Below are 72,089 nucleotides of genomic sequence, written 5' to 3'. Positions count from 1 at the left end.
CTTGTTTAAAAGTGTCAACTAAGTCACAAATAACAGAGGGATGTGAACATTTTGGTAATAATATGCAAATCATGATCAGGAATTTTACTACCCATCTAGATGCCCTTCTATACGTCCCAATAATTTAATATCTGGGAAGAGTTACCCTGCATTATGGACATGGCTGTGCTGCACAGGGCACATTGCTGCGTCTTTCCAAGAAGTCTGTCACACTGCATGCTGGTTGGTAGATAGTTTCAGAGACGCAGGTGTGGGGAGGGCAGAGGAAGCTGCACCCTGTGTTATTCTATTTCAGTACAGAATCAGCACCCACAATGCACCTGTGATTTACTAGGAAGAAATGCTCCAGTGACCTTTCTAGTGAGAAATGACTGCATTAAACACGAAAATGTATTTCACTAATTTTTCTAAGTACAATTTTTATTTTAAATGCAGAATACCTTTCAGTATATTTGCTTTGATGAGCCATAGAATAATGTATGAGTACTTTCATTACACCCTAACCCTAACCCAAACCCTTTCATTACACAGGCTGAAATTTAATCCAGGAGACAAAATACTTAATGAGTAAAAAAATTCTATTTTTAATGAAAATGGTAAAAGGTCCATTATTGTTCTTTTGAGCAACCAGAATGTATTTTTACAAATGTAACATATATACTGACATAGGTATGTTCCCAGAGGTGTGAGGCAACAGTGCTAACCACTGCACCACCATGCCCATCTAAAATGGGTCTCAGTCTAATATTTGTGTCCCTCTGCTGCCTGCATTTACTGTCACACTTAGGGTTCCTGCTGGAACAGCAATCGTTGGCTTTTACATTGATAACACTGGGCAATGAAGAATTTGTCGCACAAAATCTAAGGGGTGTCTTTTATGGACTTTTAATTTTGCTATCAGACATAAATCATGCTTGAAGTCATTTTACGGCATTATCAATAGTATATAATTCCTTAAGAACATATATGAATATTGAAGTTTCATTTAGGAAAAATGATTCGGGTTTTCCATGGGATGGTGGGGCTTTGGTTAGCACTGAGACCAGGGTTTGAGTCTCTGCTGTGGTTCCAAGTGCCTGTAGTTTGCATGTTATGCTCCTGTCGTCATGGGGGTGCTCTGGTTTCCCCCTGTAGTCCGACATGCTGAGGTTAATTGGAGTGACCAAATTCCCCATAAGTGTGGTCCCTGTGGGGGGTTGGCACCCCATCCTGATTAAAGCAATGTTGGATTTTTTTGGCCACAATTCGCAAAGGTAGGTTTGGCGCTAAAACAACACTGAGCATCTCCAAAATAAGACCAAAGCCACAGTGAAGCATGGTGGTGGCAGTCAGGGTGGGGGCCATTCCGGAATGCATTCATCAATTCCAATCCAAATCAGGGAATAGAACTGGAGTTGGAATTTTAACCTCCCTAAAGTTCAAATTCATTTCTAAATCTGTTACCCAGTTTCTTTTTCATTCTCAGATCCCAAATCCAGTTCCATTTCCTGATTTATACTGGAATTGATGAATGCACTGCAGAATGGCCCCAACCCTGGGGGCAGCATCATGCTTCAACTGAAGAAAGAGAAGCCGGAACTGGGGCGTTAGTCAAGGGGGAGGGAATTACGACCAGTTCAAAATACTGGTCAATTTTGGCCCAGAATGTCACCTTTCAGCATGACTACAGTAGGACACCAAGCATACATCTAAGTCAACCAAAGGAAGGCTTCACCAGAAGAAGAGTAAAGCTTTGGAATGGCCCAGCCAGAGCCCAGAGCTAAACCCAATTAAAAATCTGCTGTGGGGTGACCTGAAGAGAGCTGTGCACAAGAGATGCCCTCGTGGTCTGACAGATAGTGAGCTCGTTTGCAAGGAAGAGTGGGCTAACAGTGCCAAGTCAAGATGTGGCTCGCTGGCCGACTCCTACCCAGAAAGACCGAATGCTGTAAGCATATCAAACGGTGCTTCAACAATGTCTTGTGTTTGCACACTTTTTATATCCATCATATAAAATAATCAGAATTCATGTGTTAAAAGTATTAGTATCAGATGTTGCGCAAACATTGTAAGGTAAAGTATTATAAACTACAGAAACATGTCAAAAAACACCTGCATCACATTAGGTCTCAGTGAGTTTTTGTATCACTCTCCCATTACATTCTCTCACTGTGACTCTCGTGCACAGTAGTACACAGCTGTGTCTTCAGTCTGCAGGCTCCTCCCTTGTAAGGACACTGTGTTGCTGGAGGTGTCTCTGGAGATGGTGAATTTATTCTTAAGTGACTCTTTGTAAGCAGTGCTCCCACCACTCCATATTACTCCAATCCACTCCAGTGCTTTCCCCACAGGATGTCGGATCCAGTGTGTGCCATAGCTAGTTACTGAGTAAGAGACTTTACAGGAGATGCTTGGAGATCCTCCAGGTTTCACAGTGATGGACTCTGACTGGGTGAGTTCAACATTACAATAAACACCTGAAGGAAAAAAGAGTGTTTATGTAGTCAAGAAATACAGAACAAATCATTATCAAGAACTGTACTTAAAATTCATGTTTAATTGACTACAGCGGATAGACTTACATGTGAAAACACCCAGCAAAAAGAATAAAGTGGTTCTAGCAACCATTGTGTTACAGAGGCGTCCTTGAATGTGACTGATGTCTGTGTGTTTGAAGGTGTCACTCTGGCTTTTATACAAAGTCCAGCAGAAGCAAATGAATCTCTAGGGATTGTTGAGTGAAATCAAGTGAAGCAGAAAGACAGATGGCTGTACTGCTGTATATGGATAACTGTGCTGTTTGAGATGCACACAAGCTGAAGAATGAGCATTAATGGCTTATAGATCTGCTGATGGTCTAATCATGTCAGATTACCTTTGGTACATGATAATGTATAAAATAGCTCTTTTTAACTTTGCAGAAGGTGTAGTAGGTACAGTATGTTTGACTTAGTTTGCCTACTTATAAACCCCAGTTGCCATTATCTCAGTGACCTTTCAGAACTGGCACTTCAGTTCTGACTAATAGTTATTACTTGTAATAAGTTAATAGTAACATGGCAACTGCCTACAATTCCAATAAAGGAACCTGACAGTCAGGGATGGGACACACACTCATGAGGCTGGAGAATCAACATTGTAATAAGAGAGACTCCTGGTTCTTGTTTAACAATAACATTAATGTCTAAGCTAATGATGTGTGATAGTGTAGCTTTTACTCAGAAAATATGCCTGTAGCCATAATGACATTAACACAGAGTGTACAGCCCAGCAGGGTAGGGCTCTGCGCGCATGTCTGGAAGGTCATGGGTTCAGCTTCTCTGAGTATTTATATCACTGTTGGGCCCTTGAGCACGGCCCTTAACTCTGATTGTTCCAGGGATGCTGGCTGACCTGCTCTCTGACCACAAGCTTTCTTCACTCGAATGCCACTTTGGAATAAAGTGTTTGCTAGATAAGTTAAACTTAAATAAACTTCTGAATCTAAGGGCCAGAATTAGAATGAATTCCCTAATGATTCCTGTGTTATGAAGGTCTCAGACAGAGGATTATAGTCAGACGTCTCTCACTGAATCCTGAGTAGAGTAACACACTGCAGAGCCATAAGCTTTACAGTCTGCTGTTCTGAGTCACCCTGAACACAGAAGTCTGTATGACCCTCCATAAGGAGCTCTGGCGCCTCCTGCTGGAACTGCAGTGATTGTTTGTAGTTTGATAATCCTTCTGTTTCTACAGACCACAGGCGATTCTACACCCTTCATCCTATTGTCACATTTCATACGAATTGGATCCCATATTTCCTTAGACTGACAGTGGCAGCCCTGATCCATATAATCACCCCTGGTACAGAACAGTGAGAACACAGGAATTACATTAAACCTCTTTGAAATTTCTCTTTCTTATCATAAAGCTTTTTATTTTACTTTGGGACATTTCACTACATATTTATCTTGTTCACTAAGACATTCTTAATTAACATATTTCAAAGTATTGGTAATTAACTAGTGTTTCTAGATTAATAGCTTTTAGATTTACATTTCTATGTTAAAATGAGTGCGATGGGCTGGCCCCCCATCCTGGGTTGTTCCCTGCCTCGTGCCCATTGTTTCTGGGATGGGCTCCGGACCCCCCGCGACCCAGTAGGATAAGCGGTTTGGAAAATGGATGGATGGATGGATGGATGTTAAAATGAGCATACCTGAGAGTGGTACACAGACTAATGTCAAGCATGTGTTTCTGTTTTATAAATTATAAGAAATGAAGTTTCAGACATATTTGTACTTTAAAAGTATGAATGTAAATCCCCACAACACAAACAACTTAAAAATAAGATAAGAGATAAGATAAGATAAGATAAGATAAGATAAGATAAGATAAGATAAGATAAGATAGGACTTTATTGATCCAACAGTGGGGAAATTTGCGTGTTAACGCAGCTCCAGACAGCCAGCAAGAGAGAGTTTACAAGAGTAAAGAATATAAAAAAATACAAGAATAAGAATAAAAAATAAAAATAATATAAAAAGATAGAGCACTAATACAATAGTAGTAATAATGCCTATATGCACCCATACACCGTATGAAATATGGGTAGTGGGTTGTGGAAAGTGCAAGTAGTAATAAATATCAACTATTTAACTACTATATCTACAATTTACTACTGAGGTAGTGCTGGGTATTGGCATGTACATATATACACCCGTTCTATGCACCTACATCCATACATACATACATCCATACATTATATACAGATATGCCTCTACATATACATAAACTGTAGATACATAACCTTAAACATGTATACATACATGCACATGCCCATACCTCTACAAGGTGCGTTATGTATGAAGTGGTAGGTAATGGTGACTCATGACATCATTGTGTTATAGAGTCTAACTGCTGTCGGGATGAATGATCTGCGAAAGCGCTCCTTCCTGCAGCGAGGGTGTATCGGTCACTGACTGAAGGAGCTGCTCAGCGCACTCACAGTCTCATGCAGGGGGTGATGAGGGTTGTTCATGATGGATGTCAGCTTCGCTAACATCCTCCTCTCACCCACCACCTCCACAGTCTCCAGAGGGCATCCCAGCACAGAGCTTGACCTCCGCACCAGTTTGTCAGTTTTGCTTCTGTCCCTTTCCGTGCATCCGCTCCCCCAGCAGGCCACTGCATAGAAAAGGGCGGATGCCACCACAGAGTCGTAGAATGTCCTTAACAGGGTCCTGCTGACTCCGAAGGACCTCAGTCTCCTCAGCAGGTAGAGTCGACTCTGGCCCTTCTTATACAGGACGTCCGTATTTGTAGTCCAGTCCAGTTTATTGTTGAGGTGAACACCCAGGTACTTGTAAGAGTCCACTACCTCACCGGTGTTAGAGGGGGTGCCTTCCTCCTAAAATCGATGACCATCTCCTTCATCTTGCTGGCGTTGATTTGGAGAGCATTAGTCTCACACCAGCCGACAAATTCACTGATGACCCCCCTGTATTCATGATCGGTCCTGTCTGATACGCATCCGATGATGGCCGTATCATCCGAGAACTTCTGTAGGTGACACAGGTCCGAATTATAACGGAAGTCAGAAGTGTACAGGCTGAACAGGAAGGGTGAGAGAACCGTGCCTTGCGGCGCGCCTGTGCTGCAGATAACCCTCTCGGACACACAGTTGTGGAGCCATTACTACATACCATTACTATATTAAGATTCAACATTTCACCACAGATACTTTAACTGTCAAGAATTCTGTCATTGTTCTCAGTCCTGTGTACATATTTGAATGTTATAAAATAATAGAATAACTAATTAACTAAATTATTAAACTACCTAAATAAATCCATAATGTGTCTTCCTCATAGTTTTTGAGGAAGTAGTATTTGTACGGCTTCCCCACAGCCCCCATCACTGTGAGTCTCTGGCACAGTAGTACACAGCCGTGTCTTCAGCTTTCAGGCTGTTCATCTGTAAATACAGCTGGTTCCTGCCGTTGTCTCTGGAGATGGTGAATCTGCCCTGAACAGACTGGGCATAGTAGATATAGCTGCTGCCACTACTAATATATGCGACCCATTCCAGTCGCTTCCCAGGAGTCTGTCTGACCCAGTTCATATTATAGCTACTGAATGTGAACCCAGAGGCTGTACATGTCAGCCTGTGTGATTCTCCAGGCTTTTTAACTGCTGGTTCAGACTCAGTCAGAGTCTGTGTATCAACACCTAGAGAAATAAGAGAGAAACAAGAAATGAGAATTACAGACATTTAAAACTGAAATATGAACCTGTTACTGAATATTTACCTGTTAAGTATATAACCATCAGAACTACTGGCAACCAGCTTAAAGATGCCATGACTGACAGATTAAGGTCCAGTCACCTCTCAGTGCAGAGAGATAAATATGTGATGAAGTTGTCAAGATTTGCATGAACTCCTCCTCACTGGATGGGCAGATATACTGAAGGTAAGTGGCAGAGTCAGGGCAGCGCAGGATCTCAATGTCTATTTTATACGAGATGTATGTATAAAGTATGAGATGTAAGAAATCTTCATAACAGGAATTAACAAAAATTATCTCTCTGCCTCAGTGGGTTGCACTTGTGCCACAAACCTCCTAAGCTAGACATTAGAATCCCACCTCTGCTCTTCCTGTGTGGAGTCTGCATGTTCTCATTTGGTATGAAGGTTTCCACTGGGTACTCTGGTGTCCAAAGACATGCAGTTGGTAGCTGATATCATTAAATTTCCCCCAGGAATCCTGTCTAAACCCTGGTAGGATCTATCATAAGGGCAGCCTCATGGCTGGATGAAGACCTCTACAGGCCCCCAAGCATCAGTACAATAAGGGCCCCCTACCCACTTAGCCTGTCTGAGACAACCCTACAGACAGATACAATCATGCGTGGTCCTACATGGACTAATTAGCTATTTGTCTTACCACTCGCTTCCAGTGATGTAATCAAACTGATAATAAATATTTACACATATGTAGGCATAACCAATAATAAGCATAATAACCTTTTGCAGCAACCAGGGGCTGCGTGCGTCAGAAACGATGCAGCAACTTCCATCCATCTGTTTTCTGAAACCGCTTAATCCCAAATGGGGTCGCGGGGGGGACCGGAACCTATCCAGGAACCACCCCTGGGCAGACACCAACACACCGCAGGGCAGACTCACTCACAACTACAGGGCCAATGTAGACTCACCAATCAACCTGCCCTGCGGGAAGAAACTGGAGCCCCCGGCAAAAACAGGGAGAGCGTGCAAACTGCACACAGAAAGGATCGGGGACCGAACCCAGGACCTTCTTGCTGTGAGACAGCAGCACTGACCACCACACCAACCATATAGCAACTTACTGTCATATAAAATTTAAACGATAAAAAAATTTGAAACTTGTATAGACTGTCGATAAGGAATGCCGATTGATAGCACACTTCTGCTAATCACATCACAGAAACGAGAGGAATTCTAGCCAGTCATGTGGTAATATTTTAAGAACAGACAACCTACAGCCAAAGAATGCACTGCAAGGTGGAGTGAGTGAGTGGAGCATGCCACATGACAGTGTGTTGGTCTTTTTAAAAGAGGAGATATTTTGGATAAATAAGGTAAAAAGATATTAGTCTGGAGATACTGGAAATCAATTATTATACCCAATAATTATCATTTTAATAGTACTGGGAACAAGGGGCGGTTTGGTGGTGCAGTGGTTAGGGTGAGGGGGCGGTATGGTAGTGCAGTGGTTAGCATTGTTGCCTCACACCTCTGGGACCCAGGTTTGAGTCTCTGCCTGGGTCACATGTGTGTGGAGTTTGCATGTTCTCCCCATGTCGTCGTGGGGTTTCCTCCAGGTACTCCGGTTTCCCCACACAGTCCAAAATCATGCGGAGGCTAATTGGACTTGCTAAATTGCCCATAGGTGTGCGTGTGTGGGTGAATGGTGTGTGAATGTGCCCTGCGATGGGCTGGCCCCCCATCCAGGGTTGTTTCCTGCCTCATGCCCATTGCTTCCGGGATAGGCTCCGGACCCCCCGCGACCCAGTAGGATAAGCGCTTTGGAAAATGGATGGATGGATAGTACTGGGAACATTGTCCTCTACTCCTCTTCAGTATATGTGTTGATAAAATTAATGGCCAACAGCTATTGATGGAGCTGAATATGAATATTTGCATAGACATTCTTACTATTATTATCCCCTTTTCCTCATGTCTTATGTTCTTCCTTCTATCTACATGCATCTCCTACCTCAAAGCAGTGAAGGGGGTCTAAGGGTCTAAGGTTTTTTTTTTGTTCCATTAAATTGTACATTCCTGATCATTCCTGCCTTAAAATGTCATTACTTTATGAAAACAATGTTATATTTTATTCACAGTTATATTCTGCCGCTATGGAGGATTTGACACACTATACACTATATGGACGTATAGAGACAGACGTCTTAATCACTGAATTCAGGTCTTTTCTTCAGGCTCATTGCCACAGCTGTATAACATCAAGCACCTAGTCATACAGTCAGGTTTACAAACTTCTGGGAAGGAATGGGATGTTCTGAAGAGCTCAGTGAATTCAGGCGTGATACTGTCACAGGATGCCACCTTTGTAATGAGTCAGGCTGTGAATTGTGACGTGCGGCAACTGCAGCCAATGAGGTACCTAGGGGAGTTTTTTCTTTTTTTCCCTTCTTTTTATATATTCCCTCCACCAAAAAAATATTTTATTTTTAAACTACAGAAACTACAGCAACAATCAACATCTGCACGAATCATAGTGAACATTAAATGTTAAATGTTGTTGAACAGGACACAGAACTAATATTACAATATATGGTTAGAAGCGGGGGCAGCATGGTGGTGCAGTGGTTAGCACTGTTGCCTCACACCTCTGGGACCCACGTTCAAGTCACCGCCTGGGTTACATGTGTGTGGAGTTTGCATGTTCTCCCCATGTCATCGTGGGGTTTCCTCCGGGTACTCCGGTTTCCCCCCCACAGTCCAAAAACATGCTGAGGCTAAACGAAGTTGCTAAATTGCCCTTACAGGTGTGCATGTGTGAGTGAATGGTGTGCGAGTGTGCCCTGCGATGGGATACTGTATTATAGCGTATCTGTTCAGTAATTTAATTTATACAGCACTGTAATTTAAATTGTTCAAAATAGCTAACCTATACTGTACTTTGTAATTATTAATAAAATTAAGTAAATAGGGACACTATCCATTTTATTGGCTTATGTTCATTAAATAACTATACAAATCCCAATTACATGGGTTTCTGCCTGAGACATAAATAAGAAAAACATCGGTCATGATGATTATCCGCTTGTACTGATCATTTTTCCCAGACAGACGTGATTCCTCATCAGTCACGTGTCTCCACTGTCTGACACGCCCCCATTCGCGGCTGTAAACACGTTTGGCTAACAAACTTAAAATTTGGGCATTTCCATGCTGATTAGGAAAATTAGGCAAAATTTTTCTAACTGTGTTGCACTTGCATTTTCAGTATTTTTGATAGAAACTAAGGTATTTTTTCAGGAAACAAAAGCTTTTGTTCATGAAAATTTCATTGCTTGAATATTGCAACTGTTTTCATTAATTTTTTCATCACTTTAGATAGGATTTTATGCTATTCTCTGCAGCCTTATTTTTGAAGAAATCTCAAACTTTCACTGTAATGACGTTTTAAGTGGGTCTTGTTCTTAATATTTTCAGAGATAAAAGTTTGTTCTAACATGTACTTTCTCTTTGGCAGTCTTCTTCACCGAGTATAAAAGGTTCTGTAACGCGAGTCACAAAAAAGTACAACTTTTCTCACAAAAAAGAAGCCTATGCTAGTAGCAAACTGAGTGATATATCTGCATCCCTAGCCCTTACTGATGATGGGAAAACCAGCAGCAGGCCTGGTGCCCTCTTAGATAAGTTATTGGGCATTGAATATCTGTAACGCGAGTCACATGTAATGCGAGTCACGAAAAATGGGATCAGGTAACACGAGTCACAATGTTTCAACTGCACTTCATACTGATTCCTTTAATTGTTTCAATCATAATAGCTTTATAGTAGTTTCTAAGATAAACTACAGAGGGAATAGACCTGTAGACCACATATGCAGCATGATACCCAAATTTATGCAGCACTGTTACATCAAAAGGAAGCAGGCCGAATCATACAAGAGAGAAAGGGATGCAGCAGTTGCTGAACACTGAATCTGACAAGGGACTCTTGCAGGTAGACTTTTCAGAGAATTATACCTGTGTTTCTCAGGATGGGATTCAGAGTGCCCACTGGCAGCAGGCACAGCTTAGTCTATTCACTGCCGCATTGTGGTATGAAGGTATTCTCCATCCCTTCATTTTGTCCTCAGATAACCTGACACATTCCAAAGATACAGTTGTAGCATACATGGACCGCATTCTGGATAAAATTCCAAAAACACGTGAAAAAAGTGTCAATTTGGTTTGATGGCCCAGCATCACAGTTTAATAGGTTTATTCTTGCTGTTTTGGCACCACTACAGGTAAAGCATGGAATTGAAATTACATGGAATTTCTTTGCTACATCACAGGGGAAGGGGCCCTGTCGATGGCATTGGTGGGCCAGTGAAACGGGTGGTATGGAATGCAGTGAGAAACAGAAAAGCTATTGTCACAAATGCTTCTACCTTCACTGAGGCAGCCAGGGCAAGCAATGTGCAAGTCATTGAAATGAAGACATCCGACACTGATGGGATCAATAGTGAACTGGGGATAGAAGAGGTATTTACAAATGCTCCCCCAGTTCCTGGCATTGCAAATGTTCACTGCATGAAGTTGGTTAATGGGAAAGCCACCTATTACACCCTCTCTTCAGATGCAGTATTGTGCTGAATCAGATTCAATACTAAGTGAGAGAGGATTAAACACCGACTCTGGAGAGAAGGCTGACACAAACGTCAGAGAAGCCAGTTCTGACAATACATGTATATGTTCTAGTGTCTCGGTGGGCGACTGGTTTGGTGTGGAATATGAAGGGAAGGTTTACCCAGGGGAGGTAAAATGTATTGAAAATGGTGAATACCAAGTTTCTGTAATGACACAAGCTGGCAAATTTTGGAAATGGCCTGTGAAACCAGACGAGATATTTTACACCCATGACAAACTGGTGAGAAGACTGAAGCCCCTTTTACTGTTAACAACCACGGTCACTTTGGTTTTCCTGATTTTAATTCGTAGTCGTCTCTTGCAAGATGTTTGACGAAAAAGAGTAGACTTCAGCATTGCATAAATGTTTATACAAGTATTATATTTAGAAATCAGCAGTACATGTATGACTTGATCTATTTAGTGGGTAAATCATGTACACTAGATTCAGGAAACAAAGGGTTAATGTTTATTTTGATCAAATACAGAGTCCCCTGGAAATTTGCTAGGTCAGAGATTAGTGTAAAATAAAAAATGCTTTTCATCTGGTGACTCAAGTGAACTTTTCCAGTTATAGGAAAAATGTAACGTGAGTCACGGTAACACGAGTCACACCAATTATGCAAGTCCCCAAGAATATTTAGAGAGAAGTATTTTCTATTCCATCTTAATATAAGAGCCTAATGTGTTTCTAATGCATTACAAGAATTCCTTTGTTCCAGTCATTTACCATTGAAGGGGACTTTTTTTAAATGTTGGTTTAGTTTTTTGCCCTTTCCTTTTCGTGTAACGCGAGCCACACTGTAATTAGAAGTAATTAAAAGACTAATTAGAGACTTGTCTTACTTTTTGTTTGTGTCATTTCACACCCATTGCCAATTGGCACATGCATGCAAGAAATGGTGTATAAAAATGTATATGTGTGGGAGGTACATAAAACAATAACTTGAAAACAGACCAAAAAACGTAAGGCGAGTCACATGGAAATGCCCATTTCATATTCAGTGTTTTTTATTCTCAACAAAAACGTAATGTTTTATGTAATCGGTAATAAGCAATTTTCATTACCAAAACACACTAGTAATTTAGGTCTTTAAGAAAGGAAAAGAGTCAAGAACACCACAAAAATGTCACTGACATTTATTTTAAATATGACCAATAAAGTGAAGTGATAAGCAGAATACAGAATCGGTGTACAATGCGTTTATACAGATCCTTCCAGACATCATGTGAAACGTTAGAAACCGTACTTACAAATGTTTCTAAACTTAAACTATATTTGGCCATTGGTTTGTCAGGGCACAGCACACAGTGACAGCCTTATACAGCATTGTGGCTTATTATCCATGCACGCGAATATACACATACATGCACTGATAAACGTGTCATTACAGTTTTGCTGTTTACTTTTGTCTTTAAAAAACATTCACTACGTAACGCTAAGTTTAACAGGAGCAGATTAACCCATTTCTGTTACCCTCCGTAGTGAGGCTAGCGTAGGTTAAACAACGTGAAAATACCAACTTAAGAAGACAAAAAATGCATATTCAATAATACTACTTAAACAAAAAACATCGTACTTGCATCCATGAAAATGCCGAGAGCAAACGCGCACTAAGGGAGATACCGTGTTGAAAGTGATCTCATTCCGTCTCACCGCTGCGACCCAGGCCACCCGACGCCTCTTCGTTACCTCCTCTACCTGCTGTCCATATCCTCTTTTCCAAGTGGGAAACCGAAGAAATCTCACGTTGTGCTCCACCTTTTTACCATTTCTACCATGTGCCTTAGTATGGCAGCCTCTCACACAGCACGGGTATCCCATCTCACGAAAGACAATGCCGCAGGCTATCGCTCGGACTTGAACTGTATCCACCCAAAATGGCGATTCGACCCACAATGCACTGCGGCCATAGCGAAAAAGACCGATATACGCAGTGTCTACCGTAATTTATATATTTACAGTTGTGATTCGAATAAATACGAGTAAAGTCATTAATTGACCGAGTAGTCGTTTTTTTAAAAAAAAAATCTTCTCCTGTCTGCTATGTTGGTTGAATGCATAATCTATAAGACATAAACGGCTATGATAAATATCCATTATCGAATAGAAGCGGTCACCTGATTAGCGCGTGACGTGTGGGTAACATAGAGTCAGAGAAAACGGCGTCGCAACGCTAAGTTGGAGTATATGATCCCTGCATGACTTTTACGGATCTGTTGGGCAAGCCCGCAACTTTAAAAAATAGTTTGTAAGAGTAGAGCGCGATGGAGTACCAACTCCCTACGCTGCTTGTAATACGTGCAAAGTCATAGTCAAATATGCACCTGACTCGGGGACGATTGGCGTGCAGAAACACACTTGTAGCAGCAGATCGCTTGGTAAACGAGTGCAGCCAAAATAACTGGTTTTGTGAAGTGAGAAGTTCCAGAAATTATGAAGATCAGGCTCAGGAACACGATGGCTCGCATGTGGGTGCAAGATTTGAGACCTTTTGTTTTTATAGAAGCACAAGGATTCATCGACATGGCGAAGGAGTTGCTTCACATCGCTGCGACTTATGGGACCAGCATTGAGATCAATGGGGTCTTAGCGAGTGCACAGAGTGTTTCTCGCCATCCAGAGAAGGATTATGAAAAAATAAACAAATTTGTAATAGAACGGCTCCAACAGGTATGCCTGCTTTCAATATATCTGGGCTACGTGTTGTAATTGTTATGCTTATCTAATGAAGTACACGTACTAGACTTGGAATAGGCTTCACTCTAGTACTTTGTCAGCTTTTAAGAGTGCTGGACCAATCATATAAATAACTCTGAACAGTTTAATGATCGCTTATTAGTAATTTATTTTAGTGAAATGCAGATTATATTCAGTACACCTGTCACACAAACGCGTTTTGTCCTAATGCCTTCTTGAATCAGTGTGCACATGTGCGATCCTGCCCTATTCTGTTCAATCTTACGAAGTAAACATGCCTAAATATTTTCTGGTTAATGTGTTGTGTGACCAGTTAGCCGCGGGGAGCCCTCGAGTCACGCGGGAAGCTCGTCGCTGGGAGTCTGGCTGTGGGAACTAATTCTGTGCCTTTTTTACCAGAATAAACGGCTGTGCGAGCCGAAGTGGAAAGGTGTGCGGGTGACTATTTACCTAATAGTCCCCTAATGGAAGTAGTTAATAGTACTATTTATCTGCATAGCATGAATAACAATCTGACATATTTATTCTTATATTCATGATTAACAAATTATTAATTAATTACTCAGAAACTAGTTCCTCTGGATAAAGGTGTTATCAGTTGTCTGTGCATGAATAACTTGTGATTGAGTTAGTATTGCTGAGGTAAAGTAGACCCTTCCTTACCAAACACCAAGTAACTAAATCATTATACAATTATGATTCATTAAAAAACTGCTAACTAAACATTAAAATGTTGGTTATGTTACAAGTAAATTTCACCCAGGTGATCACAGGGATATGTGGGTTTCTGGGGTGTGAGGGTCAGGCCAGAATATATTGTGTGTATATGTCCAATTTATGGCACCATTCGTTAGGCAGAGTCAAACTGTTGCTCTCAAACATTGTTCTCTTAATCACCTGAGTCAGTGTACTGTAGAAGGGATTAGGGCTGCAACGATTCATCGAGTAACTCGATTACAAAAAATCCTCGATGCGAATTCTTTGCTTCGATGCTTCAAAAAATGAAAAATGTCTAAAGTTTGGGACCATTTCAATCAAAAGAAAAGCGAACATACTGTACAGTGTGTCCATTGTAAAACCGAATTAGCTTACCACAATAGCACAATGTTAATGATTCAACATCTCAACAGAAAGCACCCAGTCTATACATGCAGTCCACAGAGCAGAGCCAGCATACAAAGTAAGCGAGAGCGCTTCACTCACATTGGCCGCTAAAACAGACATGCGATAGAAATGTATTTATGGGCATATGTGTGAATAAAAAAGTATAACGAGATTCAGCCCAAGCAGTCCTTATTTTCCTCAATAAATACACTGATACAACAACAGTGAAAATGATGCTGTCGTAGTTAATTAACATGGAGCTGGAGCCTGTCTGTATACTAAGAGCAAAGAGACGGTTCCGTTACAGAGATGGTGAACTCAGGTGCAGTGAAGGAAAACAACAGCAGTGCTTGTAATCTCTACTAAACCTGTACTGGTAAAGAGCTGGCGAGAGTCTGTAATCAAACCTGCTGTTCAACAAGCTGAAAGGTGAAGAAAAGCGATGTTTTCAGCTGCTCCCATCCACCGCCGTTTGTCTTCCACAGCAGCAAAGCTACAGTAAAGCTATACAAGTTAAAATAGAAGCTGTTTGTATGCAGATAAACTGTTAGCTTAGTTTGACACAATATTTAAATTTGGCAACTTGCAGCAGGCTGACAGCAGCCGTCACACTTTGTCGCAATGATACCTGAAGCATGCAGGAGTGAGTCTAAGGGGGAGCATGGGGTGTTGTCAGCTAGATCTGTTTCAAGGCCTTAGTAATATTACTCTGTAGCTTGATTAATATGAATAATATTACATAATTATGTTTATAATATATTTCTATTATTATAACATAAACATTAGACCATAACACCCCCCCCCAACAGCCTTGGGCCAGTGAGTCTCTGAGACACTGAATTATCGAACCGCCACATGCTCCTTTAAAGGCTTACATACACACTCATTCTCTAACACACTTAAACACACACACACTCATTCTCTAACACACTTAAACACACACACACTCATTATCTAACACACTTAAACACACACACACTCATTATCTAACACACTTAAACACACACACTCATTCTCTAACACACTTAAACACACACACTCATTCTCTAACAGACTTAAACACACACACTCTTACTCACATTCACTTACACACACGAACATGAGCACAGCATTCCTATCTCATCCAGGAGATACAATCCTGTCAGAACTTTTTTATGCCTCCTATAAATGTACAAGAACACAGAAAGTAAAGGCCATTTTAATTCATGCCTTAATTTAAGATATATGTATACTTTTATTTGACATCATTTTATTTATTTTTGCATTTAAGAAAGTGTTTTCTTTTAAAAAGCAAAACAAATATGTACATAAATGCACTAAAAGGGTTTAATTCTTTTGTCAGTTGTTTTATGGAGTTCAGTCATTAAAAATGTTCCTAAAATGGATGGTACTTGCACTCCGTGGTAGAATACGGCAACTGTGAGACACTGTGCAATATTTGTAGCCGGGAGAAGCGCAATTTCGTTCTACTATGCACTCTGGAATTGTATGGTCCGAATGACAATAAAGTTCACTTTGACTTTTCACCGCTCCATTTGACGCTTGGCATTGTGCTTGGTGATGTGAGGCTTGCATGAGCTGCTCGGCCATGGAAGCCTGTTCCATGAAGTACAGTTTGTGTGTTGGAGTTCAGGCCAGAGGAAGCTTGGAAATCTGCAGTTATTGAGTCAGCAGAGCGTTGGCGACTTTTACACACCGTGCACCTCAGCACTTGCTGACCCCGCTCTGTTACTTCACGTGGTCTGCCACTTTATATATATTTATTTATATTTCACAACCGTCACCATCGTCATCATTTTCTGTTTGCTGCTTCCAATGAAGGCTGCAATTTTACTATAACCTGACATAATGCAGTTATCCTCAGTTTGATTTAATGTATAAAAGCACTCGGTGTTCAGAGTGACTAATCTGTGAAAGCCAGTTTATTTTTCCAAACAGTAGAATGAAAAAAGTTTTAAAACTAAGTGATTATAAGAGAAAAACAATAAGGTGTCAAGAGAGAGGAGTGAAGAACAGAGTGAAAGAGATGAAGCACAAGGGTCAAATAGACCCCAACTTTGCTCTTCTTTGATATCATCTTGTCTTTAGTAACTAACGTGTTCCTGTTGACCAGTCGAGAACTGTAGCCCCTTACTGTTAAAAAAAAAAAACATTCCTTTTCCTGAACTAGTACTACATAGTGCATAGAGCTAAGATCCAACCCCCATAGATGCTGAGCTAATTGTTTCATTTGATCAAATGACCAGGGAGATAATTGCTTTAATCTGGCATTAACCGCATAATCAGTGATGTGCTATTATCTAACCTGAATAACCTGCAGAGAAAACTCCAGCTGGGCAAATGGAGGATCCAGGACTATAATCTGTGCAGATTGTTATTAAATGAGCTTAATGGCTAAGGGCAATTCCCAAAAATGTTGAGTGAAAACTGCTGTAAGTGAAAGTAATATTTCCCCTTGGGGAGGCACCCAACCTTGAACTGTGGCTTCCTGGTTTTTGTTAAGCTACAGAGTCTTATATAACGCATTAATCCAGCCATGAAAGTGCCTCAGTTAATCAAAAATATACATTATTGCGCAACAATACTTTCTCTGTTATTCATTATTAATTTCTTCATCCATAATTAAATTACAGTTATTGTGGGTAATACGAAACAATTTAACTTGAAGTTGTCTCAAACCACATTTCTATGAGTTTTATAGTTAAAATAGCCAATAAAAGACAGATACAATTTTCCAATAAGGAGGTAATATAAAGCTATTTCCATATTGATTTGAGGGTGTGTAAGAACTCCCATAAACAAGATTGATTGTGGTTATTATTTAACAAATCATAGGGCAGATACAGAAACGCATTGAACATGTGACTATCCCTTGATGTTACGCATCTTCAGCGAACCTGTAGCCAGCTTTTTTTTCCTTTGAAGGTACATGAAGCCGTCTTGTGGGCTCACAATCTACAGGATGGAAGGTGGGGGTCAGGAGCAGTGTCATTTGTGCAGCAGGTATGAATGGGAAGGACCCGGATGGATCAGACCTTGGCGATGGACATTGGCGTTGGGAACATGGAAGGTTTCTGGCTGGTAAAGAGGCGGAGCTAGTGTGGGAATGCATATGAGAGTGAATGTTGTGTGAGTGTGCCCTGCGATGGGCTGGCCCCCCATCCTGGGTTGTTCCCTGCCTCGTGCCCATTGTTTCCGGGATAGGCTCCAGACCCCCCGTGACCCAGTAGGATAAGCGGTTTGGAAAATGGATGGATGGATGGATATTCTCCCCCTAATTTCCACTTATGGCCACGAGTTCTAGTATTTAAACTAATATTGAAATAACCATTTGGCTGAACCGCATCCAGACCCGTTAGAATCTTATATAACTGGATCACATCGCCCTTTAGTCTCCTTTGCTCGAGGCTAAACAGATTCAGCTCAGCTAACCTCTACTCATAAGACATTCCTCTAAGACCAGGAATCATTCTTGTAGCCTTACCTTTTCCACGGAAGCAATGCCCTTCTTAAGGTATGGTGACCAAACCTGCATAGAATATTCTAGGTGGGGTCTTACCAAGGAATTATACAATCGTAGCATCACTTCCCTTGTCTTAAACTCCACATACCTAGAGATGTAACCCAACATCCTCATACACTGAAGAGAGTGGGACATGGAAGCATCAACATACACACCGATGTCTTTCTCATAATCAGCTACCTTTATTTCAGTGGAACCCATAAAATATCTGTACTTTATATTTCTGCTCCCTGCATGGATTACCTTACATTTATCTACGTTAAATTTCATCTGCCAGGTATCAGCCCAGTCGCTAATTAAATCCAGATCCCGTTGTAGCTTTGCTGCTGCTAGATCAGTATCTGCTACACCACCCACCTTGGTATCGTCTGCAAATTTAACCAGTTTACTGTACGTATTGGTGTCAATATCGTTAATTTGAATCAGGCACAATAGTGGTCCTAAAATTGAACCCTGCTGCGGTACCCCGCTATGAACGCAGGCCCACTGTGACATTGTGCTACTAATAACTACTCACTGCTTCCTGTCAGATACACAGTTTTCAATCCATGCTGCTAGAGTTCCTAGAATCCCTGCAGCTTTGTATTCTGGAGGTTGTGGGCAAAACGCAGGGAACAGCCCAGGATGGGGCGCCAACCCATTGCAGAATATTAGGTACCTTCCAAGGATATTTTAGCAAAATGTCCAATGGTTCAGAATGCAGATGAGGACCTTTGGGGCAGATTATCCTATTTTTAAAAAGTAGGACCAGGACAATTATCACAACTCTCAGCCTGCCTAGAAAAAGCTAGAGAAGTACTGTAGAGCAGGAATGTGCGGGGCAGGGTGTTTGAAAACCAGAGGCATAACGGAGGGTTAGCGTTAGGGTTAACCCTAACCCACCCCTAGAAAGAATGGATTTATCGTAGACCCACTTAAAAATTTTCGAAAATGTGCATGTGTCAGACGAGAAGTGCATATATGCAGTTATACGGTATAACAGTATACCCACCTACCAAGACAGCATTACACCACTGCTGAGCACCTTCCTGTTCTGCCTCCTTAATGTGAACTCGTGTCTGAGTTTTTAAGGTACCGAGTTCCCCTTTTTTAAAGGTTTCCACAAACACTTGAGAGAAAAGAAGAGTGTGAACTGGATAAAGTTTAAGAAACTGCTGTGATACCCTTAAAGAACACAGATCTTTGAAGTGCATTCATTGAGAATAAATGAAGCAGCCATGGATAAAACCATTAATATAAGCAAAGGATAAATCCTGCTAAAGAATCAATATTTTATCTGTCCTGATGCCAACAGAACAGCGACAAAAGTTACAGTTGTGCGATGTACATAAATACAACCAGACAACAATACAGTAGGGTGCAAGATTTTACTGAAAGCACATTTTATTTACAATATACTGCAACTGACCACGGGGCGGCATGGTGGTTGCAGTGGTTAGCACTGTTGCCTCACACCTCTGGGACCTGGGTTCGAGTCTCCGCCTGGGTCACATGTGTGCGGAGTTTGCATGTTCTCCCCATGTCGTCGTGGGGCTTCCTCCGGGTACTCCGGATTCCCCCCACAGTCCAAAAACATGCTGAGGCTACCACGACCCAGTAGGATAAGCGGTTTGGAAGATGGATGGATGGATGGATGGATGGATGGATAGATGTAACTGACCACAGGGTAACCACAGTTGTTGCTCCTTCACAGGGTTACGGGGATATTTACATCCCATAAGTGCAGCCCAAAAATTAGGCTGCAAAGAGGCTGCGGAGGAGGACTTTGGCTGCCCTTGGTCTGGTGGTAGGAGAAAATGGATGGATGGATGTAACTAGCCACAGTTCTTACTCCTTCGCAGGGTTACGGGGATATCTTCATCCCATAAGTGCAGCCCAAAAATTAGGCTGCAAAGAGGCTGCGGAGGAGGACTTTGGCTGCCCTTGGTCTGGTGGTAGGAGAAAATGGATGGATGGATGTAACCAGCCACAGTTCTTACTCCTTCGCAGGGTTACGGGGATATCTTCATCCCATAAGAGCAGCCCAAAAATTAGGCTGCAAAGAGGCTGCGGAGGAGGACTTTGGCTGCCCTTGGTCTGGTGGTAGGAGACAGTCCTAGGTTGGACATGGAGCCCGTCGTTTCTTGATATTCTGTAGTGAACAGAGCCAACACCAACCATCAGACTAGTGTTACCTGAAGCATAATAAACTCCTAATACATCCGGCACCATTTTAACTCCTCAAAACCAAGCCTAGTACCTTGAGCAGCATCTTTGGGATCTTCCAGAAGGATCTGAAGAAAGAAACGATCCTCCCATGTCTGCTGCCCAAAATGATATCTGGGGCCTCGGGGTCTCCTTCACCGTCTGCACCACCTGAAAACAATAATGCAGGGTGAGTATACAGGCCTTTTTACCACTTTCCATTACCTTCTTCTTGAGCTTGGGCCATGGGCATATGCTAATCACTCTGTTGAAAGGTGTGCGATCCGCAGGTGATGCAGTACCTGTCGCAGCTGCTGTGGCTGGGCTGCAGCACGTATCCTGGACCGCAAGTGTGCATGGTTCCTCACCATGCGGTAAGTTGCGGTCCAGGTGGAGGAACTTTAAGGAAATATTTTTGAGCAGAGCCTGGCCAGACTCACTCAGTTTATCAGCCATCGGCAGAACAACAAAGCACCTTGTCTTGCTTCTATGTATTCTGAAGCAGACACTATCTGCTTTACCCTGCTCTTCAAAGTGTACCTCCACGTGCCAGACTGCATTCATTTTAGTGCACATTTTAGTGTTTGAAAGATTATTAAAAATAATAAGATCACTAATCTTTATTATCTTATTCAGAGAAGTGTAGGTAACAGAACTAGACACAGTGCTAAAAGATATCGTACTGACACTCGGGAACTGCGCCTCAGAATTTATACAAGGCTATTGCTTACGTAGTCTTGGAACGTACAATCGTCTCCATGGAAATATAATTCAGCGGGACAGCCAATGAGATACCTAGCTACTGCAGCCAATGAAATGCCTAGTTGTGACAGCGATGGCGTGCCTACGGGAAGTTTAACATAATAAAATTTCCATCCTCACAATGACTTTCTTTTCAGTCGGAATGGATCCAATAACAAGGTCTCCTGTACCGACGTTAATAATCTGTTCCGGCCAAACAACCGTGACGACAAAAATCGGCCACGGTCTTACAATGAGGTGAAATTTGACCATGGGGGGGGGGGTTGCCGGCTGATTTAACAATGTTGTGTTGTGAAAATGCGCTGTTAATAAAATTGAATTGAATATTTATCTACAGCGATACTGTATTGTATTATAGCGTATCCGAATAACACAGTTCAGTAATTTAATTTATACAGCACTGTAAGTTGAAAATTGTTCGAAATAGCTAGCCTATACTGTACTTTGAAATTATTAGTAAAATTAAGTATATGGCAACGCTGTCCATTTGATTGGTTTATGTTAATTAAATAACTATATAAATCTCAATTACATGGGTTTCTGCCTTACATATAAAGAAGAAAAAGATCGGTTATGAAGATCAATTTTTCCCAGACAGACGCGATTCCTTGTCAGTCACGTGTCTGCACTGTCTGACACGCCCCCATTCGCGGCTGTAAACACGTTTGGTTAGCAAACTTAAAATTTCATATTCAGTGTTCTTTATTCTCCACAAAAACGTAATGTTTTATGTAATCAGTAATAAGCAATTTTCATTACCAAAACACACTCGTAATTTAGGTGTTTCAGATAGGAAAAGAGTGAAGAACACCACATAAATGTCACTGCCTGAACATATATTTTATTTTAAATATGACCAATAAAGTGAAGTGGCAAGCAGAATACAGAATCGGTATACAATGCGTTTATACAGATCCTTCCAGACATCATGTGAAACGATAGAAACCGTACTTGTAAATGTTTCTAAACTTAAACTATATTAGGCCATTGGTTTGTCAGGGCACAGCACACAGTGACAGCCTTATACAGCATTGTGGCTTATTATCCATGCAGGAGAATATACACATACATGCACTGATAAGCGTGTCATTACAGTTTTGCTGTTTACTTTTGTCTTTAAAAAGCATTCACTACGTAACGCTAAGTTTAACAGGAGCAGATTAACCCATTTCTGTTACCCTCCGTAGTGAGGCTAGCGTAGGTTAAACAACGTGAAAATACCAACTTAAGAAGACAAAAAATGCATATTCAATAATACTACTTAAACAAAAAACATCGTACTTGCATCCATGAAAATGCCGAGAGCAAACGCGCACTAAGGGAGATACCGTGTTGAAAGTGATCTCATTCCGTCTCACCGCTGCGACCCAGGCCACCCGACGCCTCTTCGTTACCTCCTCTACCTGCTGTCCATATCCTCTTTTCCAAGTGGGAAACCGAAGAAATCTCACGTTGTGCTCCACCTTTTTACCATTTCTACCATGTGCCTTAGTATGGCAGCCTCTCACACAGCACGGGTATCCCATCTCACGAAAGACAATGCCGCAGGCTATCGCTCGGACTTGAACTGTATCCACCCAAAATGGCGATTCGACCCACAATGCACTGCGGCCATAGCGAAAAAGACCGATATACGCAGTGTCTACCGTAATTTATATATTTACAGTTGTGATTCGAATAAATACGAGTAAAGTCATTAATTGACCGAGTAGTCGTTTTTTTAAAAAAAAATCTTCTCCTGTCTGCTATGTTGGTTGAATGCATAATCTATAAGACATAAACGGCTATGATAAATATCCATTATCGAATAGAAGCGGTCACCTGATTAGCGCGTGACGTGTGGGTAACATAGAGTCAGAGAAAACGGCGTCGCAACGCTAAGTTGGAGTATATGATCCCTGCATGACTTTTACGGATCTGTTGGGCAAGCCCGCAACTTTAAAAAATAGTTTGTAAGAGTAGAGCGCGATGGAGTACCAACTCCCTACGCTGCTTGTAATACGTGCAAAGTCATAGTCAAATATGCACCTGACTCGGGGACGATTGGCGTGCAGAAACACACTTGTAGCAGCAGATCGCTTGGTAAACGAGTGCAGCCAAAATAACTGGTTTTGTGAAGTGAGAAGTTCCAGAAATTATGAAGATCAGGCTCAGGAACACGATGGCTCGCATGTGGGTGCAAGATTTGAGACCTTTTGTTTTTATAGAAGCACAAGGATTCATCGACATGGCGAAGGAGTTGCTTCACATCGCTGCGACTTATGGGACCAGCATTGAGATCAATGGGGTCTTAGCGAGTGCACAGAGTGTTTCTCGCCATCCAGAGAAGGATTATGAAAAAATAAACAAATTTGTAATAGAACGGCTCCAACAGGTATGCCTGCTTTCAATATATCTGGGCTACGTGTTGTAATTGTTATGCTTATCTAATGAAGTACACGTACTAGACTTGGAATAGGCTTCACTCTAGTACTTTGTCAGCTTTTAAGAGTGCTGGACCAATCATATAAATAACCCTGAACAGTATAATGATGGACCACACTTCGCTTATTAGTAATTTATTTTAGTGAAATGCAGATTATATTCAGTACACCTGTCACACAAACGCGTTTTCTCCTAATGCCTTCTTGAATCAGTGTGCACATGTGCGATCCTGCCCTATTCTGTTCAATCTTACGAAGTAAACATGCCTAAATATTTTCTGGTTAATGTGTTGTGTGACCAGTTAGCCGCGGGGAGCCCTCGAGTCACGCGGGAAGCTCGTCGCTGGGAGTCTGGCTGTGGGAACTAATTCTGTGCCTTTTTTACCAGAATAAACGGCTGTGCGAGCCGAAGTGGAAAGGTGTGCGGGTGACTATTTACCTAATAGTCCCCTAATGGAAGTAGTTAATAGTACTATTTATCTGCATAGCATGAATAACAATCTGACATATTTATTCTTATATTCATGATTAACAAATTATTAATTAATTACTCAGAAACTAGTTCCTCTGGATAAAGGTGTTATCAGTTGTCTGTGCATGAATAACTTGTGATTGAGTTAGTATTGCTGAGGTAAAGTAGACCCTTCCTTACCAAACACCAAGTAACTAAATCATTATACAATTATGATTCATTAAAAAACTGCTAACTAAACATTAAAATGTTGGTTATGTTACAAGTAAATTTCACCCAGGTGATCACAGGGATATGTGGGTTTCTGGGGTGTGAGGGTCAGGCCAGAATATATTGTGTGTATATGTCCAATTTATGGCACCATTCGTTAGGCAGAGTCAAACTGTTGCTCTCAAACATTGTTCTCTTAATCACCTGAGTCAGTGTACTGTAGAAGGGATTAGGGCTGCAACGATTCATCGAGTAACTCGATTACAAAAAATCCTCGATGCGAATTCTTTGCTTCGATGCTTCAAAAAATGAAAAATGTCTAAAGTTTGGGACCATTTCAATCAAAAGAAAAGCGAACATACTGTACAGTGTGTCCATTGTAAAACCGAATTAGCTTACCACAATAGCACAATGTTAATGATTCAACATCTCAACAGAAAGCACCCAGTCTATACATGCAGTCCACAGAGCAGAGCCAGCATACAAAGTAAGCGAGAGCGCTTCACTCACATTGGCCGCTAAAACAGACATGCGATAGAAATGTATTTATGGGCATATGTGTGAATAAAAAAGTATAACGAGATTCAGCCCAAGCAGTCCTTATTTTCCTCAATAAATACACTGATACAACAACAGTGAAAATGATGCTGTCGTAGTTAATTAACATGGAGCTGGAGCCTGTCTGTATACTAAGAGCAAAGAGACGGTTCCGTTACAGAGATGGTGAACTCAGGTGCAGTGAAGGAAAACAACAGCAGTGCTTGTAATCTCTACTAAACCTGTACTGGTAAAGAGCTGGCGAGAGTCTGTAATCAAACCTGCTGTTCAACAAGCTGAAAGGTGAAGAAAAGCGATGTTTTCAGCTGCTCCCATCCACCGCCGTTTGTCTTCCACAGCAGCAAAGCTACAGTAAAGCTATACAAGTTAAAATAGAAGCTGTTTGTATGCAGATAAACTGTTAGCTTAGTTTGACACAATATTTAAATTTGGCAACTTGCAGCAGGCTGACAGCAGCCGTCACACTTTGTCGCAATGATACCTGAAGCATGCAGGAGTGAGTCTAAGGGGGAGCATGGGGTGTTGTCAGCTAGATCTGTTTCAAGGCCTTAGTAATATTACTCTGTAGCTTGATTAATATGAATAATATTACATAATTATGTTTATAATATATTTCTATTATTATAACATAAACATTAGACCATAACACCCCCCCCCAACAGCCTTGGGCCAGTGAGTCTCTGAGACACTGAATTATCGAACCGCCACATGCTCCTTTAAAGGCTTACATACACACTCATTCTCTAACACACTTAAACACACACACACTCATTCTCTAACACACTTAAACACACACACACTCATTATCTAACACACTTAAACACACACACACTCATTATCTAACACGCTTAAACACACACACTCATTCTCTAACACACTTAAACACACACACTCATTCTCTAACAGACTTAAACACACACACTCTTACTCACATTCACTTACACACACGAACATGAGCACAGCATTCCTATCTCATCCAGGAGATACAATCCTGTCAGAACTTTTTTATGCCTCCTATAAATGTACAAGAACACAGAAAGTAAAGGCCATTTTAATTCATGCCTTAATTTAAGATATATGTATACTTTTATTTGACATCATTTTATTTATTTTTGCATTTAAGAAAGTGTTTTCTTTTAAAAAGCAAAACAAATATGTACATAAATGCACTAAAAGGGTTTAATTCTTTTGTCAGTTGTTTTATGGAGTTCAGTCATTAAAAATGTTCCTAAAATGGATGGTACTTGCACTCCGTGGTAGAATACGGCAACTGTGAGACACTGTGCAATATTTGTAGCCGGGAGAAGCGCAATTTCGTTCTACTATGCACTCTGGAATTGTATGGTCCGAATGACAATAAAGTTCACTTTGACTTTTCACCGCTCCATTTGACGCTTGGCATTGTGCTTGGTGATGTGAGGCTTGCATGAGCTGCTCGGCCATGGAAGCCTGTTCCATGAAGTACAGTTTGTGTGTTGGAGTTCAGGCCAGAGGAAGCTTGGAAATCTGCAGTTATTGAGTCAGCAGAGCGTTGGCGACTTTTACACACCGTGCACCTCAGCACTTGCTGACCCCGCTCTGTTACTTCACGTGGTCTGCCACTTTATATATATTTATTTATATTTCACAACCGTCACCATCGTCATCATTTTCTGTTTGCTGCTTCCAATGAAGGCTGCAATTTTACTATAACCTGACATAATGCAGTTATCCTCAGTTTGATTTAATGTATAAAAGCACTCGGTGTTCAGAGTGACTAATCTGTGAAAGCCAGTTTATTTTTCCAAACAGTAGAATGAAAAAAGTTTTAAAACTAAGTGATTATAAGAGAAAAACAATAAGGTGTCAAGAGAGAGGAGTGAAGAACAGAGTGAAAGAGATGAAGCACAAGGGTCAAATAGACCCCAACTTTGCTCTTCTTTGATATCATCTTGTCTTTAGTAACTAACGTGTTCCTGTTGACCAGTCGAGAACTGTAGCCCCTTACTGTTAAAAAAAAAAACATTCCTTTTCCTGAACTAGTACTACATAGTGCATAGAGCTAAGATCCAACCCCCATAGATGCTGAGCTAATTGTTTCATTTGATCAAATGACCAGGGAGATAATTGCTTTAATCTGGCATTAACCGCATAATCAGTGATGTGCTATTATCTAACCTGAATAACCTGCAGAGAAAACTCCAGCTGGGCAAATGGAGGATCCAGGACTATAATCTGTGCAGATTGTTATTAAATGAGCTTAATGGCTAAGGGCAATTCCCAAAAATGTTGAGTGAAAACTGCTGTAAGTGAAAGTAATATTTCCCCTTGGGGAGGCACCCAACCTTGAACTGTGGCTTCCTGGTTTTTGTTAAGCTACAGAGTCTTATATAACGCATTAATCCAGCCATGAAAGTGCCTCAGTTAATCAAAAATATACATTATTGCGCAACAATACTTTCTCTGTTATTCATTATTAATTTCTTCATCCATAATTAAATTACAGTTATTGTGGGTAATACGAAACAATTTAACTTGAAGTTGTCTCAAACCACATTTCTATGAGTTTTATAGTTAAAATAGCCAATAAAAGACAGATACAATTTTCCAATAAGGAGGTAATATAAAGCTATTTCCATATTGATTTGAGGGTGTGTAAGAACTCCCATAAACAAGATTGATTGTGGTTATTATTTAACAAATCATAGGGCAGATACAGAAACGCATTGAACATGTGACTATCCCTTGATGTTACGCATCTTCAGCGAACCTGTAGCCAGCTTTTTTTTCCTTTGAAGGTACATGAAGCCGTCTTGTGGGCTCACAATCTACAGGATGGAAGGTGGGGGTCAGGAGCAGTGTCATTTGTGCAGCAGGTATGAATGGGAAGGACCCGGATGGATCAGACCTTGGCGATGGACATTGGCGTTGGGAACATGGAAGGTTTCTGGCTGGTAAAGAGGCGGAGCTAGTGTGGGAATGCATATGAGAGTGAATGTTGTGTGAGTGTGCCCTGCGATGGGCTGGCCCCCCATCCTGGGTTGTTCCCTGCCTCGTGCCCATTGTTTCCGGGATAGGCTCCAGACCCCCCGTGACCCAGTAGGATAAGCGGTTTGGAAAATGGATGGATGGATGGATATTCTCCCCCTAATTTCCACTTATGGCCACGAGTTCTAGTATTTAAACTAATATTGAAATAACCATTTGGCTGAACCGCATCCAGACCCGTTAGAATCTTATATAACTGGATCACATCGCCCTTTAGTCTCCTTTGCTCGAGGCTAAACAGATTCAGCTCAGCTAACCTCTACTCATAAGACATTCCTCTAAGACCAGGAATCATTCTTGTAGCCTTACCTTTTCCACGGAAGCAATGCCCTTCTTAAGGTATGGTGACCAAACCTGCATAGAATATTCTAGGTGGGGTCTTACCAAGGAATTATACAATCGTAGCATCACTTCCCTTGTCTTAAACTCCACATACCTAGAGATGTAACCCAACATCCTCATACACTGAAGAGAGTGGGACATGGAAGCATCAACATACACACCGATGTCTTTCTCATAATCAGCTACCTTTATTTCAGTGGAACCCATAAAATATCTGTACTTTATATTTCTGCTCCCTGCATGGATTACCTTACATTTATCTACGTTAAATTTCATCTGCCAGGTATCAGCCCAGTCGCTAATTAAATCCAGATCCCGTTGTAGCTTTGCTGCTGCTAGATCAGTATCTGCTACACCACCCACCTTGGTATCGTCTGCAAATTTAACCAGTTTACTGTACGTATTGGTGTCAATATCGTTAATTTGAATCAGGCACAATAGTGGTCCTAAAATTGAACCCTGCTGCGGTACCCCGCTATGAACGCAGGCCCACTGTGACATTGTGCTACTAATAACTACTCACTGCTTCCTGTCAGATACACAGTTTTCAATCCATGCTGCTAGAGTTCCTAGAATCCCTGCAGCTTTGTATTCTGGAGGTTGTGGGCAAAACGCAGGGAACAGCCCAGGATGGGGCGCCAACCCATTGCAGAATATTAGGTACCTTCCAAGGATATTTTAGCAAAATGTCCAATGGTTCAGAATGCAGATGAGGACCTTTGGGGCAGATTATCCTATTTTTAAAAAGTAGGACCAGGACAATTATCACAACTCTCAGCCTGCCTAGAAAAAGCTAGAGAAGTACTGTAGAGCAGGAATGTGCGGGGCAGGGTGTTTGAAAACCAGAGGCATAACGGAGGGTTAGCGTTAGGGTTAACCCTAACCCACCCCTAGAAAGAATGGATTTATCGTAGACCCACTTAAAAATTTTCGAAAATGTGCATGTGTCAGACGAGAAGTGCATATATGCAGTTATACGGTATAACAGTATACCCACCTACCAAGACAGCATTACACCACTGCTGAGCACCTTCCTGTTCTGCCTCCTTAATGTGAACTCGTGTCTGAGTTTTTAAGGTACCGAGTTCCCCTTTTTTAAAGGTTTCCACAAACACTTGAGAGAAAAGAAGAGTGTGAACTGGATAAAGTTTAAGAAACTGCTGTGATACCCTTAAAGAACACAGATCTTTGAAGTGCATTCATTGAGAATAAATGAAGCAGCCATGGATAAAACCATTAATATAAGCAAAGGATAAATCCTGCTAAAGAATCAATATTTTATCTGTCCTGATGCCAACAGAACAGCGACAAAAGTTACAGTTGTGCGATGTACATAAATACAACCAGACAACAATACAGTAGGGTGCAAGATTTTACTGAAAGCACATTTTATTTACAATATACTGCAACTGACCACGGGGCGGCATGGTGGTTGCAGTGGTTAGCACTGTTGCCTCACACCTCTGGGACCTGGGTTCGAGTCTCCGCCTGGGTCACATGTGTGCGGAGTTTGCATGTTCTCCCCATGTCGTCGTGGGGCTTCCTCCGGGTACTCCGGATTCCCCCCACAGTCCAAAAACATGCTGAGGCTACCACGACCCAGTAGGATAAGCGGTTTGGAAGATGGATGGATGGATGGATGGATGGATAGATGTAACTGACCACAGGGTAACCACAGTTGTTGCTCCTTCACAGGGTTACGGGGATATTTACATCCCATAAGTGCAGCCCAAAAATTAGGCTGCAAAGAGGCTGCGGAGGAGGACTTTGGCTGCCCTTGGTCTGGTGGTAGGAGAAAATGGATGGATGGATGTAACTAGCCACAGTTCTTACTCCTTCGCAGGGTTACGGGGATATCTTCATCCCATAAGTGCAGCCCAAAAATTAGGCTGCAAAGAGGCTGCGGAGGAGGACTTTGGCTGCCCTTGGTCTGGTGGTAGGAGAAAATGGATGGATGGATGTAACCAGCCACAGTTCTTACTCCTTCGCAGGGTTACGGGGATATCTTCATCCCATAAGAGCAGCCCAAAAATTAGGCTGCAAAGAGGCTGCGGAGGAGGACTTTGGCTGCCCTTGGTCTGGTGGTAGGAGACAGTCCTAGGTTGGACATGGAGCCCGTCGTTTCTTGATATTCTGTAGTGAACAGAGCCAACACCAACCATCAGACTAGTGTTACCTGAAGCATAATAAACTCCTAATACATCCGGCACCATTTTAACTCCTCAAAACCAAGCCTAGTACCTTGAGCAGCATCTTTGGGATCTTCCAGAAGGATCTGAAGAAAGAAACGATCCTCCCATGTCTGCTGCCCAAAATGATATCTGGGGCCTCGGGGTCTCCTTCACCGTCTGCACCACCTGAAAACAATAATGCAGGGTGAGTATACAGGCCTTTTTACCACTTTCCATTACCTTCTTCTTGAGCTTGGGCCATGGGCATATGCTAATCACTCTGTTGAAAGGTGTGCGATCCGCAGGTGATGCAGTACCTGTCGCAGCTGCTGTGGCTGGGCTGCAGCACGTATCCTGGACCGCAAGTGTGCATGGTTCCTCACCATGCGGTAAGTTGCGGTCCAGGTGGAGGAACTTTAAGGAAATATTTTTGAGCAGAGCCTGGCCAGACTCACTCAGTTTATCAGCCATCGGCAGAACAACAAAGCACCTTGTCTTGCTTCTATGTATTCTGAAGCAGACACTATCTGCTTTACCCTGCTCTTCAAAGTGTACCTCCACGTGCCAGACTGCATTCATTTTAGTGCACATTTTAGTGTTTGAAAGATTATTAAAAATAATAAGATCACTAATCTTTATTATCTTATTCAGAGAAGTGTAGGTAACAGAACTAGACACAGTGCTAAAAGATATCGTACTGACACTCGGGAACTGCGCCTCAGAATTTATACAAGGCTATTGCTTACGTAGTCTTGGAACGTACAATCGTCTCCATGGAAATATAATTCAGCGGGACAGCCAATGAGATACCTAGCTACTGCAGCCAATGAAATGCCTAGTTGTGACAGCGATGGCGTGCCTACGGGAAGTTTAACATAATAAAATTTCCATCCTCACAATGACTTTCTTTTCAGTCGGAATGGATCCAATAACAAGGTCTCCTGTACCGACGTTAATAATCTGTTCCGGCCAAACAACCGTGACGACAAAAATCGGCCACGGTCTTACAATGAGGTGAAATTTGACCATGGGGGGGGGGGGGGTTGCCGGCTGATTAACAATGTTGTGTTGTGAAAATGCGCTGTTAATAAAATTGAATTGAATATTTATCTACAGCGATACTGTATTGTATTATAGCGTATCCGAATAACACAGTTCAGTAATTTAATTTATACAGCACTGTAAGTTGAAAATTGTTCGAAATAGCTAGCCTATACTGTACTTTGAAATTATTAGTAAAATTAAGTATATGGCAACGCTGTCCATTTGATTGGTTTATGTTCATTAAATAACTATATAAATCTCAATTACATGGGTTTCTGCCTTACATATAAAGAAGAAAAAGATCGGTTATGAAGATCAATTTTTCCCAGACAGACGCGATTCCTTGTCAGTCACGTGTCTGCACTGTCTGACACGCCCCCATTCGCGGCTGTAAACACGTTTGGTTAGCAAACTTAAAATTTCATATTCAGTGTTCTTTATTCTCCACAAAAACGTAATGTTTTATGTAATCAGTAATAAGCAATTTTCATTACCAAAACACACTCGTAATTTAGGTGTTTCAGATAGGAAAAGAGTGAAGAACACCACATAAATGTCACTGCCTGAACATATATTTTATTTTAAATATGACCAATAAAGTGAAGTGGCAAGCAGAATACAGAATCGGTATACAATGCGTTTATACAGATCCTTCCAGACATCATGTGAAACGATAGAAACCGTACTTGTAAATGTTTCTAAACTTAAACTATATTAGGCCATTGGTTTGTCAGGGCACAGCACACAGTGACAGCCTTATACAGCATTGTGGCTTATTATCCATGCAGGAGAATATACACATACATGCACTGATAAGCGTGTCATTACAGTTTTGCTGTTTACTTTTGTCTTTAAAAAGCATTCACTACGTAACGCTAAGTTTAACAGGAGCAGATTAACCCATTTCTGTTACCCTCCGTAGTGAGGCTAGCGTAGGTTAAACAACGTGAAAATACCAACTTAAGAAGACAAAAAAATGCATATTCAGTAATACTACTTAAACAAAAAACATCTTACTTGCATCCATGAAAATGCCGAGAGCAAACGCGCACTAAGAGAGATACCGTGTTGAAAGTGATCTCATTCCGTCTCACCGCTGCGACCCAGGCCATCCGACGCCTCTTCGTTACCTTCTCTACCTGCTGTCCATATCCTCTTTTCCAAGTGGGAAACCGAAGAAATCTCACGTTGTGCTCCACCTTTTTACCATTTCTACCATGTGCCTTAGTATGGCAGCCTCTCACACAGCACGGGTATCCCATCTCACGAAAGACAATGCCGCAGGCTATCGCTCGGACTTGAACTGTATCCACCCAAAATGGCGATTCGACCCACAATGCACTGCGGCCATAGCGAAAAAGACCGATATACGCAGTGTCTACCGTAATTTATATATTTACAGTTGTGATTCGAATAAATACGAGTAAAGTCATTAATTGACCGAGTAGTCGTTTTTTAAAAAAAAAATCTTCTCCTGTCTGCTATGTTGGTTGAATGCATAATCTATAAGACATAAACGGCTATGATAAATATCCATTATCGAATAGAAGCGGTCACCTGATTAGCGCGTGACGTGTGGGTAACATAGAGTCAGAGAAAACGGCGTCGCAACGCTAAGTTGGAGTATATGATCCCTGCATGACTTTTACGGATCTGTTGGGCAAGCCCGCAACTTTAAAAAATAGTTTGTAAGAGTAGAGCGCGATGGAGTACCAACTCCCTACGCTGCTTGTAATACGTGCAAAGTCATAGTCAAATATGCACCTGACTCGGGGACGATTGGCGTGCAGAAACACACTTGTAGCAGCAGATCGCTTGGTAAACGAGTGCAGCCAAAATAACTGGTTTTGTGAAGTGAGAAGTTCCAGAAATTATGAAGATCAGGCTCAGGAACACGATGGCTCGCATGTGGGTGCAAGATTTGAGACCTTTTGTTTTTATAGAAGCACAAGGATTCATCGACATGGCGAAGGAGTTGCTTCACATCGCTGCGACTTATGGGACCAGCATTGAGATCAATGGGGTCTTAGCGAGTGCACAGAGTGTTTCTCGCCATCCAGAGAAGGATTATGAAAAAATAAACAAATTTGTAATAGAACGGCTCCAACAGGTATGCCTGCTTTCAATATATCTGGGCTACGTGTTGTAATTGTTATGCTTATCTAATGAAGTACACATACTAGACTTGGAATAGGCTTCACTCTAGTACTTTGGTCCAGCACTCTTAAAAGCTGACAATCATATAAATCACTCTGAACAGAATAACGATGGACCACACTTTGCTTATTAGTAGTTAATTTTAGTCAAACGCAGATTACATTGGTCTACATTGAGTACTTAATAACTGTTCCTAGTTCATTTTTTGACGCCGATTTCAGATTTGTAGTTGAAATTCAGCTAACATGTCAGGTTTCAGAGATGCACATTGCTGACGTTTTAGACAAATTGCCATATCGGCACAATATTACGAGTATGAACTATGTCATACCAAACTTGTGTTAAAGGGTTACTGTGAAAACAGTCATGAACACGCATACAGACAGATGCTAGAGCATACATCTATAGCTCTCTTAACTCACAAAAAGTGATGTCAGCATGTTCAGAAATGTTTGAGACACTTGCTTTTACGCTTGTACTGTGCATTAGTGTCTCTTTGCAAGAACCAACAGTAGTCTCCCATCATACTGGGATTGAACTTTCCCTGATATCTGCTTTCCATCGGCTTCATATCTTGATGAAATCTTTCCCCATGCTCATCACTTACATCGCCAAGACTGGATGGAAAGAAGTCAAGGTGCGAATGCAGGAAGTGCATCTTCAGTGACATTCGGGCACCTATTGCCTGATAGGCTGTCAACATGTTCTCCACCAGCGCACAATCCTTGATTTATTCTTCTTTGTAAATCCAGCAATGTTTGTCATACAAAAATAACAGTCTGAGTGATGGTCTGTTGGTTCACGCCACACCATTGGCACAGTGAATGGCATTTTCTGTCGTTTGCCATTCAGCCACTGTGTTAAACCGGAATAGCAGACAGTGTAGTATACATGAGGTGCCCATGCTTTATTCTGATCGCCAACTTTGCAGCCAAAATAATGGTAGTATGCACTTCTAAATATGCTGGACATATTCTTTCGCTGATCTTGTGCAGTAAATTGTCCGCAGACGTAACAGAAGTTATCGGGATGGTTCACACAACCTCGCCTATTCATATTGTCTATGAAAATGGAAACAAAGGTAAAAAGTAAGCACAATGACGTACATTTGTAAACCAGTAGTATTAGTAGTAAATTTATCAATGAGATGTCCAAAAATGGAATATAATATTACACACAGTAAAGTACCGATGCTTCACGGCAGCGTTAACGACGAAAATGGTATAAACACAAACCGGCGCATAACTTGCGCATAACCGACGTGATGGACAAAAACGGTTTTCAGATTTAGAATTAGCATGTCGAATTTTATAAGGTACAGGTGACAGACTTCCATTAGCAAAATGACTGTTGACCAGTGTTAATTACACCTTTCACACAAACGCGTTTTGTCCTAATGCCTTCTTGAATCAGTGTGCACACGTGCGATCCTGCCCTATTTTGTTCTACCTTACGAAGTAAACATGTCTTAAATATTTTCTGGTTAATGTGTTGTGTGACCAGTTCACCGCGAGGAGCCCTCGAGTCATGCGGGAAGCTTGCGAAATAGTCATTTGAGGACAAAATGCATGTGATGAAAGATGCACAGTAATCTCGTTAATGAAATACATTCTGTGCATATTTTCTGAATCACAAAATGAATTTCGCCCCCTTTAATGTTCAATTTCTAAGCCACAAAATGCACTTCGTCCCTGAAGTGAACTTGTCATGCAGGCAATGCTTTTGTGGAACCACAAAACGTTTCTTCTTTTTTTTCTGAATCATGAAAGGCACGTAGTAGGTTGGAGTAGTAACTTCCAATGACCAGCAGGTGGAGTGATTTCTGCAGATTTATGCAATCCCAGTTTACTGAATAATGTCTTCAGGATGTCCTCTGAACATTCGCACGAACATTTGTCTGTGGAGTCCTTTAAAGGTATTTAGGATATTATCACAGGACGTCCAGTGAGCATTTGGAGGCTTTGAGGGAAACTCATTCACCATGTAAACTCACTACTTTAAAAATAAATTAAAAGAGAAATGTCAGGGAGTTTCAAAACTTTGGAGCCTCAGTCATCAACATCATTTTAATTATATGTCAACATCCATCCAACCATGCACTTTCTGTAGCCAGTTGTCCGATTCAGGTTAGCGCGGGGTCCAGAGCCTTACATCAGCATCATTCTCATCATTGTAGGGCAGATTACTAGTATGTACTATTATGGAGGACTTCACATACGCTATGTAGACAAAAGTATTGGGACACACCTTTTAATCACTGAATTCTGCAGGTTCATTCAGGCTTATTCCCACAGGTGTATAAAATCAAACACCTATCGATGCAGTCAGGCTTACAAACATTTGTGAAAGAATTGGTCATTCTGAAGAGCTCAGTGAATTCAAGCGTGATACGGTCATGTGCTGAGGTGCATGGTGTGTAAAAGTCGCCGACATTCTTTTGACTCAATAACTGCAGATTTCCGAACTACTAGGATTAACTCCAGCACAAAATCAGTGCACCGGGAACTTCATGGATTGGGCTAATATAGTTGAATAGCTGAATGCAAGCCTCACGCCACCAAGCGCAATGCCAGGCGTTGTCAGGGTCAGCGCCTGTCCACCCCATCCTTTGTGTCTGTATTGCATTTGACCAGCAGGTGTTGCTGACCATCCCACCTATTCAATCCTTATCTAACACTTGTTTGTTTCCCCTGCTCCCCAGACTGCTGCATGGCTCAGTGGGTTGAGTGTGTGGCTCAGAGACTGTATTCCCCCCACCATTTATTATTTTTCATTTGTTTCCCAGTCTTAGGTTCGCCATGCTCATTCCTGTTGTCTCCTACTGTAATCCTGTTTGCATTATTTTCCTTATCTTAGTGTAGTCTTCCCAGTTTGTTTCTAGCTTCAGTGCTTGTTAATTTTTCCATCTGTTCTCTTTGTCCTGTGCCCTTTGTCATTGGTTGATTGTCTGATGATCCACACCTTGCCCCTCTCATTAGCCCAGTTGCGTATTGTATTAAAGTGCCTGCCTGCCCCCTGCTCACTTCTTTAGTCGATAGTTGTGTACTATGTTCCTGCATGGCAGTTGTGCTCATACTATTGAGTGTTTGTGGTTCTGCCTGATTCCTAGTCCTGCCCCTAGTTTTTGCTTCAGTTCCCTGATGAATGTTTGTTTTCTATGTGGTTAAATTAGTCACTTGTATCACTTGTTTTGGTTCTTACCCCTTGTGTTCAGTTTTTGTTAATGAACCGCTTTTGTCTTGGAGCTGCAAATAGATTGTTCACTCTCTTTCCCACCTGCGCTGTGCTGCGTCATAACAAGCACATGATGGAGTGTGTAAAGCATGTTGCCACTGGACTCTGGAGCACTGGAAACGTGTTCTGTGGGGTAACAAGTCCCATTTCTCTGTCTAGCAGCCTGATGGAAGAGTCTGGGGTTGGCAGGTGCCAGTAGAATGTTACCTGCCTGACTGCATTTTGCCAACTGTACAATTTGGTGGAGGAGGGCTAATGAAAAGGGGTTTTTCAGTGGTCAGGCCAGGCCCCCTAGTTCCAGTGTAGGGGACTCTTAATGCTTCAGCATGACAAGACATTTTGGGCAGTTTTGTGCTTCCAATTTTGTGGGAACCTTTTGGGGAAGGTCCCTTTCTGTTCCACCCTGACTGTGCCGCAGTGCACAAAGCTTTAAAGAGAATTTAGAGTCAATAATGTGCTGTTTAAATGAGGAGTGAGGAAGGAAACAGTGACTCATTTATACAGGGGTGGAGTATGACATGCCCTTTGTAGTATTAAAGTGCTGTTCATTGGGTTAAGATGCTGTCTGTGTGACCAGAGGGTCCCAGGTTACAATCCCTGGGTCAGAAGAGTGATGTCACTGTCGGGCCCATGAGCCTAATTGCCCCAGGGACTGACTGGCCCGGATTTCTCAGTTGTATGTTGTTTGTGGGTAAAAGCATCTGCAAAATAAATGTAATTTACTCAGTGAGACTCTGTTCAGAATCCAGCCTTATTTTTTTCACTTATATGGTAATTACTGTATTGAATAAAGTACTCAGGGGTTTCTAGTCAATCTTAAATTTTGCATCCACATGCCCAACCTGGCATAACGGTACTTCAATTATAAGAAAACATTTTTTTTTTACATTTATAAGGTAGAAAACTATTGAAATGGACAGGAAACCTTCTGAATGTAACTGAATTAGAGATGAAAAGCTCCATGGAAGTAGTATTGATTCCAATGTGCATTCTGTCGTACAGTTTGATTTTACTTGGAAACTCATTAGCATTAGCATCCACTAAATGCTGCTCCTTTACGCTTCTGCTTGTTCTCCTGACAGATTTTATTGCTCAGCTTGGCTTCTGTTATTTGCCGAAAAAATGGAAAATATTGTTCTTTCTTTTCCATATTTTCCTTTTGATTATCTTGCGGTAACAAACTGGTGTGTCCAAATCCCATTTTAGTGGCCAAAAAGTGGATTTTTCTGTGTGGTTTTTCCCTTTCAAATCATTCAAATGCACAACTAATTTAGGCAAATGAAAGTAAAAAAAAAAACACAAATGATTTAATAAATATACATTTTTCTTTGTTCAATTTGCATTAATTCCAATTTTCCAAATATATGAAATTTAATTCAGATAAAACGTAACAAAATAAATAATTATGATAAGGTATTTAGCCTCGTGCCCATAGATTCTGGGATAGGCTCCAGACCCCCCGCAACCCAATAGGATAAGCGGTTTGGAAAATGGATGGATGGATAAGGTATTTAATAAGGTATAAGAAATGAAACTTCAGACATATTTGTACCATATAAATGTGAATGTAAATCCCACAACACGAACAACTTAGAAATAAGATAAAATTACTATATTAAGATTCAACATTTCACCACAAATACTTCAACTGTCAAGAATTCTGTCACTGTTCCGGTCCCCAGGTCAGTGTGCATATTTGAATGTTATAAAATAATAGAATAACTAATTAACTAAATTATTAAACTACCAAAATAAATCCATAATGTGTCTTCCTTACGCTTTGTGAGGAAGTAGTATTTGTACAGCTTCCCCACAGCCCCCATCACTGTGACTCTCCGGCACAGTAGTACACAGCCGTGTCTTCAGCATCCAGGCTGTTCATCTGTAAATACACCTGGTTCTTGCTGTTGTCTCTGGAGATGGTGAATCTGCCCTGAACTGACTGGGAGTAGTAAGTGCTACCACCACTGATGATCCGAGCGTTCCACTCCAGTCCCTTCCCAGGAGCCTGTCTGACCCAGTGCATATGATAGCTACTGAATGTGAACCCAGAGGCTGTACATGTCAGTCTGTGTGATTCTCCTGGTCTCTTCACCACTGGTTCAGACTCAGTCAATACAACCTGAGCCTTCACACCTGTAAATAAAGAGGTAGAGCAGACTTTTAGATGAGCACAAAGAAAGATGCAGAGAGAAAGAGAGACAGAGAGGAGAGAGACAGGGACCTGAGAGAGCCAGTGCTGTGAGGGTGAGCAGGGCTGGTAGGAGCTTCATGGCTGCAGGACAGAGGGAGGAGCACTGAGGTAAAGTACACACTGAGTCCCAGTGACTGCTGCTCTCTGTCACACACGGACACTGGCTCCTTTAAAAGCTGTGGCAGGTTTGTACAGGATCCTCATCTGACGGGCGTGGGGGTTGTGGGGGGAAAATGGTCACATGATAAAGTGATATATTTGCTATGCAAAGGCTTATTATACAAACATTATCTATGTGCAGTTCAGTCCACAAGCGATAATCACACACTTTCAGTAGAATCCAAAATCCAATTTCAATATGATCTCATTGTAAATGTTTTAAATGTACAGTCTAACAGACACAAAATATTGCACGTTATATAGGCAGTTGTTGCATACGAATATTGTACGTTATATTTTACAAAAATATTGCAGTGCATTTGTTTGTTTGCTTATTTGTTTTACTACTGCTTCTCTAAAAGTTGTAATGTACATGTAAAGACAAACATACCTTACAGTGGAGGTGCAATATTGCACAGAGTAACCAGAGTAATGGGCCGGAGTGTGTGCGGGTTTTTGGGGTAACCTTTGGGTCAGCTGTTCAAACCCAGGTGTGAGGACTCTTCAGCCAATCAGTCCTCTAATTAGTCATTTAATTAGTGAGTTGAAGCTGCACACACAGCGGCCCTTTCTGGCTAAGACTGGCCGCCCCTGACCTACAGTATGCTGCTTCCCTGTACCTGGTTAGGTTTGCCCTCTGGAAAGCCCTACAACTGCGATATATTTAAGGAAGAGCATATCTCTGATACCCTTTGCGTGTTTCTTGCTTGGATCTTCCCAAAGAATGAAAAGGTGGGTTCAGCACCTTACCTCATGCTAATAAGTGAGCTAAAAACAAAGACAAATGTTTCCTATTAGATCAAGGGGTACTGTTATTACAATATCAAAATTGAATAACAAGTTATAATACAGGGGCGGCATGGTGGTGCAGTGGTTAGCACTGTCGCCTCACACCTCTGGGACCCGGGTTCGAGTCTCCGCCTGGGTCACATGTGTGCGGAGTTTGCATGTTCTCCCCGTGTCGTCGTGGGGTTTCTTCCGGGTACTCCGGTTTCCCCCCACAGTCCAAAAACATGCTGAGGCTAATTGGAGTTGCTGAATTGCCCGTAGGTGTGCATGTGTGAGTGAATGGTGTGTGAGTGTGCCCTGCGATGGGCTGGCCCCCCATCCTGGGTTGTTCCCTGCCTCGTGCCCATTGATTCCGGGATAGGCTCCGGACCCCCCGCGACCCAATAGGATAAGCGGTTTGGAAAATGGATGGATGGAAGTTATAATACATAATTACACTGTGCACCTTCATTACACAAAATTTAAATACAGCACTATACTCTGACAGACACAGTATATAAAAGTGTTTAGTAAAATTCAGAAAACAGAAGTATTCAAGTACAATGCAAACTACATGTAAGCAATCAATTACCAGGAAGCAAGATCTTGCATGAAAAAAGCCTTTAAAAGTATGAGGCCTCCTATTGTCATTCAGCTGTGGGTAAAGCCTGCATGTTTAGGGGAAACTGATTTATATGAAGCTCAGATGGATGCACTTGTTTATCTCTCTGGGGGAGTGTGGAAGTGTCTTCATAATCACTGATGGTCATACTGTACTGCCCTCTATAAGGGGCTCTGGCGCCCCCACATGGTGAAGGTCTGCAAAAATAAGGAATATTTTCTGGAAATAATGTTAATTTACTATAAATTACGTATAGATAAATAATTAATTTCTTCTATATTGCACACAGTACTTGGCCCTGGGTGCCTGAATGTGCTGTGCAGATATTACAGTACCCTAGTACAAACTCTGACAGTCACAATGGAATGTCTTCATCACCTTGAAGTTCCTCGACCCCGCAGGGCCATGCATAGCACGCAGTACAGCTTTCTGCAGCCCCCATGGTACCATGACTTCCCACCTCTCTTCCACCGTCGCAGGTTCCTTCCAGACCCCCCACCCCAACCTGCAACCGCATAACGTCCCACATTGACCACAATCCCTTAGTGACGGGGGACAGCCCCACCACTACTTCCCACCTCGGCCTCTGCATTGCCCCCAGTCACTGCAACACTGGCTGCAGGGCCTCCCAGTCCACTGCATTCCTGTGCCTCTTCACCCTCACTATTATCCGACCCCTGTTCCCTGCCCTCTTGCCTCTCACCCTGACAGTGCATCCACACTGCTGTGCCATTCCCCAGCGCGATGGGCTACTGTGAGAGAATAAGACTGAAGCTCTGCTATATCCAGTGCACCACCTGTCCTTCTGGATCTTTAATCAGCAAGAGCCACTGCAGTGTGGCGAGATCAGTGCAAAGGGTGAAAGGCTGGTCACAGAAATCACAGCGGAAGTGGCGGATCATGGTCACCGCCGCCAACAGCTGTATTCGGGTCTGGTGGGGAAAGGACAGGCCTGCTGGTTAGAGACTCCAGGGGAGCCATAAGACCTGCATCACATTAGGCCTCAGTGAGTTTTTGTATCACTCTCCCATTACATTCTCTCACTGTGATTGTCGTGCACAATAGTACACAGCTGTGTCTTCAGTCTGCAGGCTCCTCCCTTGTAAGGACACTGTTCTGCTGGAGGTGTCTATGGAGATGGTGAATTTATTCTTAAGTGACTCTTTGTAAGCAGTGTTCCCACTAGCCCATATTACTCCAATCCACTCCAGTGCTTTCCCTTCAGGTTGTCGGATCCAGTGTGTGTCATAGCTAGTTACTGAGTAAGAGACTTTACAGGAGATGCTTGGAGATCCTCCAGGTTTCACAGTGATGGACTCTGACTGGGTGAGTTCAACATTACAATAAACACCTGAAGGAAAAAAGAGTGTTTTGTACTTCAAGAAATACAGAACAAATCATTAACAAGAACTGCACTTAAATTTCATGTTTAATTGACTACAGTGGATAGACTTACATGTGAAAACGCCCAGTAAAAAGAATAAAGCGGCTGTAGCAGCCATTGTGTTACAGAGGCGTCCTTGAATGTGACTGATGTCTGTGTGTTTGAAGGTGTCACTCTGGCTTTTATACAAAGTCCAGCAGAAGCAAATGAATCTCTGGGGATTGTTGAGTGAAATCAAGTGAAGCAGAAAGACAGATGGCTGTACTGCTGTATATGGATAACTGTGCTGTGTGAGATGGACACAAGCTGAAGAATGAGCATTAATGGCTTATAGATCTGCTGATGGTCTAATCATGTCAGATTACCTTTGGTATATGATAATGTATAAAATAGCTCTTTTTAACTTTGCAGAAGGTGTAGTAGGTACAGTATGTTTGACTTAGTTGCCTACTTATAAACCCCAGTTGCCATTATCTCAGTGACCTTTCAGAACTGGCACTTCAGTTCTGACTAATAGTTATTACTTGTAATAAGTTAATAGTAACATGGCAACTGCCTACAATTCCAATAAAGGAACCTGACAGTCAGGGATGGGACACACACTCATGAGGCTGGAGAATCAACATTGTAATGAGAGAGACTCCTCGTTGTTGTTTAAGAAAAATAACAAATTCTGTGCAAACAATATGAAATAATATAGCTTTCACATGCAACATAAATATGCCTGTAGCCATAATGACATTAACACAGAGTGTACAGCCCAGCAGGGTAGGGCTCTGCGCCCATGTCTGGAAGGTCATGGGTTCAGCTGCTCTGAGTATTTATATCACTGTTGGGCCCTTGAGCACGACCCTTAACTCTGACTGTTCCAGGGACGCTGGCTGACCTGCTCTCTGACCACAAGCTTTCTTCACTCGTATGCTGCATTGGAAAAACATGTTTGCTAGATAAGTTAAACTTAAACTTCTGAATCTAAGGGCCAGAATTAGAATGGATTCCCTAATGATACCTGTGTGATAAAGGTCACAGACAGAGGATTATAGTCAGACGTCTCTCACTGAATCCTGAGTAGAGTAACACACTGCAGAGCCATAAGCTTTACAGCCAGCTGTTCTGAGTCACCCTGAACACAGAAGTCTGTATGACCCTCCATAAGGAGCTCTGGCGCCCCCTTATGGAGACGAACCTAAACAGCACCAAACAACTCCCTGTCAGACCTTCATTACACCCAATATTTTTTCAACATATTACAGATACCATCCATCCATCCATCCATTTTCCAAACCGCTTATCCTACTAGGTCGCGGGGGGTCCGGAGCCTATCCCGGAAGCAATGGGAACGAGGCAGGGAACAACCCAGGATGGGGGGCCAACCCATCGCAGGGCACACTCACACACTATTCACGCAGACATTCACACCTACGGGCAATTTAGCAACTCCAATTAGCCTCAGCATGTTTTTGGACTGTGGGGGGAAACCGGAGTACCCGGAGGAAACCCCACAACGACATGGGGAGAACATGCAAACTCCACACACATGTAACCCAGGCGGAGACTCGAACCCGGGTCCCAGAGGTGTGAGGCGACAGTGCTAACCACTGCACCACCATGCCACCCCTACAGATGCCATACTTTAAAAAAAAAAAAAAACCTGAAAATGCTTTAATTTTGAATGTCTATCAATGAATCTCCTTTAATACTGGAAGTAAATTATTGCACCCTGTCTTTGTCATGATCCTTTTCAGTGTATTATGTTAATTACATTCCTGATTAGTGAGTAATTAGTGAGGCCTTGTAATAAGTGTCCCCATCACCACAAACCCCAGCAAACCACCCCAGTGCTTCTCCTGTCGGCTGTCGAATGAAGCTGCTACAGTAGCTGCTGTCAGTGAGTGAATAAGCAGAGACTTTACAGGAGATGGTCAGAGACTCTCCTGGTTTAACAATCATAGCAGCTGGATAATGAGCTCAGTATGACACTGGGCACCTGTAGGAAAAGAAACTGCTTCTGTTGAGGGAAACTGCATTTAAATATATTACTATAATGCAAAATATAGGTAGTCAGTACAACAAACAGCAATTTAAAAATAATCATGTGTGTCATTCGTGATAAGGGAGGTCCGCCGTGGGATTCACCCCAATCCTCCCAAAGGATGACTCAGTATTATATACAGAGGCTGGGGACAGCAGCCCCCCCCCCCATGGAACCGCGATGGACCATGTGTGGGAGATGGGAGGGGGGACAGTGCGGCTGCACAGTAGAGTGGTACACAGACTAATGTCAGGCACGTGTTTCTGTTTAATAAAGTATAAGAAATTAAGTTTCAGACATAATTGTTCCATATAAATCTGAATGTAAACCCCACAACACAAACAACTTAGGAATAAGATACCATTACTATATTAAGATTCAACATTTCAACACAAATACTTTTACTGTCACTGTTTGGATCCCCAGCTTTGTGTGCATTTTTGAATGTTATAAAAAGAAAATAACTAATTAAATAAATTATCAAACTACCTACATATATTTTCTGTCGTTCTGCTGATTTTTGTTCTTTTTGAAGAAACACAGAGACTCACAGGATGCAGCTGCCAGCAGCAGCAGACACAGAGATCATGGTCGGTGCTGAAGATGATCTGCTGTGAGCTGCTCTTCACCATGTTCCTTAGGAACTACTGAGGGTTTAAAGAGAGTCAACAATGTGCTGTTTAAATGAGGAGGGAGGAAGGAAACAGGGACTCATTTGCATAGGGGTGGAGTATGAAATGACCTTTGTAGTATTAAAGGACAGGAGGAGTGATACTACAGTGCAGGTGCTGATGTTCCGGAAGATTTACACACTAGGAGTGATACTTGTGGAATGGTTTACCAGCCTACGTTCGGGATGCCGATTCATTCTCGGCCTTTAAGACCCATTACTTCAGTTTATCTTGCTCACGACCTACCGCACCATAACTATGGCTGCTGGTGCTGCTGTACATGTCATTTTTATCTACTATGCTTGTCCGTTTATGTGTCAACACATGTTCTGACCATCCATACTCTCTGCCTTCCCACATGTCTGGGTGGAGCCCGAAGTGGGCAGCATCTGAGCTGGAGTCCTGGGTCAGTCCCATGGAGGGGTGACATCACGAATGGGTCATACCAAATATATCACCGTGGGTGCAGCCTTCAGTGCCACCCGGCACAGCCCAACGTGGAGAATGGACCTTGGCCATCCTTCACAGGCCAACATGGATAACGGACTCATTGATGGACTTTGTCTTCATTCTTAATCCCAGCATAAATCTCTCTTTTCACAAGCATGTCCACTCTTTTCTGTTTTCGGTAATGTTAGTTTTCCCAGGGGGGGTGGGCAGACAGTTGACCTTGGACCCCCAGAGGTTTTTTTTCTCCTTACTTGGGAGCTTTTGGTTCCTCTCCTCCATTGTCTTCTGGCTTTCTTTATTAAAAGGCGCTATATAAAATAAATTGAATTGAATACTACAGTGCAGGAGCTGATGTTCCTAAAACTATATGTCATTAAAACATTTAAAAATGTAATACGATACACCCCAAGGGAACGTGATAGGAAGAACACAGAGAGAAAATTCATTTACTTATAAACAAACAATTGTTAATGATTAAGATTAAGCTGAACAATGGGAGGAATCTCATCATTCCCACATATATGATGCAGATATGTATTAGTGGGCGGTCACTGGAACACTCCGTAGCGTCCGTCGAGTCTACATGCCTCCAAGCAGGGTGCTCAGCAGGAGCTCACAGCAGCAGCTTGATTTTGGTTTTCGATCAGACTCCCTGGGTAGAAAATGCTGTTAACATACTAACAGCACATATAACCAGCGTGCAAAAGCCCTCAGGGTGTGGGATGAAATTATTACTTCGGGGAACAAATTTAATAAGGTCACTTTAAAGATAAAATTACATAACAGAAATATAATTCTGAAGCGAATGTCTATTATACCTCCATATGTGTTTCAAATTGTTAGATGCCATTCAATAAACCATTTCAATAAACAAACTTGTGAATGATTTAAAAGCAGCAGCATCTATCTTCATTATTTCACCAGCATAAACCTACCAATTTTCACCTTTCATGATGCAGTATTTGGGATATGAAGGTTTTGGGGGTGTGAATGTAGTATTCTGAAACAGACTCCATTTCAAAACTGGTCTCAGGTTCAAACATGCAGCTATAACATAAAATAAATACATATAAACAATACACAGCTCTGTAAAACATTAAGAGACCACTCTATATACTTTTTTAAAATCTGCATTGTTAAATTCTGGTTTAATCCTGGTTCTGCTGGCAGAAGGCTACACTGTGAGGCAGGCTGCTTCCATGCTTTTAGCTCTATATCGTCCTGCTGCTCATTTCTTACCCATTTCAGAATTAATAAAACATAAGACCACAAGTTTATGACCTTCTCCTTACTATAGGGGTTAGGCAAGGCAGCCCCACAACACATGGAGAGGAATAAACGCACATCCTGCAATAAGCTCTGTGATCAGCTGGGGTTTAAATGGTATAAAGTGTCAGGTGGAGCCAACTGTTAGTCCAACTGGGAAGGAAGGCAGTTTGGATCCAGGCTGTGCATTCTGCCAAATAGAAAAGGCGGAGATTGGAAAATCGACTGGGATCATTTCAGCCAGATTCAAGAGTCAGATACCTGTGAATAACATGAGGTGGAGAAAAGCGAAGATGGGATTCAGAGGGACCTACCATTTGCAACTGAACAGTGCAGCATTTAAAACAACTCAAAATAAGGGGCAAAAATACAGGCAATGAGATTAATCAAAAATGGATTTTACTGAAATACTCAGTTCTGTAAAAGTTCACTTCCACTCATGAAAACATATGAAAAACACTGCAATCCATCCATTTTCTGAATTCATTTGTCCAATACAGGTGTGTGTGTGTCCAGAATCTATCCAGAAAGCTCTGTCTACAATGCAGGGACATTACAGACACTGCTAAACCTTACCAAATGTTTTATCTCACCTCCACTAAATGTACCGAAAACTTCATACCCCTCCTTGCTGTCCCATCACCTGACGGCTGGTTCCTCGTTTAAACTGGCCTCCACTACCATTGCTAATCAGAATCATCTCACTCATATAAAAGTTTTGAAGAGCCAACAGGATTCGAAGCCTCTTACACCTCAGGATGAATTGGAAGTCATCGGTCACGTGATATTGCATAAACTTAGCAAGCCCTGATTCCCAGCTTGAAGTCGCTGGGCCTCACTTTGAGGAGGCGATCTCCAGAATCTCGGTATTAACTGTCTCATCACTAAGTTCAGCACCTCTCACAAGGCATGGCCACGGTCAGAAAATGTGAGCCTGTCCTCCTCCTGAGTAAAGTAAAGCTCACTACGCTCTGTGAGCACAGGAACGGCCCGGCAATGTTTGGTAGGTTTCTGCATTGTTTGCAAGTACAGAATATTATCTGCGCGTAACCTAATTAAGATAAATATGGAAATTCATACAATATATGCTGTAGAATATGAGCTGAATAAAGCATATTAAAAATGCAAAGAATTAAAAAAAATGAACCACTGACCAAATATGGCACCTATAGTTGTTTTTCAAATAGAATTCTAGAACAGAATGTTACCGTGACAACTCTGATGTTATCATTCTGAAGGTATAAACTGAGCTGTAGGCACTAATACTACTTCAAAACAAATCAGACATCGAGCGAGACACATCTAAAAATGAAGTGCTTTACTCTGAACTGCTTTAGGCTGCCAGCGGTACCAAACGATGCTGGGGAAGCTAAAGAAAGGAAGGAAAATGGAGGGAAAAAAAAGATATCCTGGATAAAGAAGTTTTTTTCAAAAAAAGGGAAAGGAAAAAAGGCAATGGTGGTGGAGAGCCAGGCAATGGTGGAGGAGGAGGAAAGCCAGGCAGTGGTGGTGGAGGGCCAGGCAGTGGAGGTGGAGGGCCAAGCAGTGCTGGTGGAGGAGGAGAGCCAGGCAGTGGTGGTAGAGGAGGAGAGCCAGGCAATGGTGGTGGAGAGCCAGGCAATGGTGGTGGAGAGCCAGGCAATGGTGGTGGAGCGCCAGGCAGTGGTGGTGGAGGAGGAGAGCCAGGCAGTGGTGATGGAGGAGGAGAGCCAGGCAGTGGTGATGGAGGAGGAGAGCCAGGTAGTGGTGGTGGAGAGCCAGGCAGTGGTGGAGGAGTACAAGGCAATGGAGCAGGAGGAGAGCAAGGCAAAGGTGGAGGAGTGCAATGCAAAGGTGGAGGAGTGCAAGGAAATGGAGAAGGAGTGCAAGGCAATGGAGAAGGAGTGCAAGGGATTGGTGGAGGAGTGCAAGGCAATGAAGGAGGAGCACAAGGCAATGGAGGAGGAGTGCAAGGCATTGGTGGAGGAGTGCAAGGCATTGGTGGAGGAGTGCAAGGCAATGGAGGAGGAGTACAAGGCAATAGAGGAGGAGTACAAGGCAATAGAGGAGGAGTGCAAGGGATTGGTGGAGGAGTGCAAGGGATTGGTGGAGGAGTGCAAGGCAATGGAGGAAGAGTGCAAGGCAAGGGAGGAGGAGGAGAGCAAGGAAATGGTGAAGGAGTACAAGGCAAGGGAGGAGGAGGAGAGAAAGGCAATGGAGGAGGAGGAGAGCAAGGCAATGGAGGAGTTCAAGGCAATGGAGGAGGACGAGAGCAAGGCAATGGAGGAGGAGAACAAGGCAATGGAGGAGGAGAACAAGGCAAGGGAGGAGGAGGAGAGAAAGGCAATGGAGGAGGAGAACAAGGCAATGGAGGAGGCGTACAAGGCAATGGTGAAGGAGTACAAGGCAAGGGAGGAGGAGGAGAGAAAGGCAATGGAGGAGGAGAACAAGGCAATGGAGGAGGCGTACAAGGCAATGGTGAAGGAGTACAAGGCAAGGGAGGAGGAGGGGAGAAAGGCAATGGAGGAGGAGAACAAGGCAATTGAGGAGGAGTATAAGGCAATGGAGGAGTACAAGGCAAGGCAATGGAGGAGATGATGCAAGATGAATACGCCAATAGTGGATGAGAACATAGAACTTTGACTATCAGTACTATTTAAATATGTAAATTCTTGTAAATAAAGCATTAAAAACGAAGAAGAGACAGGTGTTTTCATTTGAATGTGAGTAGGTGTCAGGAATATTCCAAAAGTCTATTACACGTGTTGCCGATAGGGGGGCATATGGTTTGGGTGATAAGGGTTGGGGCCATACTTTTAGTACGTACGCACATTTTACCGATTTTTGTAACCCCCATCCCCCGTAAGCACACGTGCGCTGGGTAGTTGACCCCCCCCCCCCCCCCCCCCCCCGCGTACGTACGCACGGGCGATCGTCAGTCGACTTATGCACTGCTTTTTGGAACTACAAACGTTCCTGTTAACTTTAGGGATAACAAATGAGATGGGATGTCATGAGATTTACCGTAATAAAATCACTTTCAAATAAAACGAAATGGGTCGCCATTTCCATAATGTTATAGCGCCTTTTAAACCAGGTATTTCGGAGGTCCGTGGTGCATTGCCAACCTTTTTTTTTTTTTTTTTAGATAATTTATGAGATATTGTTTAAACAGTCCGATCGTCTTAAAAATCTCATGTTGCATTTTGAGTTATATGCACGTATGGAATGCAATCCAGCAGGTCAGGTATCGTGAACGAAACGCTTAAATTTGAAATTTCTCAGATTGGTTCACCCCCCCCCCAGCATACGCACGCAAAATTCGGTCAAATTTTTAGACCCCTTCCCCTTTCGTGCGTACGTAATAAAGTATGGCCCCTTGCCTTTGAACTTTAATAGAATGAAAATACATTACATGTATTCATATTGTATTTTTAATTACGTTTAAGGAATAAAACAAACGGGACGAATGTAAGATACACGTCCAGCGGGGACCCGTCCGGCCGCAGCCATGTAGTGTTAGTAGGCGGCACAAGCGCCACGGCGTATTTTAAAAGCACCAAAATGTTTTAAAGAACTTTAGCGTTATTTTAAAAGAAAAGCAGGCGGAATTTAAACAAGTACAAACATGCCCGAAAGAAGCAAAAGAGCAAATGCCGAGTTTAAACAAGCACAAGTGAAACCAACATACAGCACGTCGTTTTAAAAGAAAGCACTTCAACTCGTTACATTTAATCAACATGCTTAAAGAATAAGAAAAACTTTAGCGGTATTTACCAGTGTTAGGTTGAAGAAAGCATTTTAACAGCAAACTTTAATAGGCCAAAAGGCTAAATGACCGAGTCCCAGAGCTCGGCTATAATCGGCAGGTCTGTTTGAACAATGCGGTCAAATGATAGACCGAAGTGGCCAGCCCGTTTCAAAATGGCGACACCAGCGGAGCGCCTGTTATTTCAAATAAACCCCTATAACCATAACGTTTTTTAAGTAATGAAGCACTTTTCTGCCAATGTGAACAATAAAGTAAAACGCTCGAAGCATTTCAATAATCAAGAAATAACGCGGTTAATTCTTGTTTAAATGAGCGCATGCGCTCTCCTCTCTGGCTCGCTCTCATGAAGCGCATGCTCATAGAGCCACACAGTATTTTCTTTAAAGAGCCGACTCTCTTGCGTTAATTTATTTAAACAAGAATTAACAGGGTTATTCCTTGATTGTTTTCTTTTAAAATAACGCTAAAGTTTTTCTTTAAAACATTTCGGTGCTTTCTTGTGGTGCCCAAAGCACAGAATACTCACACTGCTCTGACTACGCCACCTCCTGGTAAGGGCAGGAGGAACTGCTAATGTTCCTTCTGTAACGTGGCTAAGTTCGAACCCTCCCCGCAAAAGACAATAACAAAGAGGCATATAAAAATAAAACCCAATCCACTTTATTACAAATATCTAAAAACTATTAGACAAAGAAGGTTGCTGGGGGGGTAGGGTTGGGGGGCGGCTGACTATCCTCCAGATAGGCACGCGCAGCTCTCAGCTCAGGAGGCCCCTGGTGACAAAGAAAAGAGCAAAACCACAGCATGCAACACGACAAACACTACACACAACAGTACAGTGTCCGCTCAGTGTGGCACCCCAACAGCAGAGAGCAAAAGCCTGTGTGGATCCGACCTTGTACAGAAAAATCCCATGTACAAACATAAGGGGAGGGTAGCGGCCGATGTCCACCGCCCAAAATACAATACTAAAATTAGTTACAACTTAGCCCATAGCAACAACCAGGGCACTAAAAAGAAAACCAAAAGCCTATCAAATAAGCCTAAAACAGCAGCTACTCTGGTCCTTTGCAGGAATGCTTAATGCCCTCGCAGCACAGCAACACCAAAAGGAAGCGTTCCAATACTACAGGAACAAAGAAACAATCAACAAAGAAACATAGACCCTTTTAAATCCCACAGTATAACCCAAGTTACCAGAGCCTCAATGTCTGTAGTCCAGCAGCCCGTAGGGGATCACGTCAAATGATAAAATTCCAGTCACCTCCGCGTCCTCCATGAAGAGTTACATGCTGCTAGCAGTCACCCTGGTAAAATTAAAATTAAACATTCAAGTTCTCAAACAAACCCTCTCCTCTTTTCCTTACCCACAGGGAAGAAGAACCCATCCCATGTCCAGTTGTAAAACACAGCAGCAAGAGAATGAGATTCCATCTTGGCAGCCTTTTATAACTTCCTGGTAGGTCATATGACCTGGCTCAAGTGGGTGCCAATATGGTGTAATTACCAGTGCCGCGCAACTACTCCTACCAGCCCGTTCAGATCCCCACATTCTTTTAAAATACGCTGTGGCGCTTGTGCCTACTCCTAACAGCCCGTGCCTGCGGCCGGACGGGCCCCGCTGGACGTGTATGCGCTAGCTTGCATTCATCCTGCCATATGTTTTATTATTCCTTGAAAACGTAATTAAAAATAACACAAATAAATACATGTAATGTATTTTTATTCTATTAAAGTTTAACGGCAACCCTTATCACCCAAACCATATGGCCCCCTATCGGCAATGTATGGTACATGGAGATAACCCCTCGACCAATCAGAATAAGGGATACGCTCCCCCTCCCGCTTATGATGTCATAATTCATAAAAATAATGACGTCCAAATTTAAACTCCGCCCATGTACCACAGACTATTTTTTTAAGTATAAATTATTTAAAAATACGATCATCCATCCATCCATTTTCCAAACCGCTTACCCTATTGGGTCGTGGGGGGTCCGGAGGCTATCCCAGAAGCAATGGGCACAAGGCAGGGAACAACCCAGGATGGGATGTCAGCCCATCGCAGGGCACACTCACACACCATGTGACCCCGGTGGAGACTCAAACCCAGGTCCCAGAGATGTGAGGCAAAAGAGCTAACCACTGCACCACCTCCTAAAAACACATATATACACAATAATTCAAATAAGTGCAAAGTACAACCTATGTTTAAATAAACTGCAATAAATCAATTTGTGAAATCGCCCAGCCGCCGTGAAGAAGTAGTGAGCGGAAATGATACTTATCTACTCATGCACAGTCCAGTTCAGGTTTCCGGTCTAAACTGGGTCGTGACGTGTGCAAACGAAGGCATAACAGTGAGGCATGTGTAAGCTGTCAGTAAAGTAAAACCTGCCCGTAAATTAAAGATTGTATTAACTGTGATTCATTTGCTCTTTATTTAACGTTTAATAAGAAACCCAACAGGAATGGAATATGACACTCTTATAAGGTTATGGCCACCTCCCCAAAGACAGTCGGCCACAAATTACTTAGAAGTAAGTCAGTTACTACTGAAGTACAAATCATGGACAAATACAGTCACTACTTTAGATAAATGATGCATCATGATTTTTTATGATGAACAGATGAGCATATATTGTGCATTTGACCTTCAGTAATTCCTTCAGTAGCTCACAAAGGGTTACAGAACAAACACAGTAACAAATATAGTAACAGCTTGAGATGCCTCACGATATATTAATGATGCAAACATCAGATCAGTATTTCACTTGTCTTATTCATTAACGATGAACAAACATGAGATCCTTGTGTAACTGAGATGTATATTGTGGTTAATTAATACATCAGTAATAGCATAATACTATATTATTTGTGCCCCCTCAAATAAAGTGTTACCAAAAACTATATTTAGTTAGAACTGCTACTGTGTATTTTGAAAATGTCATATTTTCAGAATAATATCAAACCCAATCCCAGGTGTTCTCTTCCAGAATTTTTTATTCATCTCACCAATTTGCGTGTTTCACCATTAGGTATTGTGGCAGCATTCTCTAAAATGAAGATGGAACAGGAGAGAGTCAGAAATAAGGGTGATGGAAAGATCCATGAGGATGACGAAAGAGGAGTAGAAGTGACGACTCACATCTTTTATTCAACGAAGAGCAGGCCTGCAGATTTAAGCATGGTGAGAGCCACGTTTGCACGCCAAGGTCATCTGCGATTCTTAGTGATGTCAGACTTCTTTGCAGAAGTAGTGAAAAGAAATCCTTCACAAGTAATTGGAGCCTCTGATTGATTGGCCAAGCTGCAGTCGGGAGGGGTTGGTTTCCACGTTATGATGGGATGTAAAAAGGAAACTTGGCAGGCATAGGGCTCGCTGTCACTCCAACTCTGGCTCGCCATGCCAAGATCACATCCGCCACCAGCTTCACCAGGGGATTAAAGCCCAGCTTGTGAGCCCTTCCTGATCCACTGGAGCTCAGTCTGCCATCCCTGGAGGAACTTTCCTTGAGAACGTTTGCCCCCATCCTGGCTATTTCAGCTCAGAAAGTGACCCAGCAGTCCGCATCATTATGGCACATTCATTGTAAGCTGATGGCTGTTTCCAAGGGGAACTTAAAAGCACAGGTCTAACAGGAATAGCAGAATACGGCTGCCATCAAACGAGGGCTTCGGTTTGCATCAAATGATCCAAATTTGCTATCTGCAGGCATTGGAACCTATATACATCACACTGCAAGGACATTTTAAAAATCAGGTCCAAAATGACCTCATTCTATACCACACTTGGCTTTCAATAAAGAAAATTCACCTGGTCCACCTTAGGAGTGAAGGAGCAGAGCGAGTGAAGTATGTTTTCACACTCTGAAGCATTACGCCTCATTAGTATGTAGTGTAGCGCAGACTGTAATCACTGCAGGAAATTACAGCACAGAAAAAGTTTGCTGGGGACACAGTAATGAAGGCACACCATGACTGGGTGACACACACACACAAGCGAACATCATTCCTGCTACTACGAATCAGTAACAAAAGTGATAAGCATGGCCGTCTGACTCGGAAGGCAGGACACTGGGGCTGAATGGCTGTTTGCTGCCAGTACTGGCGCTGAATGTCATCCTCTGGGTATTTTTGTAAAATGCCGGAAAATTTGATTGCAAATCCCTAAATATGCCCTATAAAATCCTGATGTTTGTATCTTTTCATTGTTATATTCCTATCTCACCTCCATTAAATGTACCCAAACACTGACACCCAACCCCATACCCCTCCTTGCTGTGACCCATCACCTGGCGGCTGGTTCTTTGGTTAAACTGGCCTTCCTACATTACAGAAACCTACAGCAGCAAAATTCTAGGTGTAATATGGTAGTAAACAAAAGAAAACCTGGAACAACTGGCAATGTTCCCCTTTTATCCATTACGTAACAGTCACTGGGCTGCATAGAAGGATTCAGTGACCCATGTTTGCTGCCTTTTCAACTGAAAATCAGAACATCTTCCAGCAATTCGTCAGCTTCTCGACTTCATAGTCTTTCGAAATTGTCGTACAATTCCAAGAAATGTGTAAAGCTTCTGAAAAACCCTATTACCTACCTGAGTGTGTAATGACCCTCTGTCCCCTTTCCTTGATGGAATGGTACTCTCTCCGTAAGTCAATAGGAGCCGTCTAAAGCCAGCATACTGTTATTGCTCAAGGCCACATCATATGCTCCAAAACCAAATAACCTAAGGAGATAATCCTGCCTGCAGAAGGATGTGATCTTAGCCACAGCTCATTAGACGAGGAGAACCCCATTAAGATTCGGTGCCCTGTTCCAATGTGTGCTGTAAAGACCTTAGTCTGAAAGTCATATCACCGTGGATAGGTAACTATAGGAATGCACTTTCCTTATGCTACTAGTAGCCTAGAAATAAGAAGATCTATGAGAATTTGATGAACTTGTCTTCAAAGTTGAGTCATCAGTCCTAACTATGTTTGTTAACACATCAATGATGTGTTAATGATGTGGTCTGAAATGGACTCGACCGCATGGCCTCCACAGTCACGTAAATAAGCAGAAAATCAGCCACCACTATTCCAGCACCTCAAAATATTCCCACTTTGGTTAACAAAACATCAAAATGCCCTGAGAGAAATGCTGGTGTCAGAGGTTAGGTAGGGATGGAGACAGAGCGTGGAGGCAGTGTACAGCAGAGATAAAATGCGGGTTAAATGTTCTTTCCACACGGCTTCGAAAAGCTAAAAATCTATCACCTGCCATTTTTACATTGCCTTTGTTTCCAGCTTCGGTTGACTCATTTACCATAATACCACCAGTTTGTCTACTTTCAGCTTTACTGAGAGTTATTTTAATGATGTTTTTCCGAACCTTGGTAATAAGCCAAACATTTGCCGGGGAGCAATCTTATTACATTTTAGGACATGGTGTCCTGAACATTTCTGTTAACCGAATAGAGTGAGTTACAGGACAGCCTTTAAACAGCCACCGTTATTCACGCTCAGCGGCCGTCCTGCTGGGAAGCCGAGCAGCTTCCTGTCTTCTGGCCCCAGTATGCTAATGAAAGATGCTCTTTTTCTATTTGAAAAAGCTCATAATCACACCTTTAAGAGCACTAATAATAAAAATATCCATCTGTCTGCCCGTCCGTATTCACCAGTCCCTACCCACTACAGTTACAGGGAAACGGCTCCTTTGGCTGTGGGCCAGTAACTTGCAGAAGAGCTTGCAGTCCATTTATGGATTCCCAGCACCATCCACACAAGCACAGCTGTGCTGTCACTGCCTGCCAGTGACGACTCAGAACAAGCCCCAGGGACCTCCGCCGCTATCTGTCAATCAGCTGTCAGCTCCAGCGAGAATGTCCACACCTTGTGCCTCCTTTGAAAGGCAAACTGAGCCAGGCTTTCTGACCAATCAGGGTCTCCCTGGGGCACCCACCACCAGCAGGTATGCAGGCTGTCAGTGTTGTTTTCCCAATGTTCTGTAGTCGTCGAGTCTATGGGCTGCACCATCGGATGCAAACGGAGAGCAGCTGAACAAGAGGACGGCTCTACACTCAACACATACTTCCGACTACCAGAGAAACATCCTGTTTCAAAGGTGTCCAGACCTTTGGAGTGCTGAAAATGAATGGAGATTTTGTGATGAACGCTCAGAAAATCAGTGATGCGTTGCATCCTGAATAACTTCAGATTTAAATGATGATTTTTGTCTCAAACAATAGCAGATGAAGGGACATGGGGTGTAGCTGAGCCCTAAAACAAGCCCGACAAAAGGATTTTGCGGGGTGATTTAGAGCCAGGCTCCTGTGATTAAATCTGGGAGAAGGACCTGTCACGGCCATTAAACAAATGTCACTGTGTTACAGAAACAAATTTGCTGGCTTCTGAAACATGCTATGCAGCAACAGGAGCAAACATGGTAGCTCAGATCCCTTCAGAGCCGCATCCGAAAGGCTCAAGACCGTTTCATTTACATTTTTATTTAAACCAGATACAGCAAAGCTAGAACGGTACACTGACTGCAGAAATGCGGACTCACCACAATTTTTCACAAACAGAGCCGGGGTACTGTACTGTGGTTACTTTGGTTACTTTGAAAGAGGTGCTGTACTGGGATTTGGCCAGTTTGAATGAGGAGCTACACTGGGGTTTGACCAGTTTGAAGGAGGAGCGACACTGGGGTTTGTCCAGTTTGAAGGAGGAGCGACACTGGGGTTTGTCCAGTTTGAAGGAGGAGCGACACTGGGGTTTGTCCAGTTTGAAGGAGGAGCGACACTGGGGTTTGTCCAGTTTGAAGGAGGAGCGACACTGGGGCTTGTCCAGTTTGAAGGAGGAGCGACACTGGGGCTTGTCCAGTTTGAAGGAGGAGCGACACTGGGGCTTGTACAGTTTGAAGGAGGAGCGACACTGGAGTTTGGCCAGTTTGAAGGAGGAGCTACTTTGGGGTTTGACCAGTTTGAAAGAGGAGCTACACTAGGGTTTGGCCAGTTTGAAGGAGGAGCTACACTGGGGTTTGGTCAGTTTGAAGGAGGTGTAGGACTAGGATTTGAAGGGTACAGCCTGGAGATCGTTCTGACTAAAAATCTCATGAAGAAGCTCAGCTAGATTTGTCTTGTGCAGTTGAGGGCTTCTGCAACTTCTTCTCTTTGTCACCTAACCTCCATAAATAAGTAAATTCATGGAGCCCAGGATTGTTGTTGGCTGTGCTTTGTAATAGGTAATCTATAGAACTGAATTGATATCCAAATGGATGAACCCTAAAACAGACCAGCAGCCCACCCAGGGAGTCTCTCTGCACTTCCAGAAGTAACTAAGCATTTCAGAGAGTGAATCATAAAGAATTTGCATTCTTTACTGATACTATAAAAGACATGGCACATTTGTTTTAGGAATTTTTGCAGCTGCAACAGTTGACAATTGCTTTTAAAATCTGTTTTTAAAATAGGATTCTGTAACACAGTCTTGGATGAAAATAAAAAGTCTGAACAAATTGCCACATGGATTGTTCAGTGTGCACAGACAGCAGCCATGTGAGAAGCAAGCGTCTGGAGGAGAGCGCCCAGCTTCCGGAAAAAGCCGTCCCGGTGAGATGCCAATTCTGCTGCGGCTGCTCCTATCCCACCCTCACTCCTGTGCTCCTAAATCTGAGTCTTTAGGTTTTCATCTTTCCTGACTAGTCCAGTGGGAGGGGCTTTACGTTCTGACATCAGCCGAAACCACATGGCCATGATGTAGCGTATTAGCTGCATCATTATTATGAATCATTAACAGTGCAGCCATTATGAGCAATTTGCAGACCTCATTTGACCAATCACATGCTTTTTGGGACGAAGCTGCATTACATGGAGTTAATTCAGCTCAAATTGGGGGTGACAGGAACCCCACTCCACCCATTACTATTATAAGGATTCAACCTTGGTGCGGTATCACGACGTAAACTGCACAGCATCTATTCAAGTCAAAATGTGTCAGTACAACATTTTCCATGTGACGCAGAAGTCTACGTGACACAAAGTTTGTGAGGGACCGCAGAGAAATGTCAGCGTGACCTAATCACTCATCGAAACAGTAGCGTTAAAATGCCCATATCAAACGAACTGGGGCGACGCAAAATGAAATATCACTGCAGCTTCGCTTCATTGTTTCACACTGTCCCGTTAGGAGCAGATGTCGTGTGCAGCCTGCAGCTGTACTGTATTCAGTGTGTAGCGTCTTTTCTGGATGTAGCTTAATAATAAGTTTGCTTCTTTTAAAAACGAAAAAGACAGATGCTCTTATTCACATGACGACGAGCAGGCCAGGGAATATAAAATCCCTCCCCCCACTCTAACCCCAGGGTCATCTTCTGCTCATGATCGTCCTGGATTGCCTCAGCATGCTTGAAGCCCCTGTAGGATCACACATGCACATATCACAAAGCTTAAATTCCAGGTGGCCTGAGACAAGGCCTACCCTGGTACGAGAGGCACACGTTGGCCAAGGCCTCAAAGGGTGTTCGTGACCCCACACACAGACACACTTAAACACACACAGATAACAAGGGAGGCCAGCACTCCAACTTTTATTGCTCAAAGTTTTAACGACCTACAGACAGCAGAGTGGACCTCAAGGACAGGGGTCCCTCGACTTGGCACACAACCCCCTCCCCAGACATCCTGCCTTACATACCACTCACCCAACACCCTAAAGAAAGTTTCTTTTAAGTCTGGCTGTTGTATATCTGTATACTTATTTACTCATGACTACTAGTCTCAATATACAGATAGGTTATGTTTGTAATGTGTCCTAACTTTCACAGATTCTTTTTCCTTGACTGAAAAACCTTCGTCCCCCTTTTCTTTTCCACATTCCTCAGCAGCCCTTATCTGATCTTTGTATTCTACCATGCCTAAGGGTAAGATGGAGCTGTTGGAATGTGAATATATCATATAATGTCTGTATAAAGGGTAACCTCTGATTGAGGTGCAACCTAGACCACCTGGACTAGGTACTGGTGTGAGTAATATAACATAATGACATACTATAAGTAATCATTAATTAATCATTACAGATGGTATTCGGTGTGAACCGCTAGGCTGGTACGGCATGTTTGGTATCAAACCGATGGAAAATCACTCCAGTTTCCAAATCTGGTCAGTGGTTACCACGAAAGTGAATATATCAAAAGTTACACCAGCCTAACGAAAATCATCAATACAAGGGAAATCAGTCTGGTCATAAATCTCAAAAGGACTGATAAAGACCCCCTTCTGAAAGCCCGCCAAATGGATGGTCAGCCATTGGTCCAGGAGTGGAATTCCTGGTCACTCCTATTCACGAACTTTACACTATAAAACCTGGCACCTCCGAACAAAGCCAGGAGAGGAGAAACAGAAGGGAGGAGAAAACAAAAGACCATCAGCCCAAAGAGAGGCAGAGAACATCAGCCCAAGAGAAGAGAAGCCAACAAGAAGCCCTCCTGAAGCCTGCCAGTGAAAGCCCAGCTGGACAGAGAACTGCAACCAAGCCCAAGATTCACCAGGAGAGAGAATCAGAGGGGCTCCACTCCAACAACCGCTGCAAACACCGCGCCTCCCTGAGTGCCATCACCCATCAGCTCATCAGCCACTGCAAGCAACTGCCAAAACCCCCCCCCCCCTTTCCTGCAGCCAAATAAACCAACTTCCTTTCATTTCTAACAAGCTAAACTGTCCTATTCACCTGCTGTATTACTTTAGGGTCGTGTTTCCACAAACTGCTTGCTTTGCAGAACAGTTTTTCCCTTTTTAAGTTACTCGTTTTAAAATCTGGGCATTGCCTTTTCATGATTACATTGTTTGTGTCTATTCCGTTATTTCATGTTTATTGTTTGTTAGGTGTAATGTCTGTCTTATGTTAGTTGTAGGAATAAATGCATGTCTTTTACACAACTTCAGCCTCCGTCATTCAGTGCTCAACAATAGTACCTACCTCTGTGCGATCTGGCTACTACGCTCTGAAACCTCAAACTCGCCTGAAATATCGCGAGACTCTCTCTAATCAGCCGTGAGGGGAGCTTCGCGACCGAGCATTTACATTACCTGCCGACGCAGCTCGCTGGACCAGCCTTCTAACCCAGGTTATTGAGCGATACTGGTTATTAATTAATCCCATTTAAGTCTCACATTAACAGACTCACGGGGATTCACAATTGAGTTTGGAGGAGCATAACATTCGGCATAACAATTGGTTAATAATCAGCATTAAATAATAATTAAGTTAATTAATTTCAAAACATATTGGTGGAGATATTAAAATTTACCTGAACTAATAATTCCTACATTTATTGTTGAAGAATGCGGGCACAAGCTTTAAACTTATTGTGAGCACACAATTTTAACTTTTTATGATCGAACGTACAGTTGAATAAGCGCTACTGTTAACTGGTTGCAAAAGTTGAGGATCAATCGCACTCTGTGCAATCTGAAGGCATTTAAGCGGGATCATACGGGCTTATTATAGTTATTTTATTTCTGTTATTAGTAGTTATATTATTTTGTTTTATTTTTGGTTATTTTATTTTAGTTTATTTCGTTTTAAACTGCAGTAAACCTTAACCCTATATCTGACGAGATTCTCAGATATAGCGCGTTGTTTCTAGGATCGACTCGGACGAGTTTCTCCGTTTCTATATATCCTGGCAGAGATCTCTCTATTAGCGAACAGGAATTCTTATTACGAGGTTCTAACCTGAATTCTGTTGCGCTTGGACTCCCTGAGATAAGACCGATAGCTCAGCTACCTATCAGGATCTTACTCATATGTGTGTGCCTGCTTTAAACAAAGTAAGTTTAACACCACTTTGCGCTGTGAGCCAAGTGTGTCTGTCATTTAGAAATTGGGAGTCTCCTGTGCTTGCGACCCGCCGTGGTTTAAGCACCATTTGCGACGAGATACAGTGCACTCACCATTTAGATCCGTCGCCGTAACGCGAGCGCTGTCTCGCTTCAGTAATTGTTTTAATGGGTTAAACTGCACAAGGCGCAGAAGAAGGCCGCAAGCGGCATGCGCATGCAGTAAAAGTCACTCATCTAGCGTCGGCAACCGCCTAGCTATATCTTTGGTTACGCGTGCAGTCAGCGAACGCCACTCTAACCACTTAGAGGTCAGAGCCCTGAAGGCCTGCCTGACGCCATTTGTTTTGTTACCCCTTAGGCTCACTTGCCTGGGACCCCCCCCCTACAGAGGGAGCAACGCCCCATTGAGCCTCTAGTGGTCAGGCGTAGAACTACCACTCTTTCGAAATCGCGCCTCTAGTGGTCAGGCGTAGAACTACCACTCTTTCGAAATCGCGCCTCTAGTGGTCAGCCGTAGAACTACCACTCTTTCGAAATCGCGCCTCTAGTGGTCAGACGTAGAACTACCACTCCATTTCGAAATCGCGCCTCTAGTGGTCAGCCGGAGAACTACCACTCTTTCGAAATCGCGCCTCTAGTGGTCAGGCATAGAACTACCACTCTTTCGAAATCGCGCCTCTAGTGGTCAGGCATAGAACTAGTACTCCATTACGAAATCGCGCCTCTAGTGGTCAGGCATAGAACTACCACTCCATTACGAAATCGCGCCTCTAGTGGTCAGGCATAGAACTACCACTCCATTACGAAATCGCGCTTCTAGTGGTCAGGCATAGAACTACCACTCCATTACGAAATCACGCTTCTAGTGGTCAGGCATAGAACTACCACTCCATTTCGAAATTGCACTTCTAGTGGCAAGTCAGAGCAGCGCCACTCCATTGAAATTGCACCTCTAGTGGTCAACCATAGTAGGTTAATAACATCTGAGTTGGGTCTCTGGTGGTCAACTGCGGTAATACCAACACGCATAATTGGACACACAGGTTCTTGCCTGAAAGCATTAATCAACTTCACGAACTAAATCAATTTGATTACAACACATTAACATCTAATTTGGTTATTGCTGCATAACTAATTGATGTTTACAATTGAATAAGAAACACAATTCATTTGGTTTGGTTTATGTTTTACCTTTTTGATTTAATTTAGGTTTTATTTCATTTCATGCTTTCATTCATTCTCTCTTCCCCAACAAGGTGACTTGCATAGAAGTTCAACCACTATTAACAACAGTCAACCAGTTACATACACAATCACATCAGGGAGTTGTTCTGGACCTAATCGGTTGAGCTCTTCCTGTGCTAGGTGCTTACCATTCGCTCTCTGTTGGTTGAGCTTGTCTGTGGCTCTGCTGTCACTGCTTGCGATCGTACAGTTTGTCAGAACCGAAGGGGAGTTCTCAGCAATTGGACGCCCAAAAGTGTGCCAGCCCGGCTGCACCCACTGACTCATTAAGGGCAAGGCTGACAGGTACCTCAGGCGGTCATTACAACTTTTGAGCAGGACCTCGTCTAGGGTGAGTTCTGAGAACGGCCCTAGCTTGGACACTCACTAGGGTGGGTGATACCTAAAGGCCATTTTGCCAACCTTGGTCGAGTCAGGCCTCAGGTAGTGCAGCCGATAAGCTGAGCCCCACCTGGGTTGTCTCAGTTGTGCGTACAGAACACCCCCTTCCAAGTTGACATTGCTGGGGATCGGTGGAGTGAGAGCTGGACTCAGGCCTGCTTGGCTGGGATTGAGCTTGTGGGACGTGCCCTGTTCAGGAGGGACACCTGACAGTGTTCAAACCTCTCCACCTGCATCACCAGCTTAACACCGCAACACCTCATACAGGGACAAGTAAAGCAGAACCTGCTAGTGGTCCCCCTTCTGGTCAAAGCGGAGTTGTTCAACAGAGCCCTCACCAAACATATTTTAATATATATGCAAATTTGACAGATACTAAATAATAAGATAAATTATCTGATAAAATGGGAGCAGAATGGCAACCCACCTCGTCATCTTGGTGCAGAAAACAAGTGAAGCTGCGTCTTTCAAACCCGCAGCGTCCCACGTGCCGAGGAGTCAAATGTAATCAAGCAGCACGGCCCACACAATTAAATAATAACATCATAATAATTATAGCTCTTGTATAATTATTCTATATATTATTCTATAAATAGAGGAACAAACTTTTATAAATTGACTTGTAGACCGAGAATAGTATACAACACCGTAAGCATATAACCCTTAAAGGTTGATTAATTAAAAATCGCACATTCATCCTGCATAACATAAAACAATGACTTAAAGAGACTTAATTGTGAAATGAACACTACTGTCCGAGGGCATTTATCTCCACAAATCGCTATGGAACATAATGTTAAATACTCAGATTTTAAGAATGACAGAATCTTAACATTTAATATTTTGTTTTGTGATACTGATACGTAGTGATATTGGTATGTGGAACAACGTTATGTTACACACGCCTCCCACAATACAAGAAGCTGTAGTTAGATTATGAGCTTATTCACAAATTACCCGTTTGCCTTTTACCGTGACTGGGCACGATCCCCCAGCGCAGCTGGTCTGCACTCCCCACATTGCATTTAACGATCCTGGCCTCAGCGCTTTTGTTACCGTGGGACTTTGTTGTGCTGAAGAAAACATTAAAATGAAGTCTGAGGAATGTTACATAACACAGCTAAAATGCAAAAACTCTCTCTGGTGTAATTCACTGCATAAAACCAATGGTCTTAAGTGTGGTGTCTTCTTCATAACACTCCCTGACTTTTGTATCCGTGACCATGAGATAGGGTGGGCTGTTTTTCTTCCTTCATTTGACTAGTGTTCCTCCCTTTCCTCCCAGCCTTGGTTGGTGGTTCAGGCAGCATCACCTTCTTTTAATAGACCCAGGTTTATCCATCCATCCATTTTCCAAACCGCTTATCATACTGGGTCGCAGGGAGTCCGGAGCCTATCCCAGAAGCAATGGGCAGGGAACAACCCAGGATGGGGGGCCAGCCCATCGCAGGGCACACTCACACACCATTCACTCACACATATGGGAAATTTCGTAACTCCAATTAACCTAAGTATGTTTTTGGACTGTGGGGGGAACCCGGAGTACCACGATGACATGCGGAGAACATGCCGCACAGTGTTCAAGAGTACAGTTCTTGTAAGGAACCTGCTCCCTATGAACCAGTCGTTTGTGAATGTCACACAACTACTCTAACTGGCAGGACCAGGACTTCTCCATGTTCTATGCAGCCATTTTGTACCTTTGCATAAGCCGTTTGTTGGTGCCCTATAGGAAGTGATTAATATATAAACTCTGAGGTGTGGGAGCTCATAAAGACCATGATGGCGTCATTCACATAACGATCATGTGTTATTAGTTACTTAAACATGCAGCAATGCAATATACACTATCGCCACCTGCAAGTTACATCAAACTTTTCACCTGCGTCGCACTTTTCTTACTCCTTCCTGAGATCTGTCTCATTAGCATTAGCCTCCACTAAATGCTGCTCCTATACGTTTCTGCTTCTTCTCCTGACAGATTTTGTGGTTAATTTCTGCTCAGGGGGCGGCATGGTGGTGCAGTGGTTAGCATGGTGGTGCAGTGTTTAGCACTGTTGCCTCACACCTCTGGGACCCGGGTTCGAGTCTCCGCCTGGGTCACATGTGTGCAGAGTTTGCATGTTCTCCCCATGTCGTCGTGGTGTTTCCTCTGGGTACTCCGGTTTCCCCCCACAGTCCAAGGACATGCTGAGGCTAATTGGAGTTACTAAATTGCATGTGTGAGTGAATGGTGTGTGAGTGATTGGTGTGTGAGTGAATACTGTGTGAGTGTGCCCTGCGATGGGCTGGCCCCCCATCCTGGGTTGTTCCCTGCCTCATGCCCATTGCTTCCGGGATAGGCTCCGGACCCCCCGTGACCCAGTAGGATAAGCGGTTAAGAAAATGGATGGAATTTCTGCTCAGCTTGGGTTCTGTTATTTGCCGAAAAAATGGAAAATATTGTTCTTTCTTTTCCATATTTTCCTTTTGATTATCTTGCGGTAACAACCTGGTGTGTCGCCTCGTCTATTTTAGTGGCCAAAAAGTGGATTTTTCTGTATGATTTTTCTCTTTCAAATTATTCAAATGCACAACTAATTTATGCAGGTGAATGTAAAAGAAACACAAACAATTTCATAAATATACATTTTTCATTTTTCAGTTTGCATTAATTACAATTTTCCAAATATATGAAATTTTATTAAGGTAAAACATAATGAAATAAATAATTTCGACATCCTTATTCTCTATGAGGAAGTAGTATTTGTACGGCTTCCCCACAGCCCCCATCACTGTGACTCTCTGGCACAGTAGTACACAGCCGTGTCTTCAGCTTTCAGGCTGTTCATCTGTAAATACAGTTGGTTCCTGCCGTTGTCTCTGGAGATGGTGAATCTGCCCTGAACTGACTGGGAGTAGTAAGTGCTATCACCACTGATGATCCGAGCGTTCCACTCCAGTCCCTTCCCAGGAGCCTGTCTGACCCAGTGCATCCAGTAGCTACTGACTGTGAACCCAGAGGCTGTACATGTCAGTCTGTGTGATTCTCCTGGTCTCTTCACCACTGGTTCAGACTCAGTCAGTACAATCTCAGCCTTCACACCTGTAAATAAAGAGATAGAGCTGACATTTAGATGAGCACAAAGAAAGATGCAGAGAGAAAGAGAGACAGAGAGGAGAGAGACAGGGACCTGAGAGAGCCAGTGCTGTGAGGGTGAGCAGGGCTGGTAGGAGCTTCATGGCTGCAGGACAGAGGGAGGAGCACTGAGGTAAAGTACACACTGAGTCCCAGTGACTGCTGCTCTCTGTCACACACTGACACTGGCTCCTTTAAAAGCTGTGGCAGGTTTGTACAAGATCCTCCTCTGATGGGTGTGGGGCGGGTCGTGGGTGGGACAATTGTCACATGATAAAGAGATTAATTTGCTATGTAATTTGCTATGTATGTTTCAGCAATTCGCTCCACAAGCGATAATCACACACTTTCAGTAGATTCCAAAATCCAGTTTCACTATAATCTCATTGTAAGTGTTTTAAAATGCATTAGTAATAATGAGTAACATTATGTATTGAATTACTTTGTTTTTCTCTTATGCAAGGTTAAAATCTTTTCTTACATTCCTTTGCCAAGTCAGTTGCTCAGTTTTCAGCACAATGAAATATGCTGCAAGTGTAAAACTATTCATATTTCATATCATATTACAAGATTCACAACAGCAGTTTATAAAGTAGTACAGCTGCTACAGTCTATCTAAAATGGGTCTCAGTCTGATATTTGTGTGCCTCTGCTGCCTGCATTTACTGTCAGTCTGAGGACATCTTGTGGTTCCTGCTGGAACTGCAGTGATTGTTTGTAGTTTGATAATCGTTCTGTTTCTACAGACCACGGCCGATTCTACACCCTTCAGCTTATTTTTTTCTCAGCCAATCTGAATTCTTTTCCCATGATTTGTACAAATTGGCATCCCATGTTTCGTTAGATGAAAATATCTACCCAAATCCTAGAATCACCCCTGTTACACACCACGGGAATTATGTTAAATACTCTTTGAAATGTATTTATTTTTCCTGTCATGTTAAAGCTTTTTTATCCTGGCATTCTAATTAAAATGAGCAGCTCCATACACATTACATCTAGATTAAATAAGTCATGATTTTATCAAAGATTTTGTAAAAGTATAAAAAAATATCAGTTTTGCATTGTGCTGTCCTGGCTGCTTGTAGCTTCATTAGCTTTCAATTGAGCCTCAGTCATCAAAATCATTGTGAAAAATAAATATTTTTATAGATAAATTATATTATATGTCACCATCTGGGCGCCATGGTGGTGCAGTGGTTAGCACTGTTGCCTCACACCTCTGGGACCTGGGTTAGCGTCTCCGCCTGGGTCACATGTGTGTGGAGTTTGCATGTTCTCCCCATGTCGTCGTGGGGTTTCCTCCGGATACTCCGGTTTACCCCCACTGTCCAAAAACATGCTGAGGCTATTTGGAGTTGCTAAATTGTGTAGGAGTGGGTGTGTGAGTATGGGCTGGCCCCCCATCCTGGGTTGTTCCCTGCCTCGTGCCCATTGCTTCCGGGATAGGCTCCGGACCCCCCGCGACCCGGTAGGATAAGTAGTTTAGAAAATCACCATCCATCCATCTGTCCACTTCCTGTAGCGTCTTGCCCAGTTCAGGGTAGCGGGGGATCCAGAGTCCTGCATCATTTTCATTATTATGGGGCAGATATACACTATATGGACGTATTGAGACAGACGTCTTAATCTCTGAATTCAGGTCTTTTCTTCAGACTCATTGCCACAGATGTATAAAATCAAGCGCCTAACCTAATCTATTTGAATAGATTTGACAGCCCAAACCTCCAAACCACCATGAATATCAGGTCTTTCATTTTTAAATAAATTTGTTTGCTTTCTTAAACTTTATCAGACAGTAATATTACCCATTTGACACATTAAGTCTAGATCAGTTTTTGTATCACTCTCCCATTACATTCTCTCACTGTGACTCTCGTGCACAGTAGTACACAGCTGTGTCTTCAGTCTGCAGGCTCTTCCCCTGTAAGGACACTGTGCTGCTGGAGGTGTCTCTGGAGATGGTGAATTTATTCTTAAGAGACTCTTTGTAAGCAGTGCTCCCATCATACCATATACCACCAACCCACTCCAGCTCTTTCCCTGCAGGCTGTCGGATCCAGTGTGTAGCATAGCTGCTGTCAGTCAGTGAATAACCAGAGACTTTACAGGAGATGGTCAGAGACTCTCCTGGTCTCACTGTCATAGATCCTGGCTGTGTGAGTTGAACATTACAGTGAACAGCTGTAATCAAGAAGAAAGCAAAGTACATATGAGTGTGAAACAGACAATATCATTATCATACATCACTGCTGGTTCTTTATTCACTCTTCTGTTGTTCTGTTGATCTTTGTTCTTTTTGAAGAAACACAGAGACTCACAGGATGCAGCTGCCAGCAGCAGCAGAGACACAGAGATCATGGTCGGTGCTGAAGATGATCTGCTGTGAGCTGCTCTTCACCGTGTTCCTTAGGAACTACTGAGGGTTTAAAGAGAGTCAACAATGTGCTGTTTAAATGAGGAGGGAGGAAGGAAACAGGGACTCATTTGCACAGGGGTGGAGTATGAAATGCCCTTTGTAGTATTAAAGGACAGGAGGAGTGATACTGCAGTGCAGGTGCTGATGTTCCGGAAGATTTACACACTAAACCTGCTACATATAGTAAAAGGAAGTTTTACCATAAGGACACTTCAATATTTTATCCAGTAAAAGAGAAAGAGAAAACACTATATAAAACCATAAGTCTTTGACACATTTAAAACGTTTATGTCAATATGATAAAGCCCATGGAGATGAGATGGAAAAGCAGATAGAGAAAGTTTATTTACTTATGAACAAACAATTGTGAATATTAAGGATTAAGATGAACGGAGGGTGGGATCTCATCATTCCCACTGCAGCTGTGTTACTGTAAGCATTCTGACAGAAGAGAGCCCTCAGTTACTCTGTAGCTGATGACATCACAGTTGCTTTCATACATCCTACTGAAATATTGAATCTCTGGGGAATTTGGTTGTGAGCAAGAAAAGCACAAACACAGCTGGTCAAAGTCAGTGTGGGGCCTCAGATGGAGATCATATGGAGACACGTTCTGATGGACTTCATGGCTGTACAGCTGCTCATATCCACCTACATTCATTAGACTGTTAGCATTTATTTATATTTATTTATTTTGATTTACTGCATCCTGTCTATGGTGTCCCCAGCCTTGTACCCTGAGTGACCTAAGAGTTTATCAACAAGGTGCACAGACAGAGACAGAAGGTCACAGCCAACCTGCACACACCCACATGGCAGGTCTTCTGCCTGCCAGCCCTTTGCTCATCAGCAGGGGAGCCTCTGAGTGCTCAGTGCTGAGAGGCCTGGAGCTGCCGACTGTGAGGCACCAAGCTGAGGCGGCTAAACAGGACACAGGAGTAGAGCTGCTGTGGGCATCACTAGTGATGTCAGACTGGAAATATTAATACACTTGTGCTTTGATTCATAAGCAACACTGTTTAAACACAAACACACCCAGACTTTCCACCTGCACAGATAGCATTGGGGGAGGTGTGTGAATCAGCGGTTTGGGATCGGAAGGCTGATAGTTTAAATCCCCAGGTCAATAGAGTGATTTCACCATTCAGCCCCTGCACAATGCGCTTAACCGACAGCTCAAGGGGCTCTCTGATCCTGCCTTCTCAAAGAAAAACAAATTGTAGCACGTTGGATAATACGTGAAATGGTAATAAAACTATGCCACTAAAATTCCATTGTAAAGCTTCCTATGTATTCAAAACACTATATAAAATATGCATTACATGTTTTTATTTTTTAATAAAATAGTTCTGTTACCCAGCAGAGCAATCTGATGTTTTTTTTGCATGTACATTTAAGCGAAGTTTTCATGGATTCCTCCCTTTGGTCAATACAGTTACGTAATTTAACCAGTAAACCAGTTGGTTTATTTCTTATGATTTCTTATGATTTACTTGTCATGATGTTCCTTCATTATTTAGTTCCATTTAAAAAACCAAAAGAGACTGGCTTGTTACAACGGGTGTGAAAACTTAATCTCTCTCATTTTTCACCATCATGTGTCGGGGTCAGTCTCTGCCTTGATCTGTTCTGCCTGATTTCCTGTTTGGCCGACAGCTGTCACTGGCCATCCTGATCTTTCCTCAGTGTTGTAGCCTCTTCTGTGGTTCCCAGTGTGTTCTTCTGTGCCCCAGGATGCCGTGTGGCTGGATGGACTAAGTGAGCAGGTAGGAAGCAATTATTTCCCGCATTATGGGTTGAGCTAGAGACCCACTACAACCATTTTGGACTTTTTGTCTTCTACATCTTGTTAAGTTTTGTATGAATCTCTGCTCTTTTTTCTTTGTTACTTTATCCACTTTGCATCTAGTCTGTAATTCTCTCACCTTTGTTCCCCATTTTTCCGGTGTAGCCCTAGTGTTTGACTAATTGTAATCACCCACTTCTTTCTCATTACTCATAGTCCCTGGTGTTTGATTAATTATCTTATCAGCTTCCCTCAACTTATTCCAGTGATTAAAAAAATTGTTATATCTTTACTATACTTATATTTTGGAGCTAAAGTGTGTCAAAAGATTTGCAGCGTTTGAAATGCATGTTTGAGGAAGTAGTATTTGTACGGCTTCCCCACAGCCCCCATCACTGTGAGTCTCTGGCACAGTAGTACACAGCCGTGTCTTCAGTTTTCAGGCTGTTCATCTGTAAATACAGCTGGTTCTTGCTGTTGTCTCCAGAGATGGTGAATCTGCCCTGAAAGGACTGGGAGTAGTAAGTGCTACCACTAGCATGGGCAGCGATCCACTCCAGTCCCTTCCCAGGAGCCTGTCTGATCCAGCTCATCCAGTAGCTACTGATTGTGAACCCAGAGGTTGTACATGTCAGTCTGTGTGATTCTCCTGGTCTCTTCACCACTGGTTCAGACTCAGTCAGTACAATCTCAGCCTTCACACCTGTAAATAAAGAGGTAGAGCAGACTTTTAGATGAGCACAAATAAAGATGCAGAGAGAAAGAGAGACAGAGAGGAGAGAGACAGGGACCTGAGAGAGCCAGTGCTGTGAGGGTGAGCAGGGCTGGTAGGAGCTTCATGGCTGCAGGACAGAGGGAGGAGCACTGAGGTAAAGTACACACTGAGTCCCAGTGACTGCTGCTCTCTGTCACACACTGATACTGGCTCCTTTAAAAGCTGTGACAGGTTTGTACAGCATCCTCCTCTGATGGGCGTGGGGCAGGTCGTGGGGGGACAATGGTCACATGATAAAGAGATTAATTAGCTATGCAAAGACTTCCTATACAAGGATTATCGTTGGGCAATACACTCCACGAGTGATAATCGCATAATTTTTGTAGGATTCAAAATGCGACTTCACTATGAACTCATTGTAAATGTTATGAAATACATTAATGGGTATCAGTGCATATTTAATTACCTTGTGTTATTGTGTGCTGTGCAAGGATAAAATGTTATTTTCTTATATTTTTGCCATGTCTGTTGTTCACTCTTTCAATGGAATGAAATACACTGTAAGTGTTAAACTATGTACATTTATACCTTCATGTTGTCCTACTGGATATCAAAGTCAGTGATTCAACATTACATGCTTTTAGAATTTTAATGAAGCATTTATTGTTTTGATTGAAGGCTAGTCATTTGAAGGGGTTTGTAGGGAATTCATAATGAATATAAGAACCATATTACAACATTTTGGCATGATTCACAACAGCAGTTTATAAAGCAGTACAGCTGCTACAGTCTATCTAAAATGGGTCTCAGTCTGATATTTGTGCCCGTCTGCTGCCTGCATTTACTGTCACACTGAGGACATCTTGTGGTTCCTGCTGGAACTGCAGTGACTGTTTGTAGTTTGATAATTGATCTGTTTCAACAGACCACAGGCAATTGTACACCCTTCAGCCTATTTTCACATTTCATAAGAATTGGATCCCATATTTCCTTAGACTGACAGTGGCAGCCCTGATCCATATAATCACCCCTGCTACAGAACAGTGTGAACACAGGAATTATATTAAATGTCTTTGAAATTTCTTTTTCCTAACATCATAAAGCTTTTTATCCTGGCAGTCTGTTGTGTTCATGTACGAAATGGGTGAAATGATTCATACTTTGGGACATTTCACTACATATTTATCTTGTTCCCTAAGACATTCTTAATTGACATATTTCAAAATATTCTGTGTCACGGCGATGAACCATGTGTGGGAGATGGGAGGGGCGACAGAGTGGCTGCACAGGAGAGTGGTACACAGACTAATGTCAGGCACGCGTTTCTGTTTAATACGGTATAAGAAATGAATTTTGAGACATATTTCTACCATATAAATGTGAATGTAAATCCCACAACACAAACAACTTAGGAATAGGATTCAACTTATTTCTAGATTCAAATACTATATTAAATTATTAAAATACCTAAATAAATTAATAATGGGTCTTCCCCATGGTTTTTGAGGAAGTAGTATTTGTA

General features: G+C 42.5%; 1 long non-coding RNA gene across 3 annotated transcripts; it reads left to right on the top strand.

Annotated features, from left to right (window-relative positions):
* Positions 1 to 12,763: 12,763 nt before the first annotated feature.
* LOC125741999 (uncharacterized) lies at positions 12,764 to 44,791 on the top strand. Of its 3 annotated transcripts, none has more exons than XR_007397973.1 (3): positions 12,764 to 13,542; positions 39,762 to 39,865; positions 44,022 to 44,791. It is a non-coding gene; the product is annotated as an uncharacterized LOC125741999 (long non-coding RNA). The 3 variants fall into 3 exon arrangements; XR_007397972.1 differs by lacking the exon at positions 12,764 to 13,542 and adding an exon at positions 22,725 to 23,516; XR_007397974.1 differs by lacking the exon at positions 12,764 to 13,542 and adding an exon at positions 32,893 to 33,499.
* Positions 44,792 to 72,089: the final 27,298 nt, after the last annotated feature.

This window comes from Brienomyrus brachyistius, chromosome 5 (genome assembly GCF_023856365.1).
Source record: "Brienomyrus brachyistius isolate T26 chromosome 5, BBRACH_0.4, whole genome shotgun sequence".
NCBI classification, from domain to species: Eukaryota; Metazoa; Chordata; class Actinopteri; order Osteoglossiformes; family Mormyridae; genus Brienomyrus; species Brienomyrus brachyistius.
Note: the sequence above shows the minus strand (reverse complement) of the source record. Positions and strands in the feature narration are given on the sequence as shown.